General features: G+C 40.5%; 1 protein-coding gene and 1 long non-coding RNA gene across 2 annotated transcripts; one reads left to right on the forward strand and one right to left on the reverse strand.

Annotated features, from left to right (window-relative positions):
* Positions 1-4,979: 4,979 nt before the first annotated feature.
* On the forward strand, positions 4,980-8,097 carry LOC124271030. The gene is made up of 4 exons (XM_046706090.1): positions 4,980-5,468; positions 6,132-6,233; positions 6,686-6,839; positions 7,827-8,097. Exons 1-4 carry the CDS (start codon positions 5,189-5,191, stop codon positions 8,095-8,097), a joined length of 807 nt encoding a protein of 268 aa, XP_046562046.1. The 5' UTR covers positions 4,980-5,188.
* A 16,402-nt stretch (positions 8,098-24,499) lies between these two features.
* Positions 24,500-40,406, reverse strand: LOC124271043. Its single transcript, XR_006896928.1, has 3 exons — positions 40,397-40,406; positions 33,953-33,957; positions 24,500-24,613 (listed from the first exon to the last, which is right to left on the reverse strand). It is a non-coding gene; the product is annotated as an uncharacterized LOC124271043 (long non-coding RNA).
* Positions 40,407-72,089: the final 31,683 nt, after the last annotated feature.

Raw genomic sequence — 72,089 nt, forward strand, 5'->3', positions numbered from 1 at the left:
AATTCCAAAGTAATTCCTGTTTTTATGGAAATACTTACGAGTAATATCATAATTCCCACCCTCCTTCCCCACATTGGGAAACTTATTTTCCGAAAGTGTTGAGCAACGCTTCTAACAAGGACAGGCATCTTGGAGTGGTAGGGTTACAGGTTATGGTTTAGACATTGAGGAAGTTGCATGGTTAGCTTCAGATTTATAGAGATCGTGGACGCCATCTGAGCGTGGCGCCACCCGCCACGGACGAAAGTGGTGTGTTGCCCTGAGCCCAGCGCGGTGTGTAGCGCTAGAACCATATGGCTGGGAAAATCTTTACGCTTTGTTTCCTGGTTTCGGGGTAACAAATTTCGTGGTATTTTGTAAGTTTGGCTAGTATGGGCAAATTGAAAAGAACTCATGATATTACTCGTGAGTATTTCATAAAAACAGGAATTACTATGGAATTCCCCATTACGCGAATGGTTTAGTGTCAAGAGTTAATTCCCTTCATCCCCGCCAAGCAGACGACATGTAGACTATTTACACTTCCGGCTTTTCCGTAAACAATGTTTTTTGCTGTCGGATGTACGCCTCTTTATAAGGGAAAACGAACATGTTACTTCACCATTATCTTCGATATGGACGACTTTATTCACTGGGACAATTCCGATTTGGATTTAGACTTACTACTTGGCGAATATACAGATTGTGACACTGAACGTCTGAGTGGACGAGGATTGCTTTGGCGGTGATGACATGTATTTTGACAGATCTGAAGATGACAAAGCTCCATCACCACCTCTCCTAATCATCACGCAATATGCTTGTCCAATTGGCAGTAAAACCTACCGGAGTATTGGGGCTTTCGTGGTCATGTTACCAAGAAACACAACAGATCAGATATTAAAGGTAAGCATTCAATTTATACAATATATCAGAGTATATATATGTACCATATGAGGTACCGAAACAATCTCCGATTTGTTAAATCAAATAATGATTTGCTAATGTCTTAAGGCATCTTCAATATTTACAAAATGTACACAATTTTAACACATTTCTTCCAACAGTGACACTGATCATACATTGATCAAACTATACACATTTCTCAGATAGATACGTACATGTAGTTTCATCCTGGTTGTCACCATTAGCATGTTTCACTTCACATTAGTGAAAACAATAATAAATGTGAATGATTTATCTCAGGCCACCATTTCTTACCGGTAATTCCACTATTTCCTTCATATTAACTGTATACCTCAGCAACTGCCATGAGTTAACATACTTTCTTTTAAATTCAACACAAATTATATATTGACTACCTGTGGTGAAGTCCAATGAAACTCTCACATTAATGCTATGTCATCAGTCAATATGCATCACTTGAATATGTCAATACTTTTTGCATTTTAGCACATGAACATCGACTGGGCTCCACTGTCAAAAACAAAGACAACCCCCTTCAGCAGACAGGACAGATACTCACAGTAAAGAGGAAAACACACTAGTTTTCTTGCCAACAGATGTCGACATCGCGGGGTATTCTTACAGAAGTCCTACCAAAGTCTTTTTCAATAATCCTTGATCCTATGAACGATGCTTCATGCTCATTGAAGGGCCCCCTCATCTTGTTGCTGTTGCAAAGAATGGCCAGCGACAGACCAACAGTTCACAGAACTCTAGTATCAGTTCTGAACCCGGAATTCCATTCAGTTTTTGACAAGTTTGGAAAAGGTTGTTCCCTTTCGTCTGACAGAGAACAGTTATGGATGAAATTTCATCAGATGCGACTTCATGAAGACTTACAATCAGACATTCACAACATTTTGATCGAAGTAACAAGTGAATCACACAGGATTATCCACATTTTGCACAGTGCTTGTTGGATCGCATCTTGAGGAACATGCTAAAGCACCTGTCAGAATCCATTCAGAAACAGTCGCATCAAACAGCATCAGCAATCAGTGACAATGACCAGGCAGTGTTGTACTATATGTAAATCGTTTGAGACTATCTGATTGCTGATCGACTATCTCGCCGATCACGCGAGAAGTGAGCCAGAGTATGCGAGAGGAAGCCATATTTGTTTCAGGGTCAGTGTGCCGTGGAAGTGTGAAATACCACGCATGCGAGATTGGAAGAGTAAAAGAAGAATTTTAACTACCAGAATTTTGTTGTCTGTCAATGGCAGCAGAGCGTGGTTTCAACGAATCTGTTGTTTCCACCCCATATGAAGTCATCAACATGTGATATTGCTGGAATATTGCTGAAGTGACGTAAAACCATGCTCACTCTCTCACTCACTCACTCACTCACTCACATAAAACTGAAAGTCAAGTGATGAAAAAGAAGTTTGTTGTGATGATAAGAAACAGTCAAGTTGGGAAGACATTGATCTTGGTGGTCTTGAGACAATGAAAGATCAGAGAGAGACAAAACAGGGTGTAAGTAAGACCAAACTACAAGAATGATGAAACAATTGAAGTCATGACAGCTAAAACTATCAGCAAGGCTGGGAAAGCCACAGGAAAGAATAGATTTTGGTTTAATGTTGAGTATACTGATCCAAAACAATATTTAGGTGTTCAGCAATCTCTAGATGGAAAACTGAAACTGCTGACACACTCTGATGCCTCCTTAGGAAATCTACAAAATGGAGGGAGTCAGGGATCATATGTGATCTTCTTGATGAATGAACAAGGAAAGGTGTCGCCAGTATGCTGGAGTTCAAAGAAACTGAAACGAGTTGTGCGCAGTACTCTTGCAGCAGGGACATTAGCAATGGCAGATGCAACTGACACAGCAATATATATGTCAACATTGTGCGCTGAAATTGTATCCGAAAAGGTGAGCAATCAGAAATGTTGTCGATTCTGTGTTTGACAGACTGTATGTCAGTATGGGAAGCTGTTCATTCCAATACATCTGTGACCGAAAGTTAAGAGTGTTAAGAGTGGAAATAGCTGGCATCAAGGAACTTCAAGATGAGGGATGGTTCAGATTAAATGGGTGAATCAATCTGAACAGTTGGCTGACTGCATGACAAAGAAAGGAGCTTCACCAGTTCAGCTTTGCAAGCTCTACAAGAAGGCTATATTAATATAGTGACATAAGGCTGTGAAGAAACTGTGAAAGTGAAGAGACTACAGTGTTGTGATATAGTGACTGTAAAATAACAATATATATATCACTGAAGAGAATGTTGTCATGGTAAGAGACAGATGTAATGAGAACTGTGACTGTGGATGTCTATACCAAGATGAGGACTTTTATTATGTGTGTTCTAAGCAGTTTTAATATATTTCAAATTTTATAAAAAATAGTTGAGATTGCAAATCGTTTGAGACTATCTCAAATTCGATCATGAGAAGTGAGCGAGTATGCGAGAGGGAAGCCATATTTGTTTCAGGGTCAGTGCGCCGTGAAAGTGTGAAAAACCACGCGCTAGATTGGAAGAGTAAAAGAAGAATTTTAACTACCAGAATTGTGTTGTCTGTCACTATATATCTGGATACATACTGCATGCTCTATTGAAGAAAGAGGCTATCTTTGGAATGGATATAGAGCACTACTACTGGGACAAGTTACTCTCCTGTGAGGATGGACTGAAGCTCAGAGTCTTGGAGTTCATTGTGGACTTATTTCTCCGTGTACGTGGAGGTGCTGTAGCTAAATACTCAAAACGTCAGCTCCAGAAGGAAATGAGGGGGATTAAGAATCGCAAAGGAGTTAAAAGGAGCAGATCGCTCAGGGGAACATTAAAGGAACATGGGAACACAAACTAGATTGTACTGTGAGAATATTATGTATTTACAATAACTGTTGTAAGATTATTGAAACACCTGATGCTGAGTCGCTGTACCACAATTAACCTTTCAATGTCATCAAGGGGTGTCATCAACAGTTACCCTGGCTACGGTTGCACCCCTCTTCTGTGAAATATTGCCTCTGATAGGTTGCAGAGCTGATGAACCTATAACTTTCATCTCAGAAATCATGTGCTTAACGTTGTACACTGATGGATTGTCATTTGCCCCTCCTTTTTGCCTATACTGGCCAAACTGCTCCTCAAGTGGGTCCTGATTGAATCTATGGGTCAAGACATATTCAGCACCATTAGTTAATAGGTATCTAACACATTCTACAATTAACTTAACAATGTCTGATGACTGGATGATGTCACCTGGACGCCTCATGACACTCTCCTCCCATGACTTGAAAAATTCCAGAAAATTGTTTACTAAATAATCCAACCGAGGATCATTAACATCCCTGTATTCTTTCTTGTTTGAATTTCTGGACATAACTCCTTCTCTTAAACTTCTTGTGTTTAAACAGTCAAAGAACTTGTCCATGTGTCTTATGAAGTTAACAGTTTCTTTCACTTCGTCTCCATAGTGTTCCTCAAGGGCATTACTTACAGTTGTACTGAACACCTCTGCAGCTAGATTGACTTTCATTGTTGAAAATGATGTCAAATCAATGTGGTCCCTTGTAAGTTTGTACGTTTTACAATAAAGTGAGTTCTCCACAAATTGTTCATACAGTCTCACAATCTGCAACCAGCTTATATCAGTAACCATCTTTCCACAGCTGTCTGGACATACTGTGAGAGCCTGAATTAGCAAAACAATTCCTTGTGGTTTTGAGCAGATGAGGCACATCTGATATGAAATATCATTTCCGTTTTGGAAATGAATATGGATTCCATGTCCAGTAGGTATTACCCTGTTGTGGAACATGATGCAATTCAAAAATTTCCTAAATGGGGTGATGAAGATAGGCATCAATCCAATGTTCTCTAGCGTTAGAACAGTTTCCCATAATATAGAGCATAAATATGACGCTTCAATACTTCTTGTGGCAAAAGCTGCATAATGGATACCGATGATCTGTTGTATACTTAATCCTTCTGATACTTTACTTCGTCCTGCAAAATGCCAACATAGGATTTAACATCACTCTCCAGCATGCCAAAGGCCTTTGCTTCCCTGCATCAGGGGCGGTATTCATAAAGCTTCTAAGAATTTTCTTAGTTTTTTACTTAAGTTTCCTTAAAAATTCTTAAGTTTAAGAAAAATTCTTAGTTTCTTTATTAACCCAAACTAAGAAAAAATCTTAGCTAAAAATGTTCTTACAACTTAGAATCTTCTAAGAAGAAATCATAAAGCATGATGGGATCGTACGTACCGGTATTAGTGGTACACGAATGACGTTTCGGAAAACCCCAAGTCTAATTTTAGTAACGGAAACGAACTCTTCAGCCGAAAAGATAGGAAAACCTTTTAAGGCAGACGACAGCAAAATGGAACCACCGACAAAAAAGTCAAGAAAACCTAACTGGACGGAGGAGCAGAATTTGCTTCTAACCCGCCTTGTGGAGCAAAACAAGAGTCTCTTACTAGGCAAATTTGGCGCGGGTGTAACAGCACAAAAGAAAAAGGAAAAATGGGCAGACATATGCGCTGAAATCAATTCCACCTTCCAAAGTGAGTGACGCTTTTATTTTATTAAAAAAATGTTTCAGCAACTAAATAACTGATCTTTAACAGAATGAATTGATTGATTTATTGAAGCAGGTTTGAAATATTGATAATTAATGCATTTCTTTAGCCAATTACTTTTGAGAATATTCCATCATTATGTTTATAAAAATCAAATATATGGTTGAAAGACATCAATTTGACATGAGTTTTCAAATGAATTTGAATTTTCCTCTCTATCGACGACGCTCATATATCCACACTGTTGCTGTACATTTCCATACACTCATTTCAAATAATTATAAAATTATAAAATGTTCATGTCTCATTTAATTGATTCTTGCTGTATTGATGTTTCCATCTTTTCAATATATTAAAGCACACTTTTTCTGGCCAATTGTAGTTTCTATCATTGTAATTATTGTGCCTTCATTCATTTGGAAATGTTGAATTATGATGAGTTATAAATCCATCGGTTTTCACTCAAAACATTAGATGATTATTTTACAGTAATGTAATTACATCATTGATCCATGAATTGTGTGTATCCAGGTTTGTGTGTATCCAGGTTTATGACAAAATAATACAATATGTACAAATAAAAGTGTAAGAGTGGATATTTATTGTAACAAAATAGAGCATATATTGATAACTTTCATGTTTTTCTAGATGTAACTAGATCTGTGGAAGAGGTGGAGAAGAAGTGGCACAATATTCAATCCAAAGCCAAGTGTGACATATCAGCCTATAAAAGGTCAACAAGCACCACAGGTAATCATGAAATAACAGAAGTGAAATGTAACACATGGAAGTGGAAAAGGAAACAGTTAGACATCTATTATTCATACTACACCACTCAATCACTTAATATATGTTATGTATATTTATGAAACTGTTTGTGGTTGAATGATAATTTCTAAAGTTACTTAAATATGTGTAATGTAATACTATTTTGGCAAATCAAATATACATTTTAATGAATTATATTTATTCAGATGCACTTTCATATTTATACATTTAATGGTTTTCCTTTAATAAAACATTGTCATAAACAAAACTCAATAAGCATTTTACAAAAATAAATTATTATCTGTCTCTTTAATCTGAATTAGTATATATATGTTTAATAGGCATTTGAAGTAAAAACACAAGACTTTTCCTGCGAAAATCCTAAAACTCTTGAATCTGTTCATGGTGATTATCAATTTGATATGTTTAAAAAGGAGGTGGTCCATCCTGCACCCCCCTGTCAACAGTGACGGAAGTGGTTAGGGACATCCTGGGCGATGACAATATGGTCATTTCGGGGGTCCCGAACAGCACTGACTCCAGCATGCTGCAAGTACTGGCGATGTCACCCAGCTTTGAAGCCAACAGGTATTTATTTTCTGGTCATCATATGATATTTCCCTGAGTTAGTACAATAACATGTTATGTTACTCATTGCAAACAGGTAGTTTCATGGGGAAAACATACAAATATACACAAATTAATATAAATAGTGGACTTTGATATTTCCACAAGTGATGCAGCTCATATTTGGAGAAATGAGATACACATGGCATTTGACATTTATTTATCATATTATCATATATGCAATACCCCCAAACTGAGAGTGACATGGCTTTGTTAACAAATAACAGATTAAGAATCATTAAATCAAAGTCCCTTTTGGACTATTGGAAGATTTTGAATAAATCTGATAGGATTAACAAGACAGATAGCAACACTGCAACACTTATAGATTTCTGAGCATTTCAGAGAAATTAATGTGATAATATTGAGACAGTTAGCTAAATGACTTTGGCATGGGAGATAACTCTGTATTGAATCAGGACATAAGTTAAGATGAAATCATTAAAACCATTAAAAACATGAAACAACGATATTACTACCCAATTTTATTTTCCTTGTATGTAAATGACTGAAAAGATTATCTTTCCATGGATGTAAGGGTTTTGAATTAGCTAATGAAGCCATTGCCATATGTAAAACTGTAATTATCATAAAGTATGCTAATGACACAGAAATGTTTGCTGATAATGTAAAGGACGTTACAAACAGTTTAGAAATTATGGTTTTTGGATTAAGATGCATGCAATATAATATTTCATCAAAAGGTACAATGCTTGAAACTGAACCAATAAAAATATTTGAGTGTTATTTTTATGAATACTGATAGATTTGCAACAGCCAAGTCAGCATTAGTGACACATCCAAAGAAAGCACTCCATTTGTAGCTGATCAGACAGTTGGTCCTATTATTTTCTAAGGCTAGTAAACAGTTATTATGGTTACTCGGACCAATGGCATAGTAGGACATTTATTTACGACATGACTAACAATTTCTGTTTTTTTTAACAGATTAGACACTTTCAGTGAGGTTGATCTGAGGAGGCTGGATTTCTCCGGGGTGCAGGTCCCAGTCATGCCGACAACAGTGAGCGAGCCCCTAGTCAGAGTGTGTCCACCAGTCTCAACTCCAACTGCTCCATCCTCAAGCTGTCATACTTGCCAGGCCTCTGCAAAGGAACATGCAGAATCAACGATTGAAAAATTAAAACTGGAAATTGAAGTTCTCAAACTAAGGAAAGCAGTCTTAGTGAAAGAGCTGAAAAAATACTGGGAGGAGTAAATTTTGCACATGACTTTCTCGCACTAATGCTAATGGGGCAGTAATGATTTTCATGTTATTTCACCGATTGTGTAATTTTATGTGAATTTTGGGGTATTTTGTCCTTTCAGAGTTATAAATTTGTCTTACTGATTGTGGAAAACTATTCATCTCATTCTTTTCATATTTGCCCAAGCCTTCCGCACTAATGATAGAGGTACAGTGCCAACTTTCAAGTGATTATGCCAGTTTTTAATTTTATTTGAATTTTTTTATATTTGGACTTAGGCATTTTTGAGATGTGAAGAATTTTTCAGATTAGAAAAAATATTCATCCCAATGTTTTCATTCAATCTTTTTGTAATCCAGTAGTGTTGTGTTACTTTACAAAATTGATAACGTCTTAGTCTATAGAACTATATGTATTCTTAGGAACCTACTACACTCATGAGCTTAAGTACACCATTCAAGTAGTCAGCATGCTGAGGGTCGGGGTGTTAGTGAGCCATTAGATTAACAATTTGCATGTTCTTAACACCTTCAAGAGAATATGTATTTACTAGTATGTAAAGATGCTAATATCAGAGTCTATACAGCTATGAACATATATGTATATTGGTTTATAGTCTTTGATTATTCTCTTATTTGATTTGGGCCAATTTCAAAGAAACTTACACGTGATATTGGAAAGAAAGGATCAGCAAATCCATTCACAAGGACACAAGAATGTATATCTTTGTAGAGTATGTTTATCCATTTTTTTTATTACTGGGCCAGAATTGAATTTGTAAAATTCAGAAGTAAAACCATCAGGTACAGGACTTTTTGCTTCTTTTTCTTGTCATTATAACACTCTAATATAACCTGAATATAACTATTATTGTCACAACATTTCATTTTTAATGACACTGATGTTTTAGGATCAAAATGAAATTTTGATTATTGGGTTGTTGTTTTTACATTCTAAAGTTGTTTGAGAAGCAACAATAAACTTTTTGTGGACCACATCAGAGTTTTGTTATAATGTACTCACATGAGAAATGTACTCTTGCAAACTGATCTCTGTAAGCAACACCTGAAGTCACACTGCTGCTGCTTGGTGTGGGGGGATGTGGTAGCGTTTCTGGCTGTGGGGTGCCTGGGGGAATGTCATTGCTTTCTTCTGGGTCAGGGATGTTCCTGGTTTTACAAATGTTATGTAGCACAGCACAGGCCACAATCACCTGACAGGCTTTATGGGGACTGAGCCTCAGCTCAACATGAAGAGCATGAAATCGCCTTCTTCAACTGCCCGATTCCCCTTTCAACGATGCTGCGGGTTCTCTTGTGGGAACTGTTGAAAAATCAAATTGCAATAGGACTAGAAAAAACACATCAATAATTTAGCATGCATTTCACACAATGAAACAATTCAATATACCTGCAAAGCACTTACATATCAATGTGACATCATGAATTGATAATATGGCCACGCGGTAAATATGTTCTTGTGTCACATTACTGTTCCTTGATCACATTTTTGCTACACTAGAGAAACCTGTCATTACTAAAATGGACATGGATTTTTCCACTTCAGACCTTTGTTTATTTTTCTTTGAGGAAAAGGTAAAATGCTCATTCAAGATGACCCCAAAAATATAATAATCAATACAAATTAAAACTAGTTTGCCTGACCAATAGTATCTTTAAACAGTGATATAAAGCAGGACTTTTGTATGGCCTCCAGTTTATATTGTCTAGTAAAGAAACATCTATATGTATCCTTGTGAACACCAATAAATGCATTGTACTGTATTTTTATCACGCTCAGGTATTATTCATGGGATAACAAAATGCATATGAGTAAATGTTCCAAAAATTGGTAAGGGTGTCTCATAAATAATTTTGACAATTCAAAGTTGAATATACAGACATGTGGAAAAAACATATTTCTTCAAATCATAATGGAATTCTATTGGCGTGAAATGTCTAATAAAGCTTTGACAATATACTGACTCAGTAATAAATCAATTACACTCAAATTAAACACTGGATTGTATTCATTTTATTTGAACAAGTTCACATTTCATTTCGAGATCATAATTTTGCAACAACCCATTTCAACTTTTGACATTCCTAAAATAAGGGAAGTAAGTCTAATTGAATTAACTTACCGGTTATACGCAAGTTGGTTAGCGTTGTTCGGCCGGAGGTATGGTGTCAGAAGCCAAGTTTTTGAGGGATACCCACTGTCTCCTAATAAATGAAAGTTGCCTGGTACCCTCCTTGTTTCAAAGAGAACTTGGAGGCCACTTTCTCGGCGATCCGTGCATCATGTGTTGATCCTGGCCACTTGGCGGCGGCGTCCGGTAATCCCGTATCGCGATCAAAACTAGTTGGGTGTTGATTGAGTGGTAGTGTTTTCGGTTCACAAGCGCAGGTTCGCTTCACGCGTGTGGTGCGATTATTTGAACATGTGTCCCATCAATGACACCGCCACATTTGGGAAGTTTGCAGCGTGGAGCGAACTCATTAAGCGTTATCGGTTAATTGTCTTTGACACAATGGAAACGAGACAAATCTCTGCACAATATGAGGTGCATTTAGAGCAGCTAACGTCCTGGCGCTACAGCCCGACTTACTGTTGATTGTGAAATATCCATGTCATCTGCATTGCAAAGCTGCATTTTGCCTGTAGCCAAAAACCTCAATGTTACAAGCACTTTGTATAGGGCTGGTAAGGACCGGTTTCTAAAGGTAAGTGCATCGATTTCATCCGATATCAAGCCTGTCACAAACTCTATCCCTCCTCTGTCAAGACGATAACGTCGTAATAACTCTCTGTCGGTGTACATATCAAAACATTCTTCCTAGTGTGAAAGTTTGCGTTTCCGCGGAGCAGCCATATTGGATAACTAAGAATTTTCTTAACTAGTTAGGTGTCCTCATGAGGTTTCTTAAAGTTAAGAACAAAACTAAGAACAAAATTACTTGTCTAAGTTTTTTCTTACAAGTTAAGAACGTTGTTATGGAAACTAAGAATTCTTAGTGGATTTAAGAATTCTTAACTCTTAAGAAAATTCTTAGAAGCTTTATGAATACCGCCCCAGATGTTTAGCATATTCAGGATGGAATCCAAGAATACTGGGCAAAGAATGGGAATTATCAAATAGGGTTCTCTTGCTTGGCAATTTTATAAAACCTGTATGCCATGCAGCATCATAAGCTTTTCTGCTCTTGCTCCGCAAGTAAAAGACACCATTTGATCACCGTAGGGTGCCATCTCATTGAACGCTTGTCGGTTAGGTTTGAATGCTTCACTTGTTGTTCCCAAAATAATCTTTGCAGAGAGTTTCATCCGGATAACTTCTTTGTACCTCGGAGCTGTATTCTTTCAGCATGTGTCTCAAGTCCTCATCGCTAGTAGTATTTAGTTTTAGTCCTTTATTCCCAATTGTATGAAACACTTTCCTTTTCAGTGACCTAATTCACTCTTAAGTGCCTGATTGTGAGTTTTAACAGCTTGAAATTTGTTCACAAGTTCCATTTTTGTCATGTGCTTATGTGTCTTATGAGACAGTTTGTGAGGGTGTGGCTGACATGGTTTAGGAGATAAGCTATTGCGAGACAGTACTTTCCTGAGAGTAGAAAGGTACCTACAACAATGCTCGCGCATCTCGTTTTCCCCAAAGCTAGCTAGCTGATCGAATGGTTGAGCTAAATTCAATGCCGTTCATGTTTACACCAAAGTCACATTCTCTATATGCTGATATGCCATAAGCAGCTGCCTGACTCAACCCAACACCTATCGGAACAAGATGGCTGTATTTGTCTTCATAATTTCCAAGGCAGACATGGTAAGACGACAGCCTTGACAGAAGGTTCTTGACATCTGTGAGAGTTGAAAAGAACTTGGGCAAACCAATCCAAAAATCATGATCATGTCCAATTTTCTGTCTGTGAACAGAGATAGATGCCATCAGTGATGGTGTGATTGTCACTGCCAGTTTTACAGCTAAGTCAGAACCCTCATAAAACTGAGCTAATTTTATCACATCCTCTTTTGTCCGAATACTTGTGAAGTCTCCAAGTTGGTCATACTCTTCAAATAAAGTATTTTTCAAACATGCGTATTGTTGGTATCTTCTGTGATGAAGTATGCCAGTGACAACGCTCGAGATTGTCATCAGGGTTGTACTGGTGCATTTTGCCCACAAAGGACATAAAATGCATCAGCAGAGCAGTTGTCAGAATCTGTTGATGCACCATGACTGTGAGATTCACTTGCAACTGCTTCTTGGTGGTGTTCAGCAGGACAGATGTAAAAAGCTGCCCAAGCTTCAGCCCACTGTAGTTGTCTAACACTGAAACAAAAATTAAGATATTAAAATATAATCATACTACTCAATTTATAAAGATTTCCAAACACCAAACATTTTTGCATATTCATGGATGTTTTACAACATTTACCCATAAAGGTCCGGGTTAGAATATTGACCAAGCTTGTCGTTAGAGGCGATTATTTGCAGACCGCGAATCACTGTGTATTATCTAATCCATAATGATTGTCATGCACACAGTACTTACATATTGTCATCAAATATTCCTGGTAGACATGTTGTGTTGTCATGAAGTGTGGTCGGTGAAGCTGCATCCCTTATAGTTGATTGTTGATCCACACTTTTAGACTTAGTGCCAGAACGCTTAGATCGCCTTCCAATGCATCCTTTTTTGTATCGTGGCATCTAAAAGAACAAATAATCAAATGCAAGCTAAACATATACTTCTACTTTACATGATCACACCCAGTTTTCACTTAACGTCAGTACAGTGGAATATTTAGTATACAGAACATACATTTACAGTACAGTGACTCAAACTGTGACAAGGGAAATAATATGAACATATGGAAGCAAATAATATGGTAATAAATTTGAAGCCCGAACAATATTCATTCAATTTGTTTTGATATTGAAAATCGCTGATTTTAACTAAAGGACAATTGCTAAGCGATATTCTAAAACGTTTCAGCGTGGTCTAGTGTTTTTCACATCATTGTAAAAAACATCATAAGATAAAAGCATATTATTTTTTTCATATCAATGCATACAGAAATGAGTGCTGAATGCAAAAATATAAGTGACATTCTCATGGAGCTTTTTACTAAAACCAGCGATCACAAGATATAACATAATCACATGTTTTCAGTATGATCTAAATAACAGGGTTGCAACTAGATACACTTTCATTGCCGATTTAAACTACTGAAATAATGTACACTGCATGAAAAGAAAATAACCGATCATTCAATACAACCCAGTAACTAAGGACTTTGCTAACGTTTCACTTGACAAGATGTACTAGAAAAATGTCTATTTTCCACGATTTGCCGAAGGAAGCCATTTTATTTGACCACAACAAAGGGATCACCATAATGCATGGTATACTTTCAAAGATACTATGTGCTCCATACATATGTCAGATACTTACAATAAATGGTTGTCATCCCTTACAAAATCAAATGAAAGTAGTTTAACTTACTGTGGATGATATAGATGAAGGTAAAACACCAATGTGAGCCTCCTTCGAATCTCGCAGATCTTGCAAAGCCTCAGCGGTAATGATCGCTTTGTCTCGCTGGCAGTGATCAGTTCCAAATTAAGCTGAGGCCCGTCCCTCGGTATATGGTCTCTGGTTCACGCGAGGCGTGATACAATGTTGTTTTCTTACCCCTGGAAAATTTTTGATGAAAGTGTAATCCATAGATAAGTTGACCCCCTTCCACAGACTGCTCTTTTTGTCCTCAAAATTCAGCTTATCTACGGACATATATACGGTACTTACATTTAACCAGCAGCTCCACCCTCTGGGTGACAGGTGCCCGATGTTGTTATTGGCAGTACAGGAGTAGTTCCCTCTTTGTCTACAGTCTGCTGAGTCCAGTCTGTATGTTGCTGTCAGAGAGTTATCTGCCCTTGTCAACTCCCCCTGTTCCATTCAGTAAAGTGATGAGTGACCAGGGCTTACTGTCAATCTGGCATCTCAAGGTCACTGCATCAGACTTCGTTAACTGTCACTGAGACACTGTGAGAGTTGGCGTAAACATACTTATGTTGGCTGGGTCTGAAAAGTGGAATAACATTTAATTTTAAAGAAGGATAGCAGGTACTGATAATGCCTGGACATGATTATAGTCCTCTTTTATATTTTCACATGATGTAAAAACTGTTTACAATGTTATTCAAAAGCTTATTTATCATTGCACTGATCTCTGCAATGCCATGCCTTGCACCTGACATCAGAGCTGACTATGGTCTGCCATTGTGTCGGTAATCATGAAACACTTATCCTTATTGCTGACTGCTGATTCATCTACACCTAAATGACTTATGTGTACAAATCCTATTTAATAATGAGATCATGCCGGCCTTTATTAAGGTCAGTTACAAGAGAAATTCATGAAGTGCAACAAAATGTGTGAGCTCATAGCAAACGCAACTGTCTGAAACTTTTGAGAGAAACATTTGAAAACTGGACTCTGATTAAGATATATTTTTCTCAGGTATCAGTTTCAGGTATTGACTCTGACCAAGATATGACCAAGAATTCTATGACGTCATTTAGTTCTGATAATTAGAGGATTATTTGTTATTTAATTATCCATGTTATACATGATGTGTTTATTCTCATTGCAGATCTCCCATTATGATCGATCGTGAATAAACAGTCACCTGTAAAAGTATTGCCTACTTATTTGATAATATCACTCCCATTTGTGATGACATTACTTTTAGTTCTTATGACATTGCTTCTGGTGACATGACATCATTTGTGTGACCTTCAAGCATTCAATTTTTAAAAACACACTTGAAATTGATGAATGAGCTGTGAGGAGATCCCTTACAAGTCAGTTTGGATGTTAAGTGAAAGTTAGGGAAAGTGTTGTGAGACTCCCTTGGCAGTTAGTTCAGCAAATACAGGAGTAAACAAATAAGCTGTCAGACAAAAAGTACCTAAGCCAGTATATGACAGTAGCCTTGGTGATATCCTTGTACAGCTAGTACTTGTACAAGATTCTCCAACTATCTGGGTCAGAGTATAGGGTTGTTGTACCATGTAGTACCTACCAGAACTCTGTCTAAATATAGTACAAGTCTAAATATAGCACATGGCTGCTCCTCACCGAGTACCCACACATACTTGGAAGATCATTGTTACAAGATGAATAACATTGCCACATAAAAAGGTATGGAAAGTCAATTTCAGTGTCTCACAGTGTGAGGCACTGATGCTGCTGCCACATAAGACTTTGAGTGACAATCAATCTGATCCACAGTTTTACTTGGAGCTGGTATGGAGTAATGTTTCTCTCCCCAATGATTCCTACAGCCACTAATTGGGTGAGATCTGACAGAGATGGAGCTTTCAGAGAGTCGAGTACATGAATCTCCAGACTTTCTACTCTTTAAAAAACATGTCTGCAAGAGATAATGCTTCATATGGTTTCCCAAAAGAGCAGACATGTAACTATACTCATATCTCTGATAAGTTAATAAATTCCATTATGGCACCATTGAATTACATGGATCAGCCTTATCTTCATGACTTGAACATGATGTTAACTCTTTCAAATTACCCAGATGTGGATAGATTGATGAGATCTCTCTTTCAACATAACCTTCCCATTTTAAGTTTTGTTGCATTCCATGCTGACAAAATTGTCTGCCCTGTTGACATACAGGGCTGATGAGGAAAGTGACTTGGAGAAGCCAGAAGTTTCCAGGCATGAAGTCATGTGCAATACATTCACTTGTTGATTCAGAACTGACATACAATGAAGACTTGTTGTTGAGGCAAGTGTGACAAATAAAATCCACAAAAACACACACTTAATCCTGCACCTACCAAACTCACGTATTTGGTGTCCTGAATGAATGTCCATATCCATCAGAATTGAAAACTGGGTACAAATATTCTTTGAAAATGCCTGAAGGGCATTGCAGATAACCAATATATAGGAAGAACCTTATCTTGAACTGACAAATCAGTTGGGCTTTCTATGTAGGCTGCCTATCAAAGTTAGAGGTACTTGTAAACATGCAGACTTGCATATACACTTACACTGAACATCAACACTGGCTGTAACACTGTCACCATTGTGGACTATATACTTACACTGAACATAAGCACTGACTGTAACACTGTCACCATTGTGGACTATATATACTTACACTGAACATCAACACTGACTGTAACACTGTCACCAGCGTAGACTATATACTTACACTGAACATAAGCACTGACTGTAACACTGTCACCAGTGTAGACTATATACTTCCACTGAACATCAACACTGACTGTAACACTGTCACCAGCGTAGACTATATACTTACACTGAACATCAACACTTCGACTGTAACACTGTCACCAGTGTAGACTATATACTTACACTGAACATCAACACTGACTGTAACACTGTCACCTGTGTAGACTATATACTTACGGTGAACATCAACACTGACTGTAACACTGCGCCAGTGTAGACTCATTTTTATTATACTTACACTGAACATCAACACTGACTGTATCACTGTCACCTGTTCCGTGGTGTATTAGAAGAGCTGATGCATCTGGTAGGAGCCTGTCTTGGATCTGTCAGCTTGTCCCTGGAGCACGGCTCCACTGCTGAAGTCTGTTCCATTGTGTAACCACCTGTAGCTACATCCGGGTCTACAGAGGGCGGAGCATGTGATTGATGGAAGAGCCCGGTGTTCTGTCACATTGTAGGCGGAGGTGGAAGGGGTCAGGGAGATCTGGTAGGGTCCGCCTGGAATACATGATGTGACCTTGAACTTATACAGAAATTCAGCAACTGACGACATTTTACAAATGACATCGTTTATATACAAGTGGAAAAAGTTCAGCAGCCCTAAATATGTTTACTGCTATGTTCAAGTTAAGCTTGTGTATGGTGATATATGTGATGATAATGTTCATTTCAGTAAGAAATTATTCCAAGTGAACTTGGTGGAAATTGTGTCTCCCAAACCACAGACTGTGGAGAGTGCCCTGAAGCCCAACAAGCACAGATTGTGCAAGTAGCCACATGTCATTATTTATATAATTCATTTGCATAGTTTGCAAGAAGATTATCAGACAGCAAGAGAGGGCAAATTATTGGTATTCATAACTCTGGTATGTTGGTTGTCAATCGTTTGATCACAAAAACAGGGAAACCAAGGGGATGACATATCGTCCATGTTCCACAACGACCCAGGGTGACGCCAGATCATGAATTTGGAGCACAATTGAGGCTCTATCAATGACATCTATTCACAACAGCACTGGTTGCAATTTCACTGAGTCACTATGAGACAAAGGAGAGCTGGCTACAACACTAGAATGGTCATCAAATGTCCTCTAATGAACAATGCGTCACCAACTATCTCATTTGGCTTTGTGTTTACCACATCAACGCTGGAATCTGAGGTCTTGGTGAAGTATACATTGTTTGGCTGAAAGCTGATTCCTTCTTGATATATCTGATGAATGCTTGAGAGTGTGGAGCCAGCAAAATACAGCATTTGCAGCAAGCATCAACCAAACGCTGCCTTTGGTGGAAGGAGGTTCCATCGAAAACATGGGGATGTGTCTCTTGTGACTGTAAACCTGACTTGGTGACAATACATGGGAATTTCAGGTATGATCAGTATATCCAGGAAGTTCATTTGTTGTCCCCATTTTGATAATCATCCTCTTGCTACAAGACCTGTATTTATGGATGACAATGCTAGGCCATTGATGGGTGATGGTTCAGTGACAGCTTTCATTCAGAATAATTCTTCGGTCTACTAAACCCCTGCAGCACATTTGGGACTTTATCAGGCAACAGATACAAGCATGTGTACCACCTGTTAAAATCTGCATAAGTTTGAAGCAGCTTTGCACCAAGAGTGGGGACAGATTCCTCTGCACGGATATGACGGCTGATAAGGAGGTATGCAACGTAAGGTACAGGCAGTTATCTAAGCACATGGAGATTACACGAGATATCGACCGATACAAGCAATGTTGCCTATTCCTCTCTCTATATCTTGTAACAGGTATCATTTTTTCCCCAAAAAGATTTTGTATCCATTGTTAAAATGTTCAAGAAAACTGTACTGTTTCCTTGTATTCAAGACATGATCTTACAGAAAAACATGCACCACTAATGTTAGATGAAACATACGACTTCATGATATTTACGGGTGCTTTAATTTTTTCCAGGTGTATATGTTCTGAAGTGGGTATGTTGTTGTGACATTACTTCACCAATACATTAATTTACACCTACTTAGGAAAAGCAGAATATTAAAGTACTAAAACTCACCTTTATTCAGTGATTCTGTGATATAATGTTTTACAGATTAACACAAACTATATTGGATGTATTTTAAGGTTTCTGAACAGTTTGCAACATCTGTTCCTGAATGACAACATTGAAATATTGAACTGGGCCTAGATTTTCGAAGCTCTCTTAGGCTAAGATAATTAAGTAAAGTGCCATACATTAACATTAACTTATGACTATCTTAGGCTAAAGAGGCTTTGAAAATCTAGGCCCAGGTGTATAAGGACCTTCAAAGCAGAGGTGCAGTAGAGACTAATTTCAGACAAAACAAATTTTTGAATGGACATGTACATCCAAAGACTACCTTTTAGAAGCCCCATTAAAGGAAAGATAACATACTAATGGTTATGGGAGAAGAGGACCTGTTACATCATTTCTGTCTGTGACATCACTTCCGGTTACTTTCATTTCCAGGTGTGACGTCATCTCTGATCAATCACCGTCATGTAAACATATGAATACAAAATTGACTCACTTATCACTTATCTAAGCTGACCATGTGAAGTGAAGCACGAGTGTCCCACTTGTTTTGACACAAGACATGTGTAGCAGGGCGTGGTGTCATCCACAGATGACATCCTTACCTTGTCAGCTTGCTGACAGGGTTAACCTCTTTAGTCATGTGGACAAAGGCGTCCGACTTGGATCAGAAGGTCCGTGGTTCAAATCCCAGCACGGGACTTCGGAAATTTTATGGCCGCTACATTGGTAGCGTGGGGCTGAGCGTGTTCATGTCAAATTTGAGCAAAATAAGTCTCAATACCCAACTATGCGGCTCGGGGCGTGCCTTCTGTTGAAGGGGAGTATGTAGCAGAGTCAGTCATCCCAGATGACATCCTTACCTTGTCAGCTTGCTGACGGGGTTAACCTCTTTGGTCATGTGGACAAAGGCGTCCGACTTCGGATCAGAAGGTCCGTGGTTCCGAATCCCAGCACGGGACTCGGAAATTTTATAGCAGCTACATTGGTTTAGCGTGGGGCTGGCGTGTTCATGTCAAATTTGAGCAAAATAAGTCTCAGTACCCAACTATCGCGGCTCGGGGCGTGCCTTCTGCTGACGAGGGAGTATGTAGCAGGGCGTGGTGTCATCCCTAACAGATGACATCCTTACCTTGTCAGCTTGCTGGCGGGTTAACCTCTCTCCGGTCATGTGGACAAGCGTCCGAATTCGGATCAGAAGGTCCGTGGTTGAATCCCAGCACGGGACTTCGGAAATTTTATAGCGCTACATGATCTACTAATCCAGATTCCGATCAACAGGGGTACTGGTGGTGATTAGTAGGCCTATCTGACACAGACTGAATTGTAATTGGCAAATCAAAACGACCATGCTGTGTTTGGGCGATTTAAACCAGAAGTGTATGCTCACTCCGATTCAACACGAAGCCTAGATGACAGAAATCCAGATATTCAGTTATCCAGACAATTTATCATGAAAACAAATATGTCCGAATATCTAGGGTCTCACTGTATATCAAGCAAGAAAGTGCTCTGAAGTTGCTGGTCAGGTCTTGCCGTCAAAGGGAAACGAGGGAATGTTAATGGCTCTGAATGTTAATGGCTCTTCTGTGATTAGGGATAATAGTCTGAGAAACCAAGGCCTGCCTGGCTAAACTGGAGCTGTCAGAATAATTATGCATTCTGTCAGTTTGTCTTCCATATCACCTTGTCGAGTACAGCTGAAGGTAGGGATAGATAAGCAAACATCCCTTTCCAGTCCATAGATACAGCATAGATATTTTTAACCTGGGCACAATTCCTTCCAGTAACTTGGTACCCTTGTCATAGTATATATTTTTGCTGCTTGAGTTTCTTCTCTTGTAACTTCTGACTAATTTTCTTGCTGTTTACAGTTTTGGGCCTTAACTGTTGTTCTATAGTGGGGATAATTGATCTGAGTGTTCTGCTCATAGAGATCTGAGCTGGTGAAGATTTAGTCCCATTTCTGGCAGTCCCATTTCTGGCAGTGAGATTATCACACCTTTAAATTGGTCAAGCATGTTGTCCCATTTCTGGCAGTCGCGACTTCCGTGAGTCCCATTTCTGGCGGTATGCTGTTCATACCGCTTAATTGATAGGTAATAAATTACTAATTGGACTTGGAGTGACTTAAGTAGGCTAATTAAATGGATTGGAAGCAATATCCATAGGTGTTGCTTCTTCGTGGGCCATCCAGCAGTTTCTTCCTCTCCTCCAATGCAGATCTTAGGAATAGTGGTTAGTTTTTTCCCGAGCACATTTCTTCATGTTGCTGGTCAAACATCTCGCAGCAATATCACCTAGATCTGTAGCATGTGTGTGAGGCTTCCATCTCACAACAGTGCCCTCTGCGTTTGGTCACTGTGGACAGACATCTGGTATGGAGACACCTCCAGGGAACTGAACCATTCTTCTTTTCCTTCCGCGCGTGTATATCTGTAACCATCAGAATCAAATCCCCACCTACTTTCCTTCCATCTAAAAATTTCACCTTTTTCTGCCATCATAATGCTTATCTGTGACCAAAGTACTGACAAACGTAATTATGCCAGTCATATTTCCTCCTCTCAATGTACAAAAGAAATGCGATTAAAATACAAAAAAAGCATTTCCTGTCTCCAAGTGTACAAAACAAAGTGTGCTCATAATCATATACACCATAACCTGTCCAAAGACACACTGTGTTCATAATCATTAGATGCACTAACTGGAAGTGCACTGGATGGAAGTGATGATAAATTAGAAAGCAGCGCACTGAAGTAAAAGCGGCATTCTGGAGATGATCGGCTAGCAGTATTAAAAGCGCATTGGTTTTGCATAAACGAGCCAATAAAACCCAATGTGCACTCTGAAGTGCCGAACTGAATGAAAGCACCGCGCACTGGAGTTAACACACTGTCCATTACATAGACACAGAAGCAGGAACCTAACCCCAAAGCCAAGCTGAGCACTGGTAAAACTGTAGAAATAAGGTATGAGGCGAGAAATAGGAAGAAGTGTTGAAGGTAAACTTCATGGTAGAAAAAGCCACTGTAAAGTAGCGTAGTGTGTGAACTAGCAAACAAAGTCCTGATGGCGGTAGGTGCATAGAGGTAACCAGATGATTTGGCGAATGCTGACAGTTCAACGAACACTGTCGGATCGGGTGAATAATGTTGGAAGCGGCGATCTGGTATGGTTTCGGCGATCAGGATCAGTTCTGAGATCTAGGTTGGTTCGGCCCGATCTGGATCCGGATAGGTGATCGGTTGGTGGTGTGATCAGTTTGGATGCGTGATCTAAAGCGCTGAGTCAATTGAGGCGGTTTGCACTTGTCTAAAGCGTTGTACCATACAGTAATGGTGAACTGGACTGAAAAAGGTGTTCGATGAAACAACAGTTCACTAGGAATCGTTGTTCCAGTCAAAATGGAACACTGGTCTGAAAGCGTAGATCCAGTCGAAAGAGCCGCGCTGGCTGAAGTGTTGATAAAAAGCGGCGCACTGGGCTGAGTGAGCTGGACCGAGCAGGCGTTGAACTGAAGTGAAGCGGTGCACTGGCCTCTTCTTCCCTTGGTGAGAGTGATGCGCTGGTGCAAAGTGCGTACCGAACTGAAGCGACACTCTGGCCTGCAGTGTCGAACCAAACAGAAGCGCACTGCAGTAGATCCGCTCTGGGCGTCGAGATGTGTGAGAGCTACGCGCACTGGAGTACACCTGACCCATACATAATCAGGTAGCACTGGGCGTAACACCGAAAGAAGCGGTACACTAGATGGAAAAAGCGCCAAACTAACAGGATTGTTGAACTTGATATCATCACTGGAGTTGGAGGGATTGCCCGTTACACATGCTCGCACTACAATAAATCATTGTAGGTAAGTTAAATGCCGATCCAGAAAATTAGAGACACATTGCCAGTAGGTGCTGATAATGCCGTTTCAGGTGTTTGAGAAAAGTCACTGGAACTGTCAATCAGGACCGTGATGGCAAACCGGAAAATTTCTGACGATCCCTGTCTGCCACTTGTCTTGTGCCCATTCCGATAGTAACGGAGAATGCTTCATCATCAAATTGGCACAAGAAGAGCAATGGAAGTGAGGCCCGTCACACCATCCGATACAATCAACCTACAGTGTGTGAGGATCAGCGGCAGGAAAAAACAAATCGTGCAGTGTTATCTTTCCGCGAATATCGAGAGTACTTTCCTCGTGAGATAAAAAGTAGAGAAGAGTGGCAGACCAAGCATACATAACACACGCCCACAGCAGTGGTAGACAAGAAAGAGAATGACAGCTAGGGGACGTGACATCTGGGCGCACTGCACGCTTCTAGAGATGATTGACATGTCATGCTATCAGAGTGGGGGCAGAGGTCAGGTGGTACAGAGAGGCCAAGAAGTTTTGATTCAACTTAGCCTACCACAGCACGTTTCCACATATGAGTAGAAGAAGAGAGGTGCATACCGTGAGATAGGATAAGTTTAAAAATATTGTTTTCAAACAGATAGCCATTGCCATCTTAAACAGAAGGATAAATAGACGTTAGAAGAAGAAGATTGAGAATGCTGTTGGTCCGCCATGGTTGATGCAATACAGACGGTTTGCAATTCAGGGACTAAAGCCAACTAATGCAAGAACTGCATCTAGAAGAATGAATGGAGCCAGCCCTTTTTGCACGAACTCCTCTAACGGGTTGGCCTAAGAATTGCCAAACAGAACATGAATTGGTGGCTTGAGTTTAGAGCCTGGTTTGGGGAAACTTGCCGTAACCCTCAGGTTCTATGCAACTAGGGACAAATACCCAAGCCTCCCCGCATTACAACATGGGTATTGTCATGCAGCAAGATCTCCATTTTTTGGCCATTCTAGTAGCATACATTTTTGGAGGCATGGTGAGGCGATCTGATCACAAGCCGGCAGTTCTCAAATCCCTATTTATATGTAATCTGGAATGCAGAGGGGGAGGCAGAGTAAGGCACCCGGCGAGCGCCTTGGTTGTTCAAAGGGATGCTCGCCAGTAAGCTGAATGAAGGCAAGAGTGAATGCTCAACGAGCCATAAGCGGATGCTTGATGGATGCACAATGAAGGCAGAGAGGAGGCAGGGGCAACGCCACAGTTTACAAAGTTTTTATGTAGCCAGGCGTCCTTTAAGCCCAACCATTGTGCCTCTCCTCTCTGCCTTCACTCTTCTTCCTTCGTTTCTGCCTTCCCATGTGCGTCCTGTGATCAATCAACCATGGCGTGTGACTGCTCTGCATTTGTTTTGAGCATGTTCAATACAGTCACCATTGCAGTGGCGTTCTGAGCCGTTCTTGCCATTGGCTCTGCCTTCTTTCTGCCTTCATGGCCATGGTTCTGCCCTCTCTCTGCATTTGTCATGCAGAGCAGTCACTATATCCTGAGTAAAGGGGCCTAGGAGGCTATTGTTTGGCAATACCAAACTGATTTGTCTGGTATCATCCTTCCAACTGACCATGTCTGAGTAAGCGATGCTACATGAATCATCAGTCAATCAAACTCTGGAATGTTAATGTACACTGCTTTGCCATTTGTCCAGCCTGTTTTGACATTGCATCGCTAACTCTACTTCTTGTTTGAAATGTTGTAGTCAGTAACACTACTACGGACTTAGGCAATAAGCGGAAAAATGAATTAGGTCCAGTAAACTTACTGTCTAGTCGTTTTAGTCAGTAGCGCTACTGACTAGGCAGTACCTTGACTAGGCAGTAATGCTACTGGCCGGAGTTTCCGTATTATATATTATATATGCTTCTCACCATTTGGTTGTAGTCACTTTTAGCTTGATAACAATGTAACAATGTACATGAAACATCGCTTTAATGCAATAAACAAGGAGTTGTCATCCATAAAGTTGTATGTTTTCATTTTCATGCTTATCTAAAGTTACTATTTGTCTAAAGAAAACTACCTGGTTACTCATCGCGTTGTACATCCACACTGACTGAGTCTGAGTCTGATCCCCTGACTGTTGCTGGCAGTACAGGTGTAGTCCCCTCCCTGACTCCTGCTGATGTTCCTTCTGTCAAAGTACAGCCCCAGTACTGACAGTAGAACCACCATGGAATCCATGTGTAGCTTGTTGTTGGAGGGTTGCCAGGTGTGGTGTAGGTGCTACAGTCTATCCTGAGGTTAGAGAACTCTGTGACAGTCTGTGTTGGTGGTAGTCCAGATATAGAAGGAGGGTCTGAAATGAAGAGTGAATGAATATTGTTTTATTATTCACTTTGTAGGTAGACAGAAAGTTAGCTAATGATAGCCAGGTGAAAGAAAATAAGTTAAAGTCAGTATAAGTGGGTCTTATTCATTCCAACCTACCAGATACAAAAATAACCCTTCATAATCATATGTACTGCCTATATTCAATACACACTTTTCATAATATCTTAACAGGAATATTTTAGTTAAATGTTGGGTTATTTTTGGATTCAGAGAATTTACTCTATTTTATAATAGTGTATGGTAAAAGAGTAAGAGCAAGGTTTGGTATAGTAAAGTATCTAAAATCAACAAATAAGTAATATTAATCTCTGTAAACTGTTGAAAATTACCTGTCTACACTGCCATGTGAAGAGTAGGAAAACTGTCAATAATGGTAATAGGCAATAGATAGGTAATGTGTTATTGAAACTGTATGCCAGTAGTATAAGGTAAATTTCACATTTTTAAATATATTCATGATTTAATTGAGAACAATCCATACCACTGTATCTTCTAAAATACTTGGATGGACATACAAGGTATATATACATGGCCATATTACGAAGCCAACAAAAATTCTCATTTTCTGGTGTAAATACACTTTTCAAAAAAGCATAAAAATGGGAAATTCAAGAATGATACTTTTACAATTTTGTACACATATGTAAACTCAAACATTTTTTAGGGTTGCACATTGTTCCTGGAATGTTTCAGAAGATCATGCTTGACCAAGCGCAACCAAAATGATTTTGAATGTTTTTCAATCAGGATTGTCATGATGTGCGTGGATGTCATGCAGCACGAATATCAGGCACAATGATTGTTTCTCACGATGCAAAGCATGAGTACAGCATGTGTCTATAAAAGACCCAAATGAATGTCACAATTTCATCCACGATCTGTGCAAGTACTGTACACAAAAATGGGACGTCTCAATGCTGCCGATTGGCAATTGGACGATTGCAAGCTGGCGAATCAAAAGAGTGAGGTGGCAAGGATCTTCAGCGTTTATCCCAGCATAATAACTTCGATTGTGTGATCGATTTCGATCAAACAAATTCGACCATCCAAGATCAGGAAGACCTAGAGTCACCACACCTGCCCAAGATCAGTACATTCGGGTAACCAACCTACGTGACCGCCATCGTACACTTCCGGGACACAGTAAAGAACAGTTTGGAGCTCGAAGGGTGTCCGATCAGACAATCAGGAACCGTGTCCGAAGTAGGAATATGTGCCAAACGTCCAAAAGTAGCCCCTCCTTGACACGACTACATTGGCGTCGGCGGAAAGTGAGATGGTATAACACGGTGCTGCCATGGAACCTGGCAAAGCTGGAGGCACATATGGTTTTAGCGATGAATATCGTTATCTCCTCAGGTGGCGTGATGGTAGAGACCGTGTCTACAGGCGACGTCATGAACGTTTTGCTCCTAACTGCATCAGACAGGTGGACAGATTCGGTGGAGAGAAGTGTTATGGTGTGGGGAGCGATCTCATACACCCATAGATCGGAACTTGTGCTTGTCCAAGGCAATCTGACAGCCAATCAATACATCGACCAGATTCTCCGTCCGAATGTCCTTCACTTTGTTGACCGTCAGCGGCAGCTCTTCCAACAGGACAGCGCCAGGCCCCACACAGCCGTGCCACCATGGACGACCTGGCCAATAACAACATCAATACCCTCCCTGGCCCTCCAGATCCCCCTGATCTAAACCCAGTCAAACACCTTTGGGGATCAGATCGATAGGCGGAGTACGTCTATCAATCAATACCCTCCCCTGGCCCTCCAGATCCCTGATCTAAACTCAGTCGAACACCTTTGGGAATAGATCGATAGGCGAGTATGCGTCGACATCATTATTCCACCACAGAATCTTCAACAGTTGTTCCACATGCTGCAGGAGGAATGGAGAAGGATTCCACAACAAAACATCCAACGACTGATTCGATCTGTATCCAGGAGGTGTCGGGCAGTGGTAGCAGCTGGAGGTGGTCATTCGAGGTGCTGACTTCAACACCACCTGGTGGACAGCAGTAATGACTGTGATGACTGTTATTCTAATGAAACATGGACAAGATATCAATGCATTGCTCCACAAAATTTCATTCATGTATCTTTGTTTTCCTCAGCTGATCTACACGTCCTTGAATAACACCAAACTTTCATTGATATTTGGGTTTTGCGTTTCTTTTGAAGAGTGTATGTAAGAGGCGCTTTAGTTACAAGGAATGCATTTGTACATGTCATCTGTCACATTCATATCATATTTGAAAGAAACATTTATACATGGGCCAAGTCAGAACTTTTCAGTGTTCACAAACAAAGAGTGCATCACCCTTGTCAACCTGAGTTTGAGGCAGAATTTACCATTGGTAATCTTGGAGAAATTAATAGGATAAATGTTCTTGGAGTAACCTGAGATACTCATGTAGCTGTGGCATTATTTCAAATTTATCCATGCTTGCAGACCTGTCAGGCTTGGGGTGAGTCCAGAACAAAGATAATTTACAACTGAGAAAGCTGAATGCAGAATTTTTGTCATGGCCACCCAGCTTCATGTGCCAACTTTTTGGAAGATCAGCCACTGAAGCCATGAAGCTCGTTGTAAAAGAAGCAGACTGTTTTATCTATCAAAAATAAAGATTATAAGGAAATGTACACAACCTTTGAGCAGCTTAGGCAACACTAGACAAACATACCAAATTATACCAAAACTTGAAGCCAAACCTTTTTGCACTGTCAGTGTCGATAACAGTTTGTCCTCCATCACCAAAAATAATTGACAGTGATATAAGACTTAGGAATTATCTCTCCTGTATCCAACCAAGTATTCTACCATGAGTCAAGAAAATACTAGATTCTGATTGGTTGTTCAGAAAAATCAGACGGCATCAATTGTGGATTGACGCCATCTGATTGTAAGGCAGCTTCACGGCGCATTAACAAATCTGATTGTGAGAACTACTTCCGTTTGACCACAATGATGGCGGATCATAACAACAACTCCATGGATTTTGACACTGACTTTCTAATATTCCACATAGGCAATTGGAAATTTTGGATTAAAATGCATTTGACTTCATTAAGCGCTTCACTCGCCGTCGTATAGAACTACTGCCGCGCGACTACTTCAGCTTGACCACCAACATGACTGATATCAACACAACAGATGTGATGGAAATGCTGATAAAACATTTATTTAAACTCGAAAATACAATTATATGATTTACCCCCCACAATTATGAGGGAACCTCACTATCATATTACCTTCTATTATAAAAATATTCAAACTCAAATTACAATACACGGCCCCAAACATAAACAAAACAATATCTAACATATAAATCAGAAGCCTTGTAAAAATACATCCCTATCTATACAAAATATGCAGCAAAATGATTAGTAAACATTTACCTACCTGGTAAATGGGTATATTTAATTTTAGAATGGGAAATTTGCAAGATAGATCTAACGGTCTGGCAGCTTAAACACCACATTTATGCCACTCCATAGTCATACTCCATCAAATCCCGTGTGCATCGCTCACAAAATAATTCCTGTTCTCTGCCAGCTTCCCCGCAAGGTTGTCCACTTCGTTATGTTCATCTACTTTGAAACACGCTTGGACACAGTCCAGTCCCAAACGATGAAAACAAAGTTCCAAGGAATCACAAGTTAGTCACATGTACACTAAGCAGCAGCACTGTCACCCTTTTGTCGCATGCCGGGTGGAGGCAGCACGGAAATCATGATCGGCCGGGTCATAAAATCAACAGTCTTTGATGAGTTACAGGTCGTAGGTTGATCAGGAAAGGATCTATTCTTCGATTCTGCAGGGTTCAGATTCGACAGTCAGTCAAGTATTGCCCACTGTCACTTCAAATTTCAACCTTTTAAGCTAAATGTAAACACTGGCTCCGTCCGCCATTTCAAACTGTTAGCGTAACTGTCTGCTTCAAGAAAATAAGTAGCTCAGACGATTCCATTATAGTGTGGCCAGGGGGTACAGTTTCACGGCACCACAAAACAATAGGCTGGTTTTGAGTAATGGTGGAGTTGGGATGAAAAACCCCAAGGTCCTCGGTATTACATAATTGCATTGAATAAACAGTAGTTTGATTTCTTTGGACAGAATATTGTTATGTTGTAATGTTAAAAAAATACGAACGGCACCTACCGCTCCCTTCACAGACGAAGTTCAATTACCTCGTCCCGGTACCCATGCGGATTACACAGTGTCTTCCTCGCAGAGCCGGCAGGAAGTTCGATTTTAAAATGGTTCATAGAATGGAGATAATTCTAGATGCGTTTGAAAATCAGAGACATGCTTTATTGAATTGATGGCTTAATTAAAGTTCAGTTGAAACCTCACGCTCTGGCGTTAGGGTTCCAATTGGAAATTTAGTCGCCATCAATTCAGTAAAGCATGTCTCTGATTTTCAAACACACTAGGTTTATCTCTAAATAATCTCTTGATCTCAAAACCACTGGGTTGTGCTAGCTATTTCCTCCTCCACTTCGTAAGCGTATTATTGACTATCCGTAAAAAAAAAAAATGAAAGAAATTAAGGGGAGAAAATTTTCTTGGTGGTATCGCAGTGAAGAAGCATCACTTACGCTTACATTGAGGTACAAAACACACAACTGACTCCAAACATACACGTAAATCATGTGCACCGCCCATTGTGTAAAGTTGAAAATCAAAGTTTTCATGTCCATAGCTGTATGTGTTTGGGTGCTCTTTTCCAGCACTGTTTTTCTTTACTAGCGCTTTGTCACACAGTTCTCCTGTCCACTAATCTTCTGTGATATATAGAGGGGAGGAATAGTGAAAAACTCTGGGTGGGTGTCAAGTGCACAACCCAGAGGTAAGTTTTCTATTCTATAATAACAAACAGTAATTGTGATTGTTCATAATAACTGGCTCAACATTCCATCTGGGTTGTGCTAGCCAGAATCCCACATAAGGTTGGTGGGTTACAGAAGAGAGCTCCCTGAGCCAAAACACCCATTTACTATAATTTTTTCCAAAATTTGGGTAATTATCTAGTCCTTATCTGGTCCTAGTATTACATTGACCAAAACAATTGAGAGAATTCCTTACTTTTCTGTTATATTTTAGATATATCATTACTGCTTATCCTCACAGGATTTAAACGTTCTGTGAGAGAACGCCGTCCTGAAATAACAGATGACCACATGCAAAATACTTCTTAATTCCACCACCTGGGAAGGATGGCAATTGTGAGGGTATCACATACATTCAATGATCTTGTGAGGTAAGACGTCACTTCCGATCATATGACGGTACTTACTGTCACTTATGGGCACCTTATACTACTGATGACGCCACTTCCGGTTCTCTAATTGATGCCCTCTATGACATCATTAGATCCAAGTGACGTAATACTCCACTTTCGGTTACGTAATCGGTGAACATACAATTGTCATGGGCAAACCTGACCCATAGTAACTAGCTATCTTGACCCAGTTAGTAGTAAGACGCACTCCATCGAGACAATTAACTCTGAATCAGTCCTCACCTTCCGCTGATGGCTGACTCCTGTATGTCCATGTCATCATCAGAATATCCATTCGTTGAACCCTCAATTAAGTAGCATTCATAATGGGGTTTTGCAGCGAAATTCCTCTGACAGGTTTATTTCTGGTTAATTAAGTTCCCTGACCGGGTTAAAAATTGTTGTTGTTGAACAGAATTCTTTTTCTTTTATGTGTGTTGATTTTACTTTTAATTAATACAACTATGCCCATAAGCATAAGTCGTGGAGGCCATCAATGATGATCATTCTGAGTAGTCAATTACGCCGTCGTTGAGATAATCTTTTTTCTTGTCATAAATACATTGGTTTCGGACCACATCTGCTCCATGGGCTTTGCACAAACCATAAAGGCATTTCACTCCAATATCACATACTGAACATGTGTTGTTTACGAATCCCTTTCTCATTGTGTTAAAGTTTGCACATAAAAAAATGAAACAGTTTTTTTCATTTATCTCAAAACTTTATAAAAGTCAGATGCAAGGTTTTTGACAGGACTGCGCGACATTATGATGCTTACATAAAAGAAGTCGCCAGTTTTTGAAGCTGTCAGAGGATTAACAACCTGTAATTAGCACGGTGACACTGAGTTAATTTTGAGTTGCTTTTGATGTGTGTCAATTTGTGTGTCACTATAATTACGCTTGATAAACTAGGCTAGACATCGTCCATTATTTTGGTAGTGACTTTAATCTGGAAGTTTGTTGGGTTACGATGGATGCAGGAATCATCCGTGCTTTCAAAGCACATAACCGCGCACGCTTCGTTGTGAGACACTTCTTTGTATGTCTTTTTTACATGTTGTCCTTGGTTCAGATATGCGAAAATTTGTTTATCCGGACAATTTCAAGAAAAAACACAAGTGTCCGGATAAACAGGGCACGACTGTACATCAATCGATTTTACATCTAATGCAACAAAATCGAGCTTAACCCAAACAAAGCGATAGGAATGTTAGGTTAAAAAGAACAAGAATTTCAAATACCGTGGTTTGATATATCGTTTATAGTGGTGATACATTCAATTTGCTAAACATTTTGCTTGAACCTTGCTTGAATCTGCTTGAATCTTGCTTGGATCTGCTAGAATTTTGCTAAGCTAGCACACTGTATAAGCCATGGGTTGGTCCGTTTTCAATAAGAGTTTGGCGTGTTTGTTCAGCTGTCAATTCTTTCACACATGCTCACTTGGTTTTGTGGAAATCAGCGTTTTCGAAGACATTCTTCCGAACGAATCCCTTAATAAAGGCTGACCATTGATTCTGTTCTATCAAAGCTGTGTTTCATGTAATGACCGAGAAGGCTAAATACGATAACATGTGTATTTTTAACGATCTCTTTATTCCCGCTGCAATCATCTAGGATAAACAGCGTCGATTCTCCTTTTAAACTTGTCGCGTGACAGGCTTTTAACAAGTCCTGCAAAGCGCATTCCATGATCGATTTAATGCACTTCTGCGTCATTCATCACCCGGGAATCCGCGAATGGCGAATTCGTTCAACTGCTTCCGCAGCGAAATGATAACACGTCAGGGGACTCGAAGAAGCTCTCTGCAATCTTACTTATTACCCGCGATGATCGAATATCAATAGCAATAAAAACATCAAGAGCCTATTCATCAAAGGAAACTGGCACCACGATATCCGACGGTTATAATAGCGTTAAGTATGCTGAACAACGAAATTTTGAACCCATTGGAGCCAGTCTCAAACTAAAAGAGTCGGATGGAACACTGATATTAACTACTGGGGAAGATCCATAAGATGCAGTAAGCCCTTGACGAAAACACTTTCATTTCACGCCTAAATGAAATACAATCCCATACCACCGTAACTGAGTCGAAATTACGGGACATCGTGCCCTATCACGAGCTGTTCATTCATCTCGATCAGACAAGCGTCTATAAGCCGAATTTTGAGGACCGAAAAAGCAGTCTGAAGAAGGGGTCAGCTTATCTATAGGTTATGCTTTTCGTCTACCGTCTATAAGCCGAATTTTGAGGACCGAAAAAGCAGTCTGAAGAAGGGGTCAGCTTATCTATGGGTTATGCTTTAGAGTCAAACTTTCTTCCAGGGTAAAGAAAACAACATTGTATCACTTGGCAAGTGAACTAACAACATAAAAGCGACTTTGTCAGTAAAGGCGTCAAATTTGCAATTAAACATCACTAGACAAGATTATTTACCTTTTAAGTTGTAAGTTGTTTTGCTGGGCATTGTATTATTTGCAGGGATTATGATAACCATGTGTATTTGAGCTGGAAATAGCAATCAGCTGTGCACATGTTTCCGGCGATCAAGTTCAAACATGCACAATAATATAACAGGATGAATTCTGGTGGAAATTGTACACATTGATTGGGGTAAAAGGAGCAAGCAATTTAAAGAAAATATAACATTCATTTTCTGTCAACTACACTTCATTTCGATCGCGTGAGTAGGCGCCAATATGATTGTGAATTCTTGAATAATGTGGACCAAAGTTATAATTATTGGTAACTGCCAGTTGTCTGTGGTCTGTGTATATACGAAACATACCATTTTGACACTGACTTGAAGGGTGAAGTTTGAGGGTCGGCTTATAGATGGTAATATACAGTATATTGGATATCTAAAGCGTTAAGCTGCACATCAAATAATGATGAATGCTTGGTCCCAGAATGCAACAATCGAGAAGAAAATGCCCTACCATAAGCGTTCTCTGATCTTGGGGACACTTTCGAGTGTTTGATTGAACCATGTGTTGAAGGCAACTTATGTCTTAGAATTAAGAAACAATGTTTACAGACTAGCAGAAGTGGCCTCCACCGGCGGTGGTGAAGGTAAAAATAAGGATTCTTCTCATTCTTTACTCCTGAAGTAATGAAGCGATACAAGTTCTGAGAATAGCAGGTCACACAGGCTCTATGTTAGCCCCACTAACAAACAAGCTGCATTAATATTTAGTATTGCTGATCACCAGTTGGATTTTTTAGTAAACCCTGATATAAGTATAAAATTACATTCTACACTACATTCTAATAGAACTTTATCTTGGAGATACTCCCTCAGAAGATGTATTACTTTTGAATGGGTTAACAATATACTGGGCAAATGAACATAAACATCAGCATTGTCGTATTTATATACGACTAGGAATAATCCCTTTGCTTGAACCTCATGGGGTTCTTGTTTATAATCTAGGTAAACAGGAGCCCATTTATCTCTCTCTATTTATTTATACGACAATCTAAACTTAATCAGCCTGAAATATATTGATTAAACATTGTCAGATTACCAATTGAAGGTTATTCCCTAACCTATATTATACTCAAAATGGGATTGTATCCAGCCATGGGACGGAGTTAAGCAAACCATGGAAACCATGGACAGTTTTCGTTTGCATCAAATCAAAGCGTGATCACAACATCTAAAAAGAATGGGATATCGCGGATCACATTGCATAAAAATACCACAGAGCCATCAATGCTATTGACGGCGTGGATACAGCTTATAACAGTCAGCATGGGGCTCGGTGTGGCTGGCGTCGAGGTGTCCCATGATGTCCCATTAGTCATACGTCCTTAAATAAACACATCTCATGGTTGATTGCTTTTTACATATGAACCCTTAGTACCTCTGCAGGTAAATGGAATGACCCATATGAAACGAAGCAAAAGAAATTAGCAAGAGTTTATTTATTCTTATAACAAATATAAATATAAAAGCATTTCGGTCTCATGTATAAAACATTTCTTCAATACATAGCCACTAGTCACATAGTCTTTGACATATCATCTCATTAGCAGTATAAATATACTGAACAGCAAAAGAAACGCAAAGTTTGAAAAAATGAAATTTCATGAAGGGAAGCGCCATGTTTATGGAACATTCATGGTAAAATAACCTAATGATCCCAGATGAGATGATGTAATGCAATTTGACATCCATCACGAACCATTTCCACAAACACACCAACAGTGCAGCAAAACCATAATTTTAGCATGTGCATCGATGGTTCTGGATGGAAAGCATGCATTTCACTCTGAGGTATCCTTTATAAAGATTTGTGTCAAAAACAGTTCAGTATTGGCTATGAGGTGTACCGCCACACAAAAGCGATGCCTAGACTAACGACTGAGCAGAGGGAATGGCCATTGGAAAGTTACACGGAGGTAGCTCTGCAACCCCTGTAGCTAGACAATTGGGCTGTCATCTTACCACCATTACATGACTTGCTCAACGTCATCAGCTAACCGGGGTTACCGCTGATCGTCACCGTACCGGACTGCAGCGAGTGACAACTCATACACAAGATCGGTTCATCCAGGTTAGTCATCTAAGGAACCAACTCAAGCAGCACCAGTAACAGCAGCCTTAGTTCTTGGGTCAAGGGGCAGTGTTCAGCGATCACGATTAGGCGTCGTCTTCAGGCTGCTGGAATCCACTGCGAGAGCCATATGTAGGGCCAATTTTGGCGTCAACAATGCCAGCGGCGTTTGCAGCCCCACACACAGCAAAGGGTGTCAATGGACTATCTGGCTCAGAACAACATTAACATTTTCCATGGCCATCTCTTTCCCGGATATGGCTCCCATTGAACATTCTGGGGCTGACATTGGACGGAGGAGATTGGGGCCACTCTCACTTGCACAATTGGAATAGAGATTGGTGTTTTGAGCGGAACCAATTCCCTTAGGCATTCTTTCAGACTCTAGTGAACTCAATGAGGCCACGTTGCACAGCCTGTGTGCAAGCTCAAGGTGGCTACTCTGGCTACTAAAGAGACTGTCACTTTTAGCGTTCAGGGGTATCTCCATTTGATGGACTGTGTTCAATTTGAACTTATTGCAATTCAATGTCAGCAGCAACTTTTAGCTGTTAAATTGACAGTGTTTTTCTATACAATAAATAATTAGACATGATTTTGGTTGTCTTCTATTCAAAAAATTTGACAAAAGACAGACTTGTGTTTCTTTTGCTGCTCAGTATATATGAAACCTTTCATCACATACAAACATTTCTTCCTTGTCACATACTCTCGACATCTCATTAAGGTCATCTGGAGATGTCCTCAGAGAATAGTTGAAGCTTTGCAAGAACATGTGAAGGTTCCACAAAGTCGAAACTACCGGGTAGAGACATTGACATTGATTCCAAGCCACTGTAATAGCCCGAAGCATTGTATCCAAATCTGGCACATGAGAGGGATCCCGAGCAGAGGTTCCATGATTCTGGTAAAGTACTGCAGCCCCAGTAGCAGAACCAGAACAATGTGAGGGAGAATGGCGGTCTGTAAAACCATACCGGCATCTAGAAGGAGAGTGAACAGGTGAAAGCAAGTGAACTGTAGAATGCTGCTGAGTCGGGGAGGCAGAAAAATGAGTCTCGAGATCTAGATCGAATAGATGAACCCGAGCAAACAATCCGATGAGATGACCGAAAAAGCGAACAGGTGAACCCAAACTATGAAGTGATCCAGTCCGGAGCAATCATGTGTACCAAATGAGTCAGGTGTGAACTAAAATGGGAAGGCGCACCAGATCGACCCGAGGGTGAAACTGTTGGGCAAGACGAATGATTCCGTCCTGTGAATCAATTCACCTAGATGCCATGGTTCAGGATTGAAGGTCGGAATGACCTGGGACTGTTTCCCATATGTGATTAATATTTACTTGTGATGTGTTGATTGTATCAGATGCATGTCTTAATCATGCATTTGATTTTATTAATAGCTGATTGGAAAAATAGTAGATGCATATGAGTTTTCAAGTGTTTTAATACTTAACACATTGTATGTGATTCACATAATTTACAACCAGAGGTATGTGAGTTACTTTTGACTATGATGCATGATTAATTATAGGTTGACTGTTGTATTGATATTGTAATGTTCCAAGTATGGAATACACACTGGCAAGTTATGCACAACTCTTCTTAGTCTGATTGCAACTGTATATAGAGCTGCTTGGCCGCAATCAGACTCTGCGCTTTAATAAAGCCATGTCAGCTTGCATGGGATTTTGTGTGGCTTTCTGGTACCTCGAAGTATATCACTGCTTGAATGGTGCTGCTTTTGCTTATTGCTAAATACAAACTAAGTTCACTGCTTTCAGCTACCATTTTATAAAGATTATTAGGCGCACTATTCTGTGGTATACTGTGGCTAGTCACTGGTCGTTGACCATAGAGTGCATACCTCCATTAGTTAGGCTTTGTTGTGTTTTGCTGTTGTTATTGTAGTTATTATCACGGGGTACTAAAATTGTACTCCTTGGATCGTTTGTAATACCCTAGCTGCTATCGATTATCGGTACTTGTGAACCTAGGGCATTTATCATGGCCCCGTCAGACCCGCAATATGTGGTGACTACCATTGGCGAAGATTTTTTATAATTGGTCCCCTCGGGTTAGCATCCCCTACAAACTGTGGATCAGATTATGTCACCTCTCGTTATTTTTGAGATGTCTTGGTACTTATGTTTATAACATGGGGACACAAAATAATGTTTCATCTGAAAGTTCAATAAGTAAATTAAAGAGAGGCAACTTCTCTTTAAGACCACCAATTCTGTTCTCGCCCAGCCCACCTGATTTGTCAGTTAGAATAAAAAAGAGCTTTGATGGTAGCTGCATGACTGTCATGCCTGGACTAAAGAAACCCATCACACTTGGGGCATATAGATAAGGCTATGGAGATCGGTGGCGGTGCTCTCTAATGTATGGCCTATATTTTGACCTTCCACTCCTCGTGGCTCTAAAACGTTAAAGCGCTATTGAAACAAGGATTTGACTATCTTGTTTCACTTACAAGAGCTACATACTGACATGGGCGCGAAATTACAAGGTTATATGGAAATATATTGGCGACTGCTACCCATCCCAAAGGATGGTACTTTGGCAAGCTATCTCTGGTCCACAATCGGACTAAGTGGCTAAAAGTTTCTGTGAAGCTTAAGTGTCACCTACTTTACTGTGGGAACCGATATTCAGGTAAAGAGGCATTGAGATATTGTGCTCTCTGTACACAAGAAATATTTCCGATCCACAATGATTGTAGGAACTTTTCCCCAGTAACTTTATGTAAATCGTGCCACGTGAGTTCAACATGTAGGATGTGCAGCCACACTGTTGAAAATAACAGGGGGCAATTTCCGTCTGGTAACACTGGAAGATCAGGCACCGGGGAGACCAGAGACCATATATTATATGGTCTCTGGGGGACATGTACATACAATTTGATATACCCATTATTGAAGGTTTGGAGGCCTTCCTGGCCGAGGGTCCATACACCCTCCGGGCTACCTAGCTATTTCAATATTGAACAGTGCCGAGGTGTCAAAAGTACCATATGAGGACCCGTTTATTGGAGTGCGGACTGACATTTAGCCAGAATCAGAATCCAGTGTTGTTCCCACCCAGGGATATTTTGGACCGATTTGATGTGAGGACACTGATAAATTATTATCGTCCCAAGCGGGTGGAACCAGTTCCCGAGATGTCGTTTGTTCATCTCTTTCTAGACACTCGTCACCATTGCCTGACCTTCCGAAGGCCTCATCTTCTATGTTAAGAGACTGATGGCACCTTATTCCGGTTGGTCAGTTGGCTCTGAAAATAAGGTTATTTTGCCCTCCACAGAGCCAAGCTTTCTGGGACCATTTTAACTGGAACCAGGGAGAGGCAACTTGGCTTTGGGTTCACAAGAAGCATAGGGAGAAATGAGTAGTTTATTGATCTTGTAAACTCATTGTGATTTGCATGAAAAGAAAAGAAAAATGTTCATGATTCCAAAAGTTTACCTCTCAATTTGATTTATGATATCTATACTAATCATATCTGCATCTATTACTTCCAATAAGCATTTGTTAAAAGGGTATTCTGTTACACTTCTCAGATAAATTACAACGTAAAGACAGATCCTATCTGAGATATTTACCTGTATTTGAATTTTGTGTTTTCTGGTCCTCAGATACATAGTTACTCAATTATCTCTTTGATATTGTATTTTTTTTTGTATGATTGATGTAAAATTGTTCTGGACAACTTACTTGTGTGTAGGTCTGAGCTTAAGTCATTCGTCAGTCATGGGACATGCTCTACAACAGAGAGTGGTGGGGTAGCCTAGTGGTTAAAGCGTTATTTCGTCAGCGAAGACCGAGTTGAATCCCCACATGGGCACAATGTGTTAAGCTTATTTCTGGTGTCCCCGCTTGATATTATTGCTGGAATATTGCTAAAAGCGTAAAACTAAAAACTCAGTCAGACTCAGTGCTCTACAACAGGAGGGGCATGTATAACCAGGATATTTAGAATAGAAAACTTAATCATGGCGGGGCACTGGCGAGCTGAAAAATATTTCTGTGAAATTGTATCTCATAGATAAGACGACCCCTTCTACAGACATATATTTTGGGTCCTCAAAATTCGCTTTATAGGCAGGTCATATATCTGGTACTAAGAATCAGAAAAGGGACACAGGTAATGATTCGATTAAGCATCTTCTGGCCTCTGCCAGTCGGTTCGGTTTGAATGCTTCACGAATGATTTAAGCTCACTATTAAAGTACATTTATGATGGAAGACATTGATGGTACCAATCAAGTCTTGGAAGAGAGAAATGATTGTAGTTAGTGGTGCAGCTGGAATATGAGTCATTTGAAAAGGGACTAATGAAAGTAACTTATTATTCAGATGGGTTATGAGTCATTTTTATATGGTGTAGGACAGTATTTCAGGGGAGGAGCCCAAATTGTTATGAAGACTATTTTGTTAGTTGACTGGGAGAGAGAGGAGATTCTGGGCCCCACCGTTGACTTGAGAGGTTAAGCTCTGTATATTGAGAGAATGGCTCCAGATGAACTAGTAACTTTAGGAGTTGTACAAGAATCCAACAAGTTCTTCCATGAAGTTTGTGAATCTGTGTTGTGTGTAGACCAGGAATGCTAGGCAATATCTGAGGACCTTTGTGTGAGAATTCATTCCAAAATAAATGGACTTGAACACCATACCAGACTTATCTTTGACTATCCATGTTAGCTACTTCATCCCCAGAACCAGACTGGATAGACAGATTGTCTAGGGAGGAAAGGGTAGAACACCCTTCGACACCCTCAGGTAACATATAACTAACAACAACAATTATGCACTTAAAATAATGTTTGCAAGTGCACATGTGATAAATTAGCACATTTTTGTCCCAAATCGTTCATTTTTCTCTCTCTCATATTAGCAGCTCACAGTGACACTGTTTGTTATATTATGACAACTTTTGCTTTTATACTATGATGCATACATATTCTTATGTTGGTATATTTAAACTCTATCACACAGAAAAAGAATTATCAAAGATCCAATAAGCCTGAAGAAACTAATTAACATTTCAATATTCCTTCCCCTAACAACAGCAAATGTGAGGTGAGCGGTGAGCCCAAGAACACTGAGTTATGGAATCTGTCTTAAGCGCAACTTATGCTATATGTAGACATTATGCAGTGTATTTACTGCAAGTCTGCTGATAACATTGCACAACTAAATCTTGATTACATGACTGATGGGTTGTGGTTTCAAGATCTAAATGATGGAGCCTAAGATAAAACGACCTACAGCACAGCTAGTACTGGCAAATTGAGTGAATGTTTATTACATGGTTACTCACAAAATCCGGAAAAATTGGAAAAATTTACACCAACATCGTTGGAACACATTCTGTAGTGCTGCAAAACATTGAAAAGACTCTGTTTACATCAAGTTGAAGGTGTATATTGATGGTGAAATTGAGTTACCCAAGGTTGTGACTGAGTTATGCTACATACACCTTAGGCAAGAGTATTGAACTCTCTGAACAAAAACAACAGAAGACACAGAAACAAAGTGAAACATCAAAGGTGTAGCTTGGTTTTGTGCCTGATGTGACAATAACACCATTGACCACGATCCAGTGTTTCTCAATCAGATATACTGAAGTGAATCATGTGCCAGAAGGACAAATGTCTGCATGGAGACAGGCACAAATTAGAAGCTGCCAGCTCAAAGACTTTGTACTCAGCTGTTGAAACATTCACGACGAAGCTGCAACAATTAGAAATGATCAGAGGGTACTCATGCAGCTGTCAGGAGGTGCAGAGGAGGAACCGATAGTATTGCTGGTGATGTACTTGTGCATAGATCATGTAAGTAGTTCATTATACTCACAGTAAAAGTCTTACCTTTGTCCAAGAAAACACATCCACAGACAATGCCTATGATGAGGCATTCAAGCGTCTTTCACATGAAATTCAAAGGGAATCATTGATGGATGTGAAGTTTGGAAGATGTCTGATGTTAGAGATAGATTTATTGAAATTCTTCAAGATGTGGGCATCAATCAGCCAAATTACAGGTCGGAAAACCTGAAGAAACATATCATAAGACATTTGGAAGGTGATTTCTTTCTGGCATCCAAAGTTTCAAAGTGAATCTGAGATGATGTTTTCTCTGATATCGTCCCTAAAGGCATGTATATTGAAGCAGGGGCCTCAAATGTCAGAGATTTGCAGGGCGAGATATAGAAGATGATGATGTTGGACTACATCTTGATGAGAAAGCTGAACAAGTGCATCAGGTATGCTTAGTATCACACATGGTTCACCATGAGGTACAAACAGTGAGAGACATGCCTTGGCCACCATCACCTCAGGACATTTCAGAGGAGTCACTAAGCAGTGTGGTTCCTGTGATTCTATTCAATCTTTTGGCATGGATTATTGTTGGAATTGTAGATGATAAAAACAGAAACAACAGGTTATACTAAACTAAATGAGAATGCGCTTGCTCACTGAGTAGGAAAGCGTGTTATGCAAAACAAATGAAGAGATAGAGACATGTGACAGCTGTGATTGGATGAAATAGTGTAAGATGTTTATGTTTTTAAAAGCATATCAACCAGCAATTAAAACTGACCACAATTTTAAGTATTCAGTGTTGTCATTTTCATCACCATGACTTATGCTTATTGAGTGTACAGATATTTTTCCAGTAGGTGACATTTGGTGCGGAACTGGGGTTGATGTGTTCCACTTCCTGTCCTCGCATAAAACGGCGGACAAGTTGGCCTGATATTGTGTTTTATTGTAGTTTAAAGGCCAGAGTGTACCCATGTGTACATGGAATGTCTGTTGATAGCTTGTCTATTTTTAAAAAATTATAAGGTTACTATAGAAGTCTATGGGAAAACATTTGGTGGTGTGTAACCTGTAGGGTTTGAGCACTTTTCAGTAATTCATACTTTACATGATTTCCTGTGTTTATTTCACCATGGAAACATGTTAGCATTAATCAATAGAGGCAAATTTAAAGGTACTGGGAGTAAAGATAGGGCTGTTTTGAGTGGAATAGATTGTTTTGAGTGTCAGAATATGAGCGTTGCTTAGTTTTGTGGAATGAAACAGTGGGAAAAAGACCCTCCGCGGTGAGTCTTACCATCAAGTAGTGGTTCCCTGGCTTCTAAATTTGTTGAAACTGATGAATTTGACAACAAATTAGGTTAAAATCACCACTGCCACAACAATGTGAGTGTCTAAGTTAATCTCCTGAGGGGTCAATTTGAAGTCAAATGATAAGAATATCATGAAATATGTTCACTGCTGACAGCAGAACATGTCACAAACCCTTGTTTTAAATGCAAAACCAGTGTAGCATATGATCAATTCTTTCTGCCTGTCCCTTTTGAATATGCAACGACCTTATTTTTTTTTTTTTAAAATAATACCCCTTTTTCACCCATAGGACTTTCAAAATGAATTTCTGTTTTATTAACAACTGTCTCATTGCTGTTATAGATTTTATGATTTGACATTTAATGTAATCTCAACACTATTTTCAGCTTGTAGAATGCCTGTTGGTGAATGGGAGGTGTATCTTCACAAATATGAAAAAAGCCTTCACATCCAATGTGGTATTTACCGACAAGCCGGCCGAGAAGTCTGTTGTTGGCAGTGTCTAACCAAGCATACTCCCTTTGCTTGATATGCTTCACACCTTGTAGAAGTTGCAGTACTTGGACATGTAGGTACATATAGTACATTTAAAGTGTCCCAGTCAGTTAAGGCACCACAATGTCTCACTACCAAATTCCATCACTTCGGTCATCCTCATACATTAGAAATTTCTGACAGTGTCCCGTCAATGCCTCAGTGTGTAGTATTTCAGCTTCCCAGACATGAAATAAGGGCTGTGGCAACAATCCCAGAAGCTGCTTAGATGTAAATAATAACAACTGACCCTTGTGGAATGTAATATTATGGGTCTGAATTCACATTTTATTGACATGAGAGTGTTGATATCTTAAAATTATCTCCCCTGTTTACCCAAATACATTGTGTCTTTCTCTAACCCAGTAACCCATAAATTACTGCAGAGAAGCTCTGTTTTTAGCTGATATTGCCAAATACTGTTAATTGTAATTAAAATATTCAGTTTAGGGCAGGGTAACCAATAAATTTCCAAAGTTATGTGGATTTTTTCACTTTGTTCCCTCTAAACTGGCTTATACATGAGAATTGGCAAGTGTAACAGCCTCAAAACAATACACAGTCAATAGTTTTGAAGTTCTGGAGAGTATTTCAAAGTCTTAGCTTGATGAATCAATAGATTCAAGTGTAAGTTCTTATCATGCTGTGGTCTAAAAGTGATTTCATCTGTTGAAGGGGTCATTTGCCTTGATCGACTAACAGGCTGACGGGGTACTGTGGTCAGTGTTTCAGACTGCTAGGCATAATCCAACCCCTCACTTATTACATTCTGGCAAAGTTCATTATCCAGCCTTACATATGTCAGGATGTTAAAGCTGCTTAATGTTAAACCTGTCCAATTTCTGGCCTGAATTCCATGATTTTTTGTCGTTCAAAATATAGTTTGGATTGATATGATCAAGGCAGTCCCAGTCATGCATGGAATTAACCCATGGCCCCTTTTTGTGAAATAAGAGTAAACTCCCATGGTATATGTATGATTTAAAAACTTTCTCTATTAATGCAGAAGTGCATTTTGGATAGCTTTGGTGAAATAGACATGATATAACTCTTACAGCTCTGTCAGTGCAGCAAATCACTATATTCTTGTGCCATATAGATATGTTGGACAGGAAAAAGTATTGAAGCTTCATGCAGTTTTATATTTTTTCTGAGAAGTTACATGTATATACAGTACATAAGTCACAGATTTGCCTAGGGCAAATGTTTCTAAATTTTCCTACAGGTTATACTAAACTAAATGAGAATCGCTTGCTCACTGAGCCGAGAAGCATTATGTAAACAATTGAAGAGATAGAGACATGTGACAGCTGTGATTGGATGAAATAGTGTAAGATGTTTATATGTTTTTTAAAAGCATATATCAACCAGTGAGATTAAAACTGACGACAATTTTGTAAGTATTCAGTGCTGTCATTTTCATCACCATGACTTATGCTTATTGTGTGTACAGATATTTTCCAGTAGGTGACATTTGGTGCTTGGAACTGGGGTTGATGTGTTCCACTTCCTGTCCTCATAAAACGCAGGCGGACAAGTTGGCCTGATATTGTGTTTTTATTGTAGTTTAAAGGCCAGAGTGTACTTGCATGTGTACATGGAATGTCTGTTGATAGCTTGTCTATTTTAAAAAAATTATAAGGTTACTATAGAAGTCTATGGGGAAAACATTTGGTGGTGTGTAACCTTGACTATGGAACATCGGGTCTAAAGTTCCTGAGACAGCAGAGAGGCAAATTCTTGCAATTGCACAAGACATAGTGTATTGCAGCCGTAGAGTAGAATCACGTACTCCAAAGCATGTAACATTGGCTGCTTCAGTGCATCATCTCACAGTTGGTATGGAACTAGTGTCTACATTAGACCGCCTAGGACATTGTATTTCAAAATCAAAGCTCCTGGAAGTTGAAAAGAGCTCTAGCATAAATGCGCCTACAAAATCAAAGGGCTGCAGTGGTGCCGGCAAACATATCTCTTCAAATGTTCCAGTATGTTTAGTTTGGGATAACAATGACTTCCAGGAAGAGACTCCCTCTGGCAAGAACACAACTCATTGCACCACTGGAATGGTTATACAGCCTAGAGTATCAACTTCTGCTCTCCAACAAAGAGAGGCAGACACTGTTCCAACTCACGCAGAAGATCAGTGCAGCTAATTGTCGACCAGTTGATTGAAGAGTATACATATGGCAACAAAGCGTGTTGGACCTGAACGAATTCAGGGGGCAGTGGAACTGTTAGCTGGTATGGTTCATGTCATGGCTTACTGCTGACTTGACATGCGGCGCCAAGGAGGAACACACACCACACAAAATGACTGTATTACCCAAATTTACTAACGTCAGGAAATACTCGTTTCATCCGGGCGACCCATATGAACGCGTTTGAAAATCTACGTATCATCTGGCGTCAGATTTACACTACGTTTAAAAGGGTGTTAAAATAAACGAACATCTCGACTCTGCATTTACATGTATTTCACAGGTGTGTAAATCTGGCCATTGTTTCCATGTGTTTCCTAACATATTGTAACATATGTAAATGCTGTGATTGTAGGACATGCATTTCAATACCCTTTGAAATCTCGTATGACCAGGGTTAGGTTTGTCATATATTTTTTGTACATGCGTAAATGGTTGGAAATGAGTAAGTATAGTGTTACAAGATTAGCACTACTTTAACATGTATTTCAATGGTGCTGTAATGTAACTGTCACATAGGGTTCGTTAAGCGTCCGACCACGCCATAATGTACTGAGATAATTAGTAACACATGGTGAAGTGATACCCATGACTGAGCACCCCTAATAGCGTCACGTGTCTTTCTTGACATACACATGGTGTCTGTTTAAAAGGTTCAAATATCGGGTCCCATGGGCCAGGCGCCATATGTATGTTAGGGAGTGTGTGTGTGTGTGTGTGTGAGGGAGAGGGTGTGGCATGGGGTAGGCCTAGGGGTGGGGTGGTGGCAGTGGTCGGTGCTCGGGTACTGATAAGTCTTTCTGACCAATAGGTAATATCATTTATACTTTTGTAATGGAAATTACATAACAGTTTAAATAACTGACCTTAGGTACACTTCTTATATATGCTATACAAGGAGACACTGCTAATTACAATAAAACACAGATCTAGGACGAATGTGTTCACACAGACATGAACCGGTAGGTCCCTAATTTTAGTGCTCACTTGTATGAGTTATCCGACTGATCATAACTGAACAAATTTCATTATCTATACTTTCATAAAAGATGATTACAATGTATTAATGATTCCGGTGTAAATTACTTTTGAACATGCACATACTTGGTGTGACCTCTTTTTGATTGAATACAGGTATTATTCCATCACGGACGTTTTCTCAAATTTCAGTTACCCGCCGGAATATACTGTAGACATATTTTGTTTCCACCTCTTGGGTAAACTAAAGAAAATTGTAGTGATTGCAATTAGCTCATAATTTTCATATTAGACCTATTTTGTTTCCATCTGTTGGGCAGACTATAGGAAATTGTAGTGATTGCAATTAGCTCATAACTAAGCAGTTTAGATAATTGTTGAAAGCTTACTACCTGACAGCATTATGTTGTTCATGCGTTTTCTTTTTTGCTTTGCTTTTGCTGTCTAATTTGTTATACATTATATAATCATGTTAATCATTTTGGTATCTCAATATCATGGAATATAATATGCACTTATTAATCTATCAAAGTACTCAAAGCGTATTATCTGTATGCTTTACTGTTATTGGGTGAAACTGTTAAAAGTACCTTCCGTTACAGAAATTAAGTGGAAACAGAAACTGAAAATTACTAGATCAATGGAAAACTAAATTGGATAAAGATGTAAACAATCATTATTTATATTCCACTTTTTAAATTATCAGTGTGCAGATCATGTCACTAACATAAAACTGAAGGATATATGGTGACAAAACTGGGTTCAATCTTGAATGTATAATAAATGTACCAACAGTATCAAGGAATGATGGGGTATGCATTTCGTTGGCTAAAAGCGTTAAACTTGTCAGGTTAAAACCGGTGTTTGATTCCCGACAAAGGCACATTAAGACTGAAAATATATTATTTTGATAAAAGGCAAAGATCTTAATTTCAATTGAAAAAAGAGAGGCGAAGTAATTTCAATTATAAAATCACATTCCACAAATATCAGATAAAGGTTTAAATGACAAGCATATTTATTGGTATCTTGCCAAGCTCTCTCCTCTCCCAATGCAAATATAACCAGAGTGCTGTGGTCACTACCTCCGGTGTAAAATTCAACAATCCATTGCTTTACAGTATTTTTCTTACGGGCATATATTGGAAAGTTAACTTTTCTGGGTATGGAAAAGTGGTGAAGTGGGTGTGGGGGACACGTGCAGAAATATTAGTATGCGCTGATATTATCATTCAAAAACCTCATATGTACAGCAATCACTTATCATTATGGCATTACAAAAGGCCATATTTCCAGACAGCATAACATCACCTTTGGCTGGAGTTCCAAATAATCTGACACCGAAGAGCCTGTCAGTTATCCCAAAGGAAATAACCCTTGTGTTTTAAAGTGATAGGCTGGCTGTTGAAGTGTAGGTTGCCGTACATTTTTATAGTCTGTCTCACAGTCCCTGAACCACATTATTTTTCCTTACTGTTTAGTCTGTCTCACAGTCCCTGAACCACATTATTTCCCCTACTGCCAAGCCCTCTGTGCAATGCTAAAGCCTTAAATGAAGCAAGTCTAGATCTCCTCAGGTCAGGGTCTGTTAACATCTGCAAGAACCCTAACTCACTTTGGGGGTCGGGTTACAAAGTAAACATATCTATAGCTAACTGCAGCCATGGCTAGCCCGGACTGAATCTACCGTGTCTCCCTGGGGCTCAATTTAAATGGGCTTGTTTGTTTACTATCAAAATTATATATATTCAGACACTTGCTAAAGCGTTAGTCTATGTATTTTCCGATATGATGGAAATACTAATATTGACCAGATAAAATTCTAAAGGAGCCTTTCTTAAAGCAGTGACTTAATGCCATACATAGCTAGACTTGCTTAGATGATAGACTTCATATAAGGCATCACAGATATTTCACAAACATGGTACAGGACCCTTAGCCTCATTAGCTTATTGCCTCACCACTTGCGAATTAAGCGTTGGCAGATGTAAATGTTACTGGAGATGTTGGTCCAACCAGCTGTGGGTGTTCAGGTATGGCTCTCCATAACCCGAACCCTGCAGTGAGTTTTCCTAGAGGCGGAAGGGAGAAAATATCGTTCTGTGACTATGGAAAACCAAAAATGTGGACAACACACCATTGTTTGGGTCTTTTAATTGTAAATATGATTCAACTAGCTTAACCTAGATTTCGATATCCTCGAATGTACATTTGGTGGAAAATATACATTTATCGAGCCAAGGGCCGAATGTTTATATATAATTAAAAATGTAACAGCACTAGTATCCATTTTGTCTTTTGTCTTCTACCCGTCAGAACTAGATTAACAACTAGTCTCTGATATGAACATATTTTACAGAAAAAGTTGATAGTAAAAAAGAATATTATGGAAGGAAAAGGAGCCCTGAGACTTTCTCCTGAAGCTGTGAAAATCTAGACTTGCCACATTTTGTAGACTTGCGTGGGCTTGGATATATTTGCTTCAGGGTCTGTATGACAGACAACATCCAAACGCAGCTCAATCACATGTGTGCTCTCAGGTCCGCGAGGAGAATCAGTGGTTAGAGGCCCGTATTGCAATTCTAAGTAGCAAGACATGTTTTCGTGTAAGCAATATGGGCTGCAAAGCCTTATATTTAGGTGGTATTGAGGGCTTGTCCAACTTTCATTTTATGAGACCTGAAGAGTTATCGTTTGACGTTTGATGATTTCAGTAGCTTCAAAATATGGTGGAAAGACTTCCGCCTGTATCCCCATAAATTTCATTCTAGTCAAATCATATCGCCTGAATATATATTCCTCATCCGATAAGGATGAGTTTTAGCTTTGATTGTTTGTTATTTAATCTGAACATACTGAAAGACATATAAATGCCACTCAAAGAAAATTTAAGGGGTAGAGGGTGGGGAGGTTTGGGGAGTTCTGGACGGAAGTCTTACCACCATGGAAAAGGAATTCAAGTTTGATTTCCTCATATACAAATATGTTTGGACATATTTTATACATGTCAGCTGCATTGATACAATACCATACATCAGAGTATTTGGTGTTTTTCTAAAATAATTGATAAACAAATGATAAATACACAACTGCATTTCAGTGATGATTCACATATAATCATGACTGTAACAAAACATCCTCATACATGTCGATGGAAAAACAGTCATCACTGAAAGCTATGATATGAAGAATAACCTGTTTACTGTAATTTACTGTAAATTATTTTTAGCAAAGATCATGTGAATGCTCAAGCTGTTTTATAATGGTAGCTCGCCCTGTTTGCATGTGTGTTGTTGGCTTTGGCATGGACTGCTTGTAACATCACTATTTGATTATGATTCACAAACACATGCCCACGCGATATGGTGGAATCATTACCTGAGGATTAGCAGATACTTAGCATGAAAACAGGTTTTATGTAGGTGACTTGAAACTTCGATTTTACAAAGGCCTATAGGTTCGATCACCAATTCATTTTAGTTTTACAGCTTCTCTTTTCTTAATATGCTCCGTCAAAACTGAGTTTAAATTATAATCACAGATTAAAGAACAACACAATAAATAGTATGCCAAATTATCGTTACCATGACAACCCTGTGATATTTCACCTTATGTAAAGAGAGTAATGCAGATGATACTGTCGGTTGTAAAATTTTGATAAAGTTGCTTCATAAGCTATCAATAAACACTGGGTATCTATACAATTATAATGTGTGATCAAAGGCCATATGATAGATTATGTGGTCTCTGTGGTGTGATGGAGGAGAAATTATACGCTAGTTTTCTCGATAATCTGAACACATGTATGTAAGCGTGAAACCGGCAGATACTTTAGAATAAAGTGTTTGCCCTACCTGTAACAACTTGATGTCGATGTCTATAAAGGGATATAATGTGGAGATGAATGACATGTACTTTTATCTTGGCCCGTTTATGATGATACATACTCGCGATCTCTCACAATAATCCCTCTGGCTATCAAGATTGAAGGTCGCGTTTAAACATAACCGGTATTTCTATTATTGTATTTATAAAGTTCTTGAGCGTTCTCCATATCACGTCCGTCATATACATGCGTGCACTACCCTTTTCTCTTTTGATCTTCTCAAGCGACTGTTACAAGTTCGAAGAATCTTGGTCAAAGTAGAAAAGTCTTAGGACTATTCCCTAGAATTCTGTAACTTACACATTGTACCCTAAATGGGTAGAGCTTTCGTTAGGGGAATATCAGAAGGACAACGATAGAGTTATTTCCAATGTTGTAGAAAGATCTCACTTACTTAGGAAAACACTGAGATATTGTATTCATGTCGGAATGATATTTTCAGCCCTTGTCAGATCAGAACCTGAACATGCGATGTCCAGATCTGTGGACCTGTGAAGGTCCGGGGAGTAGAATAGCTCTTCAGCAACCCATGCTTATCGTAAAAGCTGACTTTAATTAATCGGATCGGGTGGTCAGGCTCGCTGACTTGGTTGACATATGTCATCGGTTCCCAATTAGCGCAGGATCGATGCTCATGATGTTGATCACTTGATTGTCTGGTTCAGACTCGATTATTTACAGACCGCCCGCCATATAGCTGGAATATTGCTGAGTCGGGCGTAAAACTCAACTCACTCACTCACTCCGGCCTGTGTCAGACTAAAGGCCTATAAGATGTTTAGCAACACTGGAAGTAATAGCCATAGATCTTCTCAAACAAGGGAATATACATCTTGTGAGAATGACTTCTTCGACAGGGAAATTTACAGCAATCGCGACATCACAATTGATTACATTGATATTTACTGCTAATCTGAGTTATGGATCGTCAATTTAAACAGGACAATATAGACGAATTTCACAAAAGGGCACTGAGATCCAACATGTCTATGATATACTCAGAGAACGCACCCGCCTGTGCTATCCGGTCATAATCGCTACTTTCGATAAAAAAAATTTTTCATTTCATGTCTCACAGAATATATAATTTGATATGGCATTGTTTCTTATTGTACTACTTTTGCGTTAGTGAAACAAACTTTAAAGTTTATGTATGGCATTTATTACAGCAAGTGCAATAATATTCCAAATTATTCTGCCACAATTATTGTACAGTAGTGATGCGTAGAGCTGAACAGACTTAAGAAATTACACGAGTTGGTTCGTGTAGCATATTTGACTGTGCTCCAAGAGACAAAGTGCTATTCTTTTAAGGGCAGCTAGGGACACTTGCTAGGACAAAGGGGCAGCGATCGCCCTTTGTTCACCACTGAACCTTTCAATTCCTCGAAACATGCACCTCACAAGATTTGCCAACACCACAGACAAGGCGTAACTGATACTGGTAGCAAGGGCGAGTGCAACTTAATACAGAAATTGTTAGCTTAGTAATACAGCTTTCTTTGTCAGGCTCTTTGGTGATAAGAATATTGGCGTCATGTGAGCGTTGATTTCAAACGCACTAAAATGTGTGAAAGTGAAATTACATGAGCCAAGTAATTCACATGATGGATGCATATGATCATCTTGCTTGAATACAGGTAACATGATGGTGTATGAACCGTTCATATACATACCCCCTGAAATCCGGTATGATACATAAATGTCACAAGGTGTGTAAACATTTGCAAATTTGAAACTTTGCTTGTGTTTCCCCACCTAAGTAAATTCACATGTTTCCAACCCGGAGTAAACTTAGAATCGAAATCGGAAATTTCAGCACCCACTGAAATTCAAAGGGAATGCATTGGAAATACTGTATGATCATGTATTTACGGGGTATCTGTTTTCAATTCATATTTGGAATCCCCGACAATCCGGTCAGGGCATACATGAGCGAGGTGCTTGTGCATCTGAAATGTCACGATGAGCATATGTTTCAAAGGTATAGATTCATATGAAATATATGCCGAAGTTAGAAATATCTGAAAACATCACGTAAACCCGGTCATGGCATGTATTTCCTACTGTATTTCACGTATATTTCAATGGTTTACTATCCGGTTTTGGTGCTGTGACATTCAGGCCACTCCTTGCCAGTGTGGTTTCAATGCTCTAATAAGAGAGCATGAAGTCATTCCTTTACCACACACACTACAGTAGGGTACCTTCCTGTGATAGATACTCCACCAACAGATCTAAATTACGTCTACATCCTTATGCACAGATCTATGGAAACTGTTGATATTATCAATGGTAATTCTAATCATTCAGTGCTAGTGACTTGCAATCAGGCAGTGTATGCACAAGCGTTTGAAACATACCATTCACCACTGCATGCTACCTTAGAGAATTGTGATTGCGCATGGGAGCTTTCCATCCTACTCAATATTTCCTGGTAGTTATTGGGCATAGGTTTGGAAGTGTGGGCTTGCGAGATGTACTGATTGAGTCAGATGTGTTAGCAACAAATTCAGTTGCAATACTTGAGGGTCGTCACTACAACAGAGGTATTAGAGCCCATAGGTTGGCTACAGAGGGCATTGGTAGACTTTGATGGGCAGCATTTGTACAATGGAACAAAGAACAAGAGAGATAAATTGACATGTTGACCAAGACAGAGTCCATGTAAAGGCGCACGCGACGCACACACACACACATTTGTATAGGCGCCCGATATCCAGCTCAGCTCAGCTGCACAAAGGCGCTTTGTTTTTCCCTTGTTCACTGGATGTCAATCTCAACGTAACATCGTATTGTCAATCTCAACTCCCTGGGGATCATACAACTCTTGTAGCCACTAGGCGACCGAGGAGTTATTGTGGCATTCCCATCCTTACGAGGTACCCATTCACAGCTGGGAGGACTGGGACACATAGTCACAGTACTTTGTCCAAGTTACTGCACGTTGCTGTACCCGCAACTGGGTGTTTGCATTACTGCGTATTCATGTGGCCACCATCTGGTCATGCACCAACTGATTCGTGGGTTCTTGTAAGTGCACAGGGTTGTGTACTGTACACTAGGGGTTGTGACAACACTGAAAGAGTCTGCACACAAAGTTAACTCCAAAGTTTTTACACCCGGTCACAGGTGGGCTCGATCCGTCACCCTCAAGCTCGCTGGATCACTAGCCCGGCGCTTTAGCCAGTTCGCCCACAGCGCCCCACCTTGGAACTTGTTGACTTATTGCAGCAGTTCATTCGGTCTTCTAGAGAGGCAGATTGGAACCTGCATATAAAGTGTGTTTGCTAGAGATGATGCCATGGTTTGCTGCATATGACCAAACAAATTATACACTATACTTGCCTGCATACATCCTGAACATGCACAATGAACAATTCCAAAAAGTCACCCAGATGCACATGCACAACTTATGGCAGGGGAATTTGCAGTCCAAAGATCAACAGGAAGTGTATTTTGGGTGTATTCCACAAGACCAAACTACTGAAATGACTGCAAATCGAGACACAAAATCTAGGGGTGGAATTATTGGAATCTCATTGAATCCAGGGGCAGTCCTCAAGTGGATGGTTCTCTACGGTCTGATCGTGGTGAATATTTGCGTGCAGGTCGTGAAATGTCTGGGCAGACTTAATCAGATGTGAATCAAATACCAAAGGATGCTGGAAAAAAGCGTGTTAGAGATGACGAAGTTGTTGTACAACGGATTGAGGAATGCATCAGTAATTGGATCAACCCATTTCCAGCACTTGAAGAGAACCTATGTCATCTTGCATCTGGCGAAATGCTAGACATGAAATAACAGATGATTTGTTGAATGCACATGCAAAGGAAGTTCAAGACATTTGTTAAAGAACAATTAGATGCAAGTGGAAACAAAGACTTCTATGCACCTCTGCCAAGGCTAAACTTAAAATCTTTTGCCTCTTTGGTAAAGAAAACAAGAAAACCAAGTGGTAACATGTCAGTCTTGAAATCAACATCGTGAACTCTTTGGGCGGCTTGGTGATGGTTGGTCAGAGGCGAAGCATACCTCTAGCGAGAGCTCTTCAAGTACTCCGGGGACCACTTCCTCTTTTCTATTGCAACACCAGAGGGTAGTTTAGTGAAAACAGTGAAATCCTCTCTCTTGAGAGAGACTGAGAATGATTCTGAACCTGTAAAATGTAGTACCTTGTGATAGTACATGGATAATAGATGCAATGGCCGTCCTACTGGCACTTAAGCTAGATACAGCTATGACCTACAAGGAGTTGTCACAGCTAGTCTTCAGCTATATTCTGAGTGGTGTTGGAGTCTCTTCAAGAATTGGTTGTGGACACATACCGAAGCTATTTCAATCAAGAATGTAGAGAGAGAATATAGAACTGCATCTGCACAAGGATCGCTGGGGACAACCATTCATTCAAGGAATCAAAAAAATCGATCATCAGTTCAAAAAAGAGTGTCACCGACTCCAGTGTCAATGATGAGAGAAACCAGATAACATCGGAATGCATACATGAGCTGTATTGCAACCACGAGGAAGCTTCTACATGCAGCGCATGCAGCCAACCATGGTTCTAAGCTCAGTAGTACTTAAGTCACCAGACACAGATGTTGCCATAATTGCCATAGGTGTGAGCCATTTCATACCTGTACAGATGATATTCAAAAGCGGGAACAAAACAAAGAACCGCGGTACATCAGCCTAACATCTATTGGGTCTACTCTTGGGTGTGATGTGTGTGAAGCTTTCATAGGCTGACATGCAATCAGTGGATGTGATTAAACAAGTGCTTTTGTTGGTCATAGCAAAGTGAAGGGTCTAAAATTGGTAAAGTCTCACCAAGGTTTCAGACACAGCATGGCACAATTGCGTAAATCATTTGTAACCAATGAAACTCTGTTGAGAGAAGGTGAATCGGCTGTTTGTGTGCTATATGGAGGCAAACCGAACTTGGCGTCAACAAACTAAGGCTTGAGCTGTTAGGGTCCGCACAACAGATCCAGCCAATTTTGCCGCCATGGAGGGTGCATGTGAGAAACACATTAAATGTGTCAACTACCAGGCAGCTATTTGGCGGTATTGTTTAAACAAAAGCAGAAGTGGTTTCTCCACATGGGAATGGCTGGAGGATTGATGGAGACATTATAGTGCATTGGATGGACACCACAGCAGCTCAAAAGCAGTGCTTGAATGTGTTAGCTGCAAATATCAGAATTAGCGCCAGTATTCATTGCACATGCAGGGTCAATCAACTAAGATGCACCAGTGCATGTCACTGCAATATCAGCTAATGTCAGAATCGGACAAATACAAATACAGATATGGATGAAGACAACTTATTATCTGAAGATGGATTTTGACTGAGAATCATCTTGCACTAAACTGATATGCACAAAAACTTTAGCTGTCATTAGTTCTCTCAGAAGGCAACAAACCAACTATTAACAGTGTTACACAAGTAGAAATCCAGTTGCAGACACCATATTCTTATATAACATAATAGCTCTTGAACATATGAAAATGTTGATATGCATATGATATAACTAGCAAACACACATATTTGATCAGATAAAACAAAAATACTAATCATGAGCAAATTGCAGAAAAAAACACACGAAAATTGTGAAGAACAAAGTTATTTTGCAGATATTTAACTTTAAACATCTCTGTAAATGCTATCATAATGTTACCAGGTTAATTTTGCAGGTTTCTGCTAATTTTTACCTGACAACCCCTCAGGGTATGGCCTTTACCTGTGATTGACGAGAGTTTAGCTTACGTTAGGAGTCAACAAGCTCCAGGTGTATAGTTCGCTGGATCTTTTTAAGGGCTTTTTGGCAGTTACCTGTTGACGAGGACAGCCAAGATGTCACCATTCACGGTTCCGTCAGGTAAAAGCTACAAATGGCTTGTCATGCCCATGGGCTTGGTTTCAGCACCTAGCTCATTTGCATATCTTATGTCAAACCTGTTCTCGTCTATGGCATTCAAGTTCACCTTGGTATACTTGGATGACATATTGGTGTACAGTAAGACATTTGAGGAACATCTAGAACATCTGAAGGCAGTATTTGATACGTTGAGGGAGGCTAACTTGAAGCTGAAGACCTCAAAAATGCAAATTTGCTTTAAAGCAAGTCGCCTTTCTGGGACACACGTGATAACTAAGGAGGGTATCAAGACCCCGATCCCAATAAGATTGAAGCTGTGAAATCCTTTCCCAAACCTAAGAATGTAGGAGAGCTGAGAAGCTTTTTGGGTTTGTGTGGATATTACAGAAAGTTTGTTAAGGACTATGCCCACATAGTTGCTCCCCTGAATACACTACTTGGTAAGGACATACCATTTGTTTGGTCAGAGGGAGACTGACAAGGCGTTTCAGACATTACGGGAAGCACTGATATCTTCTCCTATCCTGGCTTTTCCCAGACTTTAACAAACCCTTCATACTGTACACCGACAGTAGTGCTTTTGCAATTGGGTTTTGTACTTGGCCAGCATGACTCTGATGGCGAGAGAGAGTAATAGCATATGGTGGAAAGAGTCTGAAGAAAACACAACGCCAATACCACATCACCATGAAGGAATGCTTTGGCATTGGTGACAGGCGTTAAACACTTCAACTTATATCTTGCTCCAAATAAGTTTCAGGTTATCACTGATCATGCTGCCTTGAGATACCTGCCCTACAGGTAAATTAGCCAGGTGGTCATTGCTGCTTACTCAGTATGACTATGAGGTGATCTACCGTCCTGGTGCAAAGCATGGCAATGCAGATGCCTTTGGAGTGGTAGACGGGAATTATGATCCCTCTCCAGCAAATGACTATGATGACATTGAAGATGAGGACTGGATATTGTCGTTGTCAGATGATGAAAATCGACAGGAGACACAGCAGTCACAACAGTGTCATCGGTCTCTCCTATGATTCATATGGAGGAAAAGACTGGTCTGACAGCAACTAAGTTGCGTAGTCTACAGTTGGCTGATGAGAAGTTCAAACGCATCATTGATTATCTGGAATCAGATGTGTTGCCAGATGATGATGAGAGCACGACGTGTGCTATTGGAAGCTGAAGACTTTCTCATGGAGGATGGTATTCTTTATCATCTTTATGCTCCAAGGGGTAAAAGGTTCTAGAGAACTTCGCTATGTGAAACAACTCGCCATACCTCAGGAATTGTATGACACAATTCTGCATGCTTATCATGATGACTTACTGGCATCTCATATGGGTGTGGAAAGATGCTATGCCTTTATCAGACAGAAATATTTCTGGTATGGGATGTACGAAAGGATACGCACTTGGGTGGCTTCTTGTGTGGATTGCCAGTCATCAAAGAGATATATCCACGCCAAAGCCAGCACCTTTGCAACCTCTACCAGTGGTAGATGTTTTTCAGAGGTGGCATGTCGACCTGATAGGTCCATTGAAGGAATCTCCTGAGGGATTCAAATACATCATGCTTTGCATTGATGCAGCTTCTAAATGGCCTGAATGCTTTCCATTGAAAAGCAAGGAGTCATTTGAAGTGGCCAGAGTGCTATATGATCAAGTCATTAGCAGATACTCATGCCCACAGAGTATACTCACTGACAGAGGGAAGGAATTCACCTCAAAACTGTTGAATGAGGTATGCCGATTGTTGGATATAGGCAGATTGAGAACTAGCCCTTTCCATCCTGAAACAAATAGTCATGCTGAACGCATGAATAGTGTTATTGGTCAAACACTCAGGATTTATGGTGATGAGGAACAAGAAAAATGGCCAAAACTGTTGCCTAGCATACTAGCTGGCTACAGAATGAGCCCTGCAGTTAGCTCAACAGGTTTCTCTCCATATTTTATGGTGTTTGGAAGGGACCCCAGGATGCCAATTGACAATGTGTTAGAACCCTCACAAGAATGGGCTTCCTGTTAAAACTCGTACTGATTTAAGACAGTTACTGAGCAATATTGAGATTACCAGAGAGATTGCTCATCAGAATGTGAAAGTTGCCCAAGAGGCATACAAACAACAATTTGACAAGAAGTCAGCAGAGCCTCCATATCGTGTTGGAGTCACAGTTTGGCTCTACTGTTCAAAAGTGCCAAAGGGTTTAGAAGAAAACTCTATAAATCTTGGCAGGGACCTTTCTATGTGGTATGGAAATATCCATCTCACACATTTCAGTTACGCAGATGTGGTGATGATAAGCTTATCAGATCACCCATTCATGCAAACAGACTGAAACCATACTTCAGTCCAGATACTCGCCCTTTGGCAACTCCGTTGGATTTATCTGACGATGAGGAGCTAGACCCTGAGATGATTCCTGATGAGGAGGTCATCATGTCGAAACAGGATACAGGTACTCCTTCAGATGAAGAAAATTCTGGAGATGAAAGTGGTACAGACACACATGAAGCAACAGATGTGTCAGAGGATGATATTGCTGATGAAACATCATCTAGTCCTGCAACTGAGGACAGACAAATTGAAGCTATTGAGAAATGCATGTCAGATCGCAAAGGAAAATGGTATAAGGTCCGATATGCAGGTGTCTCAAAACGTGAATGGGTTTTACAGGAGTTTCTCCCTGCGGAAATAGTGGAAGACTTCCACATCAGAAAAACAATGAAAGGAAAAGCGAGACGGAAGCACAAGAACAAACGATAAGATTCCTGTTGAAAATGTTCCTGAAACTCTGAGTATAAGATAGTAAGATATATTTTAAGTCCCACTTTATCATGACACGTGTCAACTTATATGGGTACCCAAAAGTTATGAGAATTGATTATGGAAAAGTCGCCCCGCGCCTATGAGGATTGATGTATATGAAGCGGATGAGAATTGATGTATATGAAGCGGAGAGACCGCATTGCACTATGAGAATTGATGTATATGAAGCGGAGAGATATGCCGCCTATGGCCATAGAGCATTTTTAGCGGAGAGAGACCGCACCAGTGAGACTTGATGAATTTGTAGCGGAGAGAGACCGCCTTTGTTATGAAGCAGAAGGACTGCATTCGTGAACGGAAAAGCTCAAAAGAGTCTAGAGATGACTGACACTCTCTAGTGTGGGGTAGATTGGCATCTACCTCAGGTTGCTGAAATATGAGGACAGTCGAAAGACTAACGATGAATTCATTCGGGACGAAGGACGGAGTGTCGATCTGTCTCGTAGCCTGGGTGAAGACCTATAAATCGGTCGTGGAATGTAAGCGGAGGCCAATTACATCAATGGGAGACAAAAAAAATTTCCTGGTCAGAGGCCGTTTTGAGTACAAGGACGCTACAATCTATTTGGATAGACCAAAGTAAGAGAACAGAAGAGATTAACATAGGAATGACTACCTATGACTGGGACAGAACTGACTTAAGTGATTAAAACAGTTTAACAAGGCCTTCTAGATGGAATATTTGACTGACCCACGAGTACTGCGTGTTATTTTCTCATGAACTAAGGCTGTATGAACAGTGTAACTGTTCTTCAGTTAATTGAATGTTACAAACATTATCTATGAGATATTGATATGTTGTAGGGTACATTGGTGACGACCAATTGGGATTGTTAAATATTCCTATATTTGAGAGAGATATTGACTTGATGATTAGGAGAGGAACAGAGTATTTGAAAACAGGAACTTATTCGGATGTTTGTGTTCTACAGGACCCTTCGGCTTCACAATTAAAGTGATGATGACACTTCTGACGATGTGGAACTCAATACCACTGGCGACATGCGTACCGGATACCTATCGACTTCATTGGGGTACTACCTTCAGCCATATGGGAAGGCTTATGACGTATGAACAGACTTGGTATCATACGTTTGCAATAGAATTGCCAAAACTATCCAAATATCCTACTCTTCCAAAGGATACTTGCGTTAATGTTAGTTCAACATTGAATGGATCAGCTTGTGATGTAAACATGATGTCAATTTTGAATTTCACATATAAGTTACATGATGACACTTTCCATGACTTGGTGGAGGGATCACTCTCATCAAAAACCTTATTCCTCAAGGTCCACTTCCTGGTTCTCAAACACGCTCTAGGCGATCATTGTTACCCTTCATTGGTGAATTTTCACACAATCTATTCGGTACTGCCCGTGACAGTGACGTGAACATAATCAGACAACACATTAATATCTTGACTAAGAGAATGAAAGTCGAGGAATCAGCATTTAACGTGTCACAAAACTACATGGGTTCATATATGGCAAAGGCTAATGATAGAATGGAAGGTCTAAGACAGGGTATTCTCGAAAACCACAAGGGACTGAGTAAACTAGTAGAGATGGAATATGGTAGGCTTGAATGGTTCAAGGCATTGTATGCACACTGGACTCAGCTCGTGGCGAAAGAACTTCATTTTGCCACTATGGTTGAGAGGAAAATTAACCGTCTGAGTACAGGATTATATAAACTATTACAAAATGAACTATCCCCAGAATTGATCCCATTTCGACATCTAAGACGAGCACTATAAAAAATTAGAAGAGCATTAAGTGAAAAGTACTCAAATTTCCATTTGGTTCATAAGGATTTACCATACTACTACACAGCTACTAAAGTGCATTACGTCAGACGGGATAGTATTATCTATGTCACTATGATGTTACCTGTAACATCCAAAGATAGAAATACTCAGCTTTATCAAGTAAAGTCATTCCCCATTCCTCTAAATCATACTTCTGATGATGCTACAGTTGTTCGTGAGAAAACACCATACATTGCTATTTCAACTGTTGACCAGACATTTGTAGAATTTACTAGTGATTAATATGAACTCTGCTCTCATGAGTCTATGCTCGTAAAATGCCACAATCTACCAGCCCAAAGATCTTTCAATAACCCTTCATGCAACTTAGCTATGTTCTTGAATGATATAGACTTGGTTCATGAAGCTTGTGAAATTGTGTTTATTCCAAATGGTGCAGGTCGTTTCATGTATGAATTGAATTCAGGTGATCTCCTGTTATCTGGTGTTTCCTACATAGTTTACACCTGTGCAGGGACAACTAGACAGATGAAAGGCTGTAGTTTGTGTGTCATCCCATTGCTATGCAACTGTAGAGTGGATGGTGATGGTATGATGATACCACCAAGGTTGACAGGGTGCCATGAGGCTACCACCAAAACTAGTTTCAAATACCCTTTAAATGTTGGACTATTGAGACACTATTTTTCTGCTGACGATCTTAGAGCAGAAGTAGCAGATTTCCTGACTGATCAACCTGCTAGTTATGATATTCCGGCATTTAAGGTGGCAAAATCACACCTTTTCGAAAATAATGGGAAACGACAGACAGATAAGTATTAATCTGCGAGGAGAGCAGTTGAGTTAACAAAACAGAATAAGATAGTTTATACAGATCCCACTGATCCTATCTTTATGAATAACTGGACTCCCATCTTGGGGACACACAATGGCTATCGGGAACTTCATATCTGATGTATGGATGTTTAATTGGACTTATTATTCTCTCTATGTATGTAGGCATACTTGCTAGAAGACTTAGTGTCCTGATTTTGGCTAGTCATATCTAGAAAAAGCTTCTGCATCAGTTCTAAACAGAGATTCGGTCAGACATTTGAGATGGAATCCACCTACTCCTACTCCAATAAAGGGCTTCAACAAGTGATACAATGGCAAACATCAAAGCCATGTTTGACATTAATATACTGTTCTATGTAGGGGTTTTACTTATATTTGCCACAGCCATCTACATTATCATGAAAAGGTGGAGGAACTCAAAGACATATTTGGAAATAGAGCTTGCTTCAAAACCAGATGTGCTCACGTTACCTTAGCTACTATTCCGGTAAGTCCTATGTATTTGAAAAGCATGGGAACAAAATGGTTCCTCAGTCAATTTCGATAACGAGACGATTAGTAAGATTTGACATGATTCTGTCATGGGGACCGATTAAACCGAGCTTGATTAATACTATCACAAATGGGAGTGTTGAAGTGCCAAGGAAGATATCCTTATCTTGGGTGAAAGCATGTAGATTAACCAGGGGTTATGGATGAGGAGTATGTGGCGAGCATATCGCTGATACATAGGAATGTACAATACCCGATATTGGTTTATGATTCAGCTAGACCTTCTGCTCCACCACCTGTACAACAGCAACACAAACCGCTGCTGTTAGGGACACTGTCAGATTAATCTATCCACAGATTCCTCCGAGACAGGAGAACATTGAAATGACTCAGTTCTAAAATCATTAAACAACTCAGACGTACTAAGTGTCTTCGGTAAGAATTGATTCCAGTTTATGTTCAATTGACATCTTGTTGCATGATTTATGGATTTATACTACTGTCTATGTATAGAGATTGTATGTCAGGTATATTTGCTATTACCATTTTCTTCTTATATCCATGTGATTGATATTTACTTGTGATGTGTTGATTGTATCAGCATTCCAGATACATATATCTTAATCATGCATTTGATTTCATTAATAGCTGATTGGTCAAAATAGTAGATGCAGATGAGTTTTCAAGTGTTTTAATGCTTAACACATTGAGTGTGATTCACCTAATTTACAACATATGTGAGTTACTTTTGACTATGAAATGATTAATGATATGTTAACTGTTCTGTTACATTGATATTGTAATATTCCAACTATGGAATATACACTGGCAAGTTATGCACCAATCTTCTTAGTCTGATTGCAACTGTATATAGAGCTGCTTGGCCGCAATTAGACTCTGCGCTTTTAATTAAGCCATCTCAGCTCATGATGGGGTTTTGTGTGTGGCTAGCTGGTACCCCCAAGTATATCACTGCTTGAATAGTGCTGCTTCTTGCTTACTGCTAAATATACCCTAATTCCACTGCTTTCCAGCCACCTAGTTTTATAAAGATTATTGGATTTACTATTCTGTGGTATACTGTGGCTAGTCACTGGTCGTTGACCATAGGGTACACCTCCATTAGTTAAGGCGTTGTTGTGTTTTGCTATTGTTACTGTAGTTATTATATAGGGTACTAAAAATTGTACTCCTTGGATCGTTTGTAATACCCCCTAGCTGCTAACTTATCTTGTGAACCTAGGGCAATTATCATGGCTTCGTCAGACCCGCAATATGTGGTGACTACCATTGACGAAGATTTTTATAATTGGTCCCCCTCGGTTAGCATCCCCTACAAAGATCCGATTATGTCGCCTTTCGTTCTTTTTTTGAGATGTCTTGGTACCTATGTTTATAACATGGGGGACCCAAGAAATAATGTTTCATCTGAAAGTTCAAAAAGTGAATTAAAGAGAGGCAATTTCTCTTTAAGACCACCAATTCTGTTCTTGCCAAGCCCACCTTGATTTGTCAGTTAGAATAAAAAAGAGCTTTGATGGTAGCTGCTCAGGTAACAAGATATTTAGCAAATTGACACGGGTCATCACGCATAGGTGAACTCATCTGTACACGTGATTCTCTATGACATGGTGAAACGATTCAGCCTGGTGAACAGGTTGGGTGATTAGAATCCGAGCGTGAAGGAGTGCAGAAACAACCATGTGAATCGATTCATGATTCAGTTCGATCATTAGAAGCAGATTGGCCGAGGGAACTAGTTGGCTGGGGTGAACCGGACCGCTCAATCGGTTCGTGAGATGGGTTCGCAGTAGAACCCGCGCGGGGATCTCGAATGGCTAGGAGAACTAGACCGTTCCGGCGAGAGTAAGATCAATGAACCGGCGGGATGCGTCTAGAAAAAAAAACTAGGAGAAACAGACTTATCAGGCAACACAGGTGAAGCCGAATGGTGAATCGGGCGACTGTTGTCACCGAGTGAGATGAACCAGAAGCCCTAGAAACCAAAAAGTCGAGGGTCAGGGGAAGCCATAAAACCTGGGATCGCGACAGATTTATCAACTACAACCACCCTAGGACCACCCTGAGGCGTCAAACAAGTTGAGGGAAGCTGACCCAAAAGCTTTCGTGATACCTCTTCTGAAGATGCCGAATCGGACAAAGCGTCCATGAAATCCTCCGCCCGCTGAGGGCGGGGATTTAGTCCGCCCGAGCCGTGAGTGTGGAACAATCCAAACAAGGTTTCTTAGTGGGGAAGGGCCATGGTCAGTAGAAATATTTGTATCCCTATCTGCAAGTCTGCAGGCACAACCTGTTTAATTGAAGTCCTCAGTAGATAAACCAGAGCATTTATTACCACGCTTTCTCCCACGAACATTGACTCCACACAATCAACACACAATGTGTGTGGGTCCCAAATGGAAAAAATCTTCTTATATTGAGCACAAAACTTATGCTTCTTAGTGGGAGGATCAGATTTTCCCATGATACAGAAAACAATTCAAACTCAAGATATAACACTCTGTCCACTCTGTCGTGCAACAAGAAAAGAATGATTACTCTGAGGTAGTCACATGGGAAGCTATAGATAGGGGAGCATGTTGCACACTTAGCAAGGAACTAAGGACCTGTCCTATAAGGAGTGCAGTATGGACAAGAGAAGCCTAAATTCTTCATATCTACTTACAGTAGACTATTTCACAAAATGGCCTGAGATGTCACCGTTGGAAGACACATCCAGCAAAGAAAGTTATTTGTCACCTAAAAAGCCAATTTGCTAAGTATGGCTTGCCTGAGACTGTTATCAGTGACAATGGACCTCAGTACAGCACTTTGGAATTTAGACAGTTTGCCAAGGACTATAATTTGAATCATGTAACCTCAAGCCCAAGGTTTCCTCAATCCAATGGTCAGGCAGAAAGGACTGTGCAGACTTTGAAGTCTATACTGAAGAAGGCTACAGAGGCATACAAAGGTCTTCTAGACTACAGAAACTCTCCTACTGAAGGGATAGGAAGTCACCTGCTCAAATCTTTTTGGGGGAGAAGGTTGTGTTCTGTGCCAGTTGCCGCACCCTTTTCAGGTCTGAAAGTTCAGTCAGAGACAGACATTCATTGATGAATAGACAGGCTACTTAGCAGAAATATCATTGTGGTCAGAAAGACTTGACTCAATAAGAGTCTGAAAGTAGTGTCATGATGACAGAGGACAATATTTGGATCGAGCAGAAGTAGTGAATAATACACTACTCCCAGATCATACATTGTGAAGAAGCAGACGGGTTAGCACTTACAGAAGAAATCAACATGACCTAAAAGTGTTTCATGGTATCCATGGCAACTCATGAAAGCTCTCCCAGCTACAAAGATGCTGAAGTTGTGTTTCCAAGAAGAGCACCTTACAGTGCTCCCATTGTGTCAATTCCAAAGACTCTACAAGCAGATGCATGTTAGACAAGTACAACTAAACCAAGGGTCTCTACACTGACAGTCAAGCTCACAGAGGAACAAGTTACAAGAAGAGGTAGAGTGGATTTTGTGTTCAGTGAAATATGTTGCTGATATCCTTATAGTAATTGTGGTAAATGAGAACCATGTTATATCTGTACCAAGAGACTTTAATCAATAACATGGTTGTTTCAAAGAATTTTGAAGTTTTATGTTTTAAAGAATTTAATGTCATAATTATGATATGGATATATTGTTAGACTTTTGTTCCAAAAATGTAACTTTAACGGAAAAAGGGATGTTATGTTTGAGTCATCCATACATATTTTATGAGCTTTCTTTATGTAGCTAAACAGAGCATGCGTTATATAAAGCACTTCTTACATCATGCTTGTTGTCAACTGCTAGATCTAACACCTGGTGCCTTTTCCCCTTTCCCCGGACATGTACTTCCATGCCTCTAGTTGGCCAAATTAGAAAATTATACAATTTTCCATTCTGATGATATCATGCATCATTCTTAGCAGGACAAAACAGTGAACTGAAATAACTACCATTACTGAATCACTCAAATCAGGACCTGATGTTTGAACTTTCAGAAAATATACAAAAACAGTTATGTTAACAATTTTTAGGTTCATCAACCCTTCAGATGAAAAATATACAGAATGCATTCTTGGAGAATTTGAGGTAGGTCAAATGAAGTAGTATATACAATGGGGTTCTGGACCACTTTCAACCAAAGCCTCTGCAAAGCCTTATTTCACAAGTAAGGCTTTGGTCGGACCTTAGCTCTTGCTACCATTACCCCTACTATGAAAAGTTTGGGACGATATAGCTGGGCCTCCTAGTCGCACCGCGGGTATGGCTGGAGTGTGTTGGTATCCCGGATTGCCGCTATGCCGTGTTGACTGGAGAGTAACACTGTGCCGTCACGGCACGATCAATAATTCCGCTCTTACAAACCCCTACCTGGCCCATCCCTCCAAGTAGTACAAGTTAGGGCTCGGCTCCTGTCTTTGATGTCCACTTTTTATCTATGTTGTAAAGTTTTGACTGACCATATAGGATCAGTGGCTCGCTTTTACGCTATCACCCTCGTGTTCCCCGGCTGGTATAGATACCTCACTAGGGCCCTATCTGGTATCTGTTTCTCCTTCCCACGCAATGGAGCAGCCGGCCTCTGCAACTATTGATTTCAGTTTGATAAGCGCCTGCCGGTTTCTTATCAGTGAGCCCGGGTGACTTCATGGTTGATTGTCGACACCACCTTGGGTAACCTCGCTACCCATTCAGTCGATCGCGTTTCCCGGGTTGCCATCTCCTAGCATACTGATGTCGGAATAAAGCCAGCCAAAGTCCTATTAAATCTCTCAACTATGGCTTGGCTGCGATGGGCTCCAGCCGTGCCACGCCTGACCTTTGTATCGTGTTTGGCTAGCAGTTGTGACATTACATCGTCACCCATGAACTCCGTCCGGGGTCAACTTACAGCTCTGTTGGCCCACGTCCAGCCCGGACTGCGTTTGTATATCGCGTTCGAATCCTCTGGCTACCTGGGCGAATCTTTTCGCGGTCAAGGGCTCGGCTTCCTTTGTAGCGACTGGCTACCGTCCCACTACGGTTAAGGCATACTTTGTACCCTCTTGTCGTAGGGTAGGAACAGTAGGTCTGCCTGGTGAACGCTATTAGGTATGTTAATACCGAACCTCCTTCTAGGCACGCATGGCGTGGTGCTGGCAAATAGATCTGCCACAGGGCTTGTTTTCAAGCCACGCTGGCCTCCTCCGGGTACTTTCGCCATTTTAGCCAGCTTATCTACAAGCTAGCTCCTTTCCAGGTACCCACGTGGGCTATGAAGTGAAATAGCCTCAAACTTTCTCTGATTCCGACATGTTCAATTTTCTCATGTCCATATGCAGCGTCGCGTGTTTATCCCATCAATAGCTATCCAGCGTTTAGTGTCCATATGGCTTAGCGACAGGGATGTCTTGTTTATAGTCAGTCCATTATATCTTATAGCCATCACTTCTAAGTGTGTTCATTTTATGCCTAAAGATACGGGTCTTGAACAGTGCTTCCCTTGAATCTGGCGTGTTTGATGTGTTTGTTTCACCACATACTTCTTAACACCCTTAGCCTTCGAGTTTCACCATTGTCGGCCTTCAGTATGGGTACATCTTAGGCCTCAACCCTATATCATGCTTCGGCTATGGTGCCAGCCAGCACACTCATCCTTCATCTTACCTAGGACCTTTTATTTACCGTGCACTGTATGGCATGGTCCTTTGGGGTAGTCGCTGGTGTCATACAAATCAAGGTGTTTTTCATGTCCTCGCTACCGCGATCCCTCGGTTCGAATCTCCATCAGCAGGGAATCCACGTGTCAGTGTACAGCACTTCACACCTGTCGTCGTGATACTGTTTCTTAAGCTCGTTGTAGTAAAGTCGTTACATCAGGTGTTTGGATAAATCGAGGATGCTCATCCCCACGTAAACAGGCGGTTGAATTTTATGTGGCTTTTCTTCATGTGTAGAACAACTAGGTCGCCGGTGAATATCTTGCTACGGTTGAATGCGGACTGGCTATCAGTTTCCTGAGCTTGTCTTCCTCATTCGACCGAACCAGCTTCCGCGGTCGCAGCGTTTCCTCCAGGTTTTCCATAGTCTTACCAAACACCGAGTTGTTCATGAGCTTGTAGAGATTTTCTCAAAGTCACTGGTTGCAAGCTTTCGGAGGTCTGTGTTCATTCTGATGTAAGGCTCCATCCAAGGGCTCTGGTTGAACACGAGCATCCTGTGTATTTTGGTCAGCCTCATACCCAGCGGCAAGGTACAGCTGTAGGTTGTGATAGTGAAGCGATGTACTTGGTCTTATTCATTAAGTTAGGCCGCGAGTTTTTTCAACGTCCGCCACCCGCCCACCTAATAAGTTATGTTGGTACTCAGACATCCAGTCTGGGTTAACCCTCATCGTTCGAGGGGCCAGGGGTAGCTGTTGTGTGATGTGTAATGCCTTGGGGTATTCCAAGTCAACCTCGAGGATATAACCTTTATTCGAATCTGGTGCGATGCTCATAGCATCGACCTCCTGAGGCGTATTCAACCCCCTGTGGGTAGATACTGGCTCATGGCCCAGCCATACAGGTTGTTTAAGGTCGAGGGTAGAGAATGTGATTGGTTGGCTTGCTAGGGTCAGTAGCCCATAACGATTGATTATTTGCTTTTCGGCGTATGGCTTGGTTGCCATGGAGATCCCACCTCGCAAGTCTTTCTCAATGAATGGGTGCATGTCATAAATCTGCAAGCAATTCCAACTTAACTCCGGTCTTTTAAGCAAGGCATCCCACGACAGACCTGGGCTGGTGTAATACCATCGCGGGAATCGAGTTTATACTGCTTGAACCGTCCGCCCCTAAACGCGTTTCAAACGCGTCGGCTAACAGCAGTACATCTGTCCTCAAAAGTACAGGTCGGTGGATAATCCCAAGGTTCTTACAACCCCAGTTTATTCCATACATTAATAGCGTGTGAGTAATCATCTTGGGATATTGCTGAGTCGGGTCAGATTGCTGTAAAATTCTCTGATGGGGGTAGTCTGGTCTCGGCCGAACTTGACCCAACTATCCATGTACTCATAGGGGTACACACCCTTCTCATAAGCAGGGGTCTAGTCCTCACCGCCGTCTGTGTATCGGTCGGTGATAGGGAAGGTATCGCTGGTCTTGACCAGACTGTCTAATGAAGACAATAGAAATTGTACTGAATCTATGAACCTAAGGCCGTTTAAGCTGAAGGAGATGTATCTCTCCATGTTGTTGAAGGGATGCGTTATATTACCATCGATTTTTACGCGATGGCCTGCATGATTAAGGAGTGAGTCGCCCTCTCAGAGTTGTGAAAAGACCACGGGATGTTTATTGTCTTAGGGATGATTCTAAGCTTGAGGTTACACGCTAGCGCTCTGGCTCTATACTTACGGTTGCGTGGCAGTGATCTCTCACCGAATCACCATTCAGTGGTGAGTCACACACGCGTGACAGTTAGTGCTACAGGCGGTGAGGCTAGCCTGTCGGCTCGGGTCATGCGCGCATGGGGCTGACTCTATACAGTGCATTTCTAATAATTTTTCTTCTTCCGCGAAACACTTTAGAAACCTTTCAGCGCGGCCGTCAGGGCCCCCTATACACTACCGAGCTTTTTCGTTTCCCCATCACAGCGGACGACAATGTATCCAAACCCACAGGCTTCATGCTCTTGTGTTTTGAGTGTGGTTGGGGTACCCCAACAACCCCGCCTGTGGGTAGAGTATTGGGAGTCCCCAACAACCCACCTGTTTAGGGGCCCCACAAGCAGCCTCAACTGGTTTAACCAAGGCTTCAAAGTCGGTGATATGATATAAGGCACAGACATTTGGTTCTTGTGGTTGCCGAGATTTTTTAGGATATTGTCACCTTCTTTAGGCATGTCGACTGTATTATGCCGTCTGCCCCACACCTTGGCAATCCTCGATTGGGATACTAATAAATCAGCTCGCGTGTGAAGCCATGTAGGCACCGGACGCAAGAAATTGGGTCTTTTCTCTGTGTGCTGATTGGTCATACAACAGCCTGCTAAAGTGTTTTTATCCATGTGTAGTGATACTTGTCACCTCAGCTGAATCATGAATATATTGATAAGGGGTTTCCCCTTAGGGGCCCCAACGGACTGACCCTGTGCACTATTGTTGTGTTACCTTCGTGCCCAAAAGACATTTATAGCTAGATTATTCTGTTTTTCGATTTTAGTGATCTGGGATATGGGGGTTGGTTCATCTATACCATCCCAGTTAAGAGCCCATCGTCTTGGGGATAGCTAGAAAGCCTGTCTGAATGAGTGTCAGCTGGAAACAAGGCTGACCTGATAGCTACCCTCAGGCAATCATCTCCTCCTATTCTTAACATTGACCATGGCATGTTTTTCCTATAGTAGGGAGGCAAGTCTAGGTATGACCGCCTCTGAGCGGCATCGTGAAGTTAGCTATGTCTAGATAGACATTATCGATTTTATCTACAGTCCACCCGGACCCCAGGTGTGTGTAGCGTTCTAGGTATTCCATTATCTGCTGAAAACTGGTATCGATTGATGCGTCAATGGTCTCTATATGGGTCCGCGACCTGTTGTTTGCCCGCGGAAGTAAAGGCTGAAGCGTACTCAGTGACACCTCCCCACTTTTGCTTATCGAGCGACATTTTCACTGTGATTTGAAATTTGATACTTCCTAGACTGTTTAGTTCCTGGTTTATTTTATCAGCTATGAGGAGGCTTCATATCAGTAATGTTTATATTCCTATCAATATGCATGCCCAGCCTCCTCAAATCAGTTGCCTGCCACAGCCGCTCAGTGGTAGTAACGAACTGTAGCTCCATTCGTAGCTCTATTCTGCCGTAAACAGTTCTACAAGCTGTGGCTTCTCATTAGGGATATCCCCTAACCCCAAATCACGTGCCTCAGCTTGTAATTGTTTTACAGTGGGAGGTTTGCCCACGGGTCATGTGATAACAATCTGCGACTTAACCGGCTCTCCCAGGTTTGAATAACCCGTGCCCAAGCTGTTTTGCTTGAGCTTTTAATTGTTTTACCGTGGGGAGGCTCTTTGTATGTTAAAATAATTTCAACAAGGCTGGCTTCGCGTTGAGAATACCCGATCCACACCTCTCTGCCTGGCGACCAGCTTAAGTTCACCAACAGTGGTCATAATTGCGTACACACCTAAGAGAACCAATGTCTAATTGGCCCACCGTGGGTAAAAATCAAGATACACCTTATCGATTATTCCCTCAACCCACCCGAATATGTGCAGCATAGTAGAGTGTTTTGTATTACTTGCAATGAGTCGTCAACAAGATTATATCTATATCCCCATGCACATCTACTCGCCCACCATCAAAGTAATTCCAAGTGTGCCCAGCCCATGGCACATCAAACCCTACTTTTACAATGATTGTAAACGAGCACCCTTATATAGTTCCCTAATAATCATGGGTTTGAGGACACTAATATCTATACTTTCCCCACATCCATCTGCCAGCTGCTCAGGCAACCTTCCCTGGGCTCAATTTCCACAAAACATAGCTATACGTGGGGTGTGTATAATCTCTAATTGGGATCTATCTTGAGAAATTAGCCTCGTTCTTTTATGTAGACCTTTTTATTCTCGTAGATGAGGTGATGTCTGACTACGTTAAGCCCGTGAGCTTTACATGAACAGTAGTGCCCTTTAACCCTATACCGCACACAGAACACCGCGTAGTTAGGGCTTCCCATGTGGAAACAACAGTACCCTGAGTCCTGCATTTCCTACCACAGGCCTCGGTCTTCCCCATAAGTATGTATTCGCATCGGTTATGGAGCAGGTCTCATGTTTAGCATACTTATATGGGTATTTAGTCTAATTGTTTACGCAACCAACGCGGTCGCTGCTATACCCAGCTATGAAGCCCAGTTCACGGTCCATTTGCCCTTGGATGGTGTAGTAGTACTGAAGCGAGTGTGGGTTTATTGAGTGGTTTGCAACCGTTTACCAGTTAGTAAGTAGTATTCTTTAAGCTGCGTTAAGTTACGACATGCGTGGGAATGTTTGAGCGGCATGGTTTTCACGCCTGAGTTGTTCGTTAATGTAATCGATCCTCTGGGCGTTTTTAAGCGTGCTCAGCCTGTGCTGTTTGTAAAGTTCTCAATAAGCGAGATCGTGCGGCTTCCTCTCTGCCTGTATTTCAGCCCGTGTGACTCTCGTAGTTTTCGAGAGGAAATTACTCGGAAAATGCCAGGGCATTCACTAACACCACCGACCATCATAGCTATCGTGGCCATCTTTACTTCATAATATTTTCAGGTAGTATCCCTTGTTTTACTAGGATGTCTTTTGTGGCCATCGCCATACCAAGGTTCATTATGAGCATACCCATATCCTGTAGGTTGAAATCTAAGCTTGATAGTTGGTTGTTTAAGCACCATTTTGGTCAACCCGGCGTACCCTACGGCTGGACTGGCGACCACGGTGGCGTGGTATGCGTCGTTGACGAACGTTTTCCCCTCAGACATTATGTATATGATATAAAATATTAAATTATAACATGATATGCGCGAATTCGACCTCTAATTGTGGGTGAGGGTTTCCTCCCGGGAATCCCTGTGAGGGTCTCCCTCCCGGAATCTCCCTCCTAGGGATTCCTGTATGCATGTATATATAACCAGCAGGATAGCCCGCGGCGGCAGTTGCGCATACAACTAACAAAATTCGGCTCGGGTGAGTCACCCCTGATAATTTTATGTTGGTTTACACCACGTTTTTACCGGCAGCTACTCTCTTAGGATTCTTCTGCCTGGTTACTGTAGCAGGGTTTGGGTTCCCCCAACTTTGAAGTCACACTGTGAAGGGTCTCCTCCCTTAGGAGTTTCCTCAGTTGTTGGGGAGCTTCCCCAGCGTGGGGGTTTCCTCAGTTGTTGGTGTCTCCTGCTGTGCAGCATCCATCTATACTATTATTATTATTTTTCCTCTCAAATTGACAATGCTTTGCTGTAATAATCGCCGCCCGTC

The sequence above is a fragment of the Haliotis rubra genome, unplaced genomic scaffold (assembly GCF_003918875.1).
Source record: "Haliotis rubra isolate DU_JTF1 unplaced genomic scaffold, ASM391887v1 Scf157, whole genome shotgun sequence".
In the NCBI taxonomy this organism is placed as follows: Eukaryota; Metazoa; Mollusca; class Gastropoda; order Lepetellida; family Haliotidae; genus Haliotis; species Haliotis rubra.

Bases quoted from the DNA above. Each gene is read 5' to 3' on its own strand.
- LOC124271030 (XM_046706090.1), top strand. From the start codon at position 5,189: ATGACGTTTCGGAAAACCCCAAGTCTAATTTTAGTAACGGAAACGAAC. The intron at 5,469-6,131 runs GTGAGTGACGCT...ATGTTTTTCTAG, and splicing joins AATCAATTCCACCTTCCAAA to ATGTAACTAGATCTGTGGAA. The intron at 6,234-6,685 runs GTAATCATGAAA...ATGTTTAAAAAG, and splicing joins AAGGTCAACAAGCACCACAG to GAGGTGGTCCATCCTGCACC.